The sequence below is a fragment of the Cyanistes caeruleus genome, chromosome 2 (assembly GCF_971803275.1).
Source record: "Cyanistes caeruleus chromosome 2, bCyaCae1.hap1.1, whole genome shotgun sequence".
Taxonomy (NCBI): domain Eukaryota; kingdom Metazoa; phylum Chordata; class Aves; order Passeriformes; family Paridae; genus Cyanistes; species Cyanistes caeruleus.
Genome location: NC_141702.1, coordinates 9,243,771 through 9,315,859, shown reverse-complemented (window position 1 = coordinate 9,315,859; position 72,089 = coordinate 9,243,771). Strand labels below are relative to the sequence as shown.

Here is a 72,089-nt window from a genome sequence, read left to right as displayed (position 1 = left end):
GAAAGATCAAAGTAAAGACAGCACAAACTTGTTAACCTAACAGATAACAAGGGCATTAAAAAATAAGAAACTAAATATAAAATTCATTGTAAAAAACTACAGAGTTCATGTGTGATGCTCCCCACTCAACATAAATTACAACTGAGATGAAGTCAGCATTTGCTTATGCTTGATATCTGCAGTATAAAAATGAGTACAGCTTCACTCAATGTCACAAGAAAATGTAAGAATTTCAAGTGCAGTCTTAGTATGATATATTTCATATGATTATACAAGCTGGTAAAAATAGTTTTCCTAAATTAAAAATCATGTAGGAATGAGTGCAAAGACATTTTTTTTTTACTGAGTAGCTGCCTGCCTTACAAATGCTTTCATTATAGGATGGTGGTGGAAATGATTAGACAAAAGGTGTTTACTTCACAGGCTTATCAGACCACTGTTAAGGGTTGTTGCTGCAACCCCTGGTTAGGGTCACCAGTTCTCCAAAGATAGGATTGAAAAAATCTGAAAAAACAGCTTATGCAAAAGACTGCACCCTCTGCCCCCCCCTCTCTCTCTAAGGCATGAAATATCTTTTCTGTGGTCCTTACAGGCAGGAAGATTGATTTCAAGACTCCTTTTTCATAAGAGACATTGAAAATTAACATGCAAATTCAACTACTGTATAAGTGAATTTTCTCATTTGCATCAAGTTAATCAGCAGATGTACTCCTTTGAAGCAGAGAGAAGATGAACAGACCCTCAGCCTCAGTTAACTCTATACAGGACTGATGTCCCCAGACCACGTATGATTTGGGGTATTTTTTGTATAAAGTAGGATGCTCAACAACATGTGTATCATGAGCATCATTCATGTCAAACACAGACATAAATGCCAGCTAATTTGTAGAGATAGCTATACAATGGAAAACATATTAATTGAAATCCTCATATTCTCTCGTATTTTTAAACTGCAATTTTAAAACTTTCTGACATTTTCATATGCACTCTGTTAACTCCAGTTGGTTTTTTTCACTTTCTCTTGAAAAAAGGTATAGTAAGGACTGTGGAAAAGGAATCCAGTTCTCACTTACTTAAACATTAGAAAATAGCTCAAAATCACGATAAAGTCCTGTGCCATTAGATATATAGCACCACTCTGCCACTTTTTCTTTATTAATTATTTCCTTTTGAATAGCAATCAGTGCATCCAGATGTTTGAACGTGAGAGATCTTAGCTGTGGCATCTGGATCCTTCACAGATTCCAAAAGTAAGTCTGTTATTGGCATTTAAACTGAATCACACTCCATGTAAGTATTTATAGTGCCTTTGGCTTGCTGTGTTATTGTGCATTTATTAATAAGCCAGTGTGCTTACATTTTGACTTGGGAATACTCTGTGCACTTTGGAAGAAATCCTATCCCCATTGAAGTCAATGGGAGTTTTGCCATCAACTACAAGAGAGCCAGGATTTCATCCTTTGAGTTTTTGTTCACAGAGAGCAATAGAGCTCGCCTTAGGAAGGGCCTTCAAGAACCTTTCAGGCCTGTAAGATTTCATTACTTATACATTAAAAATATATACTAAGGGAAGAGATTAAGCTAAAAAATCCCAGTTGCTCTGTGTTAGTATTATCAGCACAGTCATAGATCTCTGACTTGGACAAGGGTTGGCATAGAACATGCTCAGATTGAGACTCAAACCAAATAGGTGACAGCAGGTAAAGGCTACTGAAATACAGTTTTTGGCCAAAAGTTACAGTCAGGGTCTATTGAGATTACAGCTCTCCTAGAATCCTCTGGCTAAAAGCAGCTATGTGCCATGTTGCCATGGACCCTCCCAGTGGTGGCTTTGCATTTCTGCTCCCTTTACAAAACAATGCAGAAGCCACAAATATTTAAAGATGCATCGCCAAAAAAAAGCAAAAACACAAAATGAAACCAAACCAAACAAAAAAAAAAACGCACCCAAAACCCAAAAGCAAAACACTGAACTCATGGTTTTTAAATTGAGATTCACCATGTGTTTTATGAGTTTTTAAATACTTTCTAAACACAGAAAACTTTTCCTAGAAAACCCTCTACAGATTTAAGAAGAATTTTTCATGAACCCATACTAATAGAAAGCAAACTGGTTTTAGACTGGAGTTCCTTTTCTTGATTTTTAAACTATTGTTTTCCATGAAAAGGGAATGAAAAGTGCTGGGAAAACTTCTGTGTGTTTTTCAGTGTCCTGGTTATTTTGCCAAAGAAATCTAGGGCAAATTTATTTTAGTTAAACATTTATTTGGTGAACACTGTTTCTACAAAGCTTATTTTGCTATCCTCACCATTAACCATTTGTTTCTATGAATGCCAGTGAGTACCACACTATTCTATCTGCAAAAAGGTGTAAAGGAAGTATTGTCTGTTAAACATAAATTGCAGAACTAGTTTTCATAGTTCAAAATCTTGGGGTTTGCAGCTTAATATAGTTTAGGTCATGAACCAGTCCCACTGCTCTATAGTGAATCATAAAACATATAAATCCCTATTACCTTAAAGAAAAGAAATAATATGCAATATACATGTCTGTAAGTTTTTATTTTTTATATAAGTTTTTTTTTCACATGACTGAACGCTTATCCATGAGGAATAGAATGAAGGCTTAGTTGAAAAGCCAAGTTACCAGAGTAATTCTCCATGTGCTTACTCCCAGCTTGCAGAAAATGCAGCTCAGTGTCAGGTTAAGTTCACATCTCCATAGGGTTAAGCATATGTATGTCAACATCAAGATCAGCTTAGCCAACATGAAATAACTTCTGAAGCCAGAATACAGTGAGTCTTTATCTGAGTTAAAAGCAGAACACTAATATTTAGTATTTTTATTTTAAAAAATACAGTATTTTGGTCAGGGATTTCTTAAGTGGGCCACAATTTGATTACAATCTTTATGCTCTATCTGCACTTTGTATCTATTATTCCTAAAAGCTGCATAAGCGGTAAAAAATGGTCAACACATTCCTACCAGGAAAAAAACCCATTATACAAGGGCACAGCAAACACTAAGGAGAAAAGAATTTCTTATTAATCTTACAAAATGGTACTCTTTTGGAACTGAACCTTGGCTTCACCACACGTTGACAAGGAGGCACAGGCTTATGTGGTGCCTAACACAAAAGTAGAAAAAACCCTGTGAGATGAACTGGTTCTATTCAGCCTCCTGTTCTTGAACACTGATCTGGCAAACCTTTTGAGAATCAATTATAGACATTAGAAAGATGTACTTTTTTCCTGGGCATTTTTCATTCTACTCCTCCACCTGCAAGTGCTGCATAGCCAAAGGAGTGACCATGCGGACCAGAACTGCCTGTGCTGAGGACTCAGTAGCCATAGCAGGCACGTTTTGCAGACTTCAGAACAGTTTTGATCTGGTCCCACAGACAATGCAAGGACTGGAGATCTTAAGATGCACTACTGCTTTAATCTCATTTCAAAGGAATCCAGTTTGTGCACTCCAAGACAGCTCTGATGTGAATCAAAGTAGAGTAACGGGGAGGTTTTCTTTAGGAACACATCCTGCTCCAGATTAAGAAGTGAATGTAGTTGATCTTCAGATCATCTGAGATGATTTATTCCTTTTTAGAGTGCCTACCTGCATCACAACCCACTTCTCATTCTCCTGTCTCTTCCTCATAATTTAGATAGCCAGAATAATAGCCAAAAGAAGTATAAGAAATGTCTTGTCCTTTTACCCCTGAAACACTGCCAGCTGTCACTGGGGAAGTTTAGCTATTCATGATTTGGCTATTTTGTTTCTTCTTCTTTTATTTTTTCTTTTTCCCCCCCCCCCTCCTATTTGTTTTGGTTGCTTCTTTTTAATTTCTTTGCTTCTATTTTGTGTAGAAAGTTTGCTTCTATTTTGTTTAGGAAAGTAAAAGGGCTACAGTGTCTTTTCCATTAAAGAACAAGTAAGATTAAGAATCACTTCTCAGGAAGTGGTATTTTAAGCTAAGGTTAATTCAAAGAATCAGTATGCTATCACTATTATTACCACCTCCTTAGAAATTGAAAAGATGGTGTTAGCCTTCTTTTGTCAGCGCTACTTTTGTAAGAAACAAATCTTAGCCTGGTATTCTTTGCTTGCTCAACTGCTTATCCAGGTAAGAATTTTGACACAGCATGCAAGACTGGGCTATGTTACACAGACCTACTATTGCAGTAAAAATAAAAATAAAATTTTCTTTAGATTAGTTTTCTAAATTATTGAGTTAAGAGGAGCGGTGACTGGTTTGCATTACATTTTTGCCTATCAGCTAAGGGGCTGAGCAGTCACCTGGAAGCTGAGAAAATACATGTTCAGATAGAACATGTATGGACTGAGGAGAGTCTGGAAATCCTAACTTCCATTTCCTGGACAGTTGGTTTAACTCTCTAGACTGTTATACACAAGTCTGATGCTTCCTCCAGCTGTACTCTTGGATGAAACTGTCTGTGACTGCTGTATTTGTGCTGAAATAAATGCTGTCCATGTGTGTTAGAGGTGCCGGGAGACCACTGGTTGAACTGACCTCCCAGAGAAGCTGAGGTTGAAATGCCTTGTTTGTAAATCATAAACAGCCTGAAGGGAGAAGCCAGGACAGTGATGCTTCAGGGAACATAAAGCATTTTGGCACCAAATTAAGTTTTCACTAAAATAATATGCACTCATGAAACAGTAGGTGCCCAGATAAGATTTACATAAACAACCCTAATGAGCTCAGCTCCTTAAAAATCCTAACTGCATTCAGTATTATGTACCCAAAGGTGTTTTTTTATCTTGACCTTTGAAAGCAAATGGATGAAATTCAGGCTTTGGGCTAATCCAATGCACTTCCATGAACAGTATTCTACACTATCTCCCTATAAAACATGAAAATTAAAAATAATCAGATAAGTTTGAACACTGGAAATTAACAATGTGAATACTTCTGAAATTTACACCTGGATTTTTTTATTTTTTTTTTAAAGAATAGTGATTTGCTAATAGCTTGAACTGTTTTTCTAATCTAAAACAATGAAACCCAAAGAAAAGAGAATGATGGCTACAGTCAGCTTACAAAAGCATTTAAGAATCTTGTGACACATAAAGGCACCTGATGGAAGCACCAGTTTGCTTTCTATTTATGTCACTACTTCAAGCAATCCAACTCATGTCACTTATCCTATGCTGCCTGGATGCCTTAAGGAATTCTTTTCCCAGGGCAGCTCTCTTTAAAATTCCAACTCTTAAAATTATAAAATTAGGTTTACTTGATTGAAAAATGGAAAGGTGACATTTATTGAAATATCACATGAATTTTCTTTGCTCTTCCCAGAAAAAAAAAAATATAAAAAAAATTAGAAGTTCAGGTGAAAGCAAATACAATACAATTTGAATTACTTATTTAGTTTTAGTTTTCCAAAAGGTATATCAGTCCAGCATTAGAGTTGGCACATATTAAGTGTTTTTTCTAGGCAAAAGGTACTTTTTTTTGTTTATTTACACGTGACTTTTGTGTCTGAGTAAAATTCAAACATTGCTATAAAGCTGCTATTAATTAACAGTACTGAAAAACAAAATCGTTTTTCCTGTATTAATTTTTTTACTCAAAAAATTAGACCATACATTTTCTGTAGAGCAGGGTTTCCTTCTGCATTGAAGTGTAATTTTACATGACTAACTTCAAGTAATTTCTTTGTTTTTCCGTTACTATCTCCATGAGCTCAGTGCCACGCAGCAGACACATTTATTGTGCCGTGCAAAGGTTGCAGTCAACAGAGATTTGCTATGTGCAAAGTTCAGGTATCTGGCATCTTAGCAATTAAAACTAAGTGGTATTTCTTGCTGCTTCTTTGTAATCCAAATGATTTCAGGTAGAACAGCTTCTTTATAACTTCTCTGATAAGGGCTGGGGTAAACAGGAGGTACAGGCAGTCACTGGTTTCAGGCTCGAGCTCGTTCACTCATGGACAGCAGTTTTAACCTACATGTGCAATCCTGATAAACGGCAGTAGAGTCAGCACTGTTGATAAGGCTCCTGCTCTCTGTACAAATACTTCACAGGCCTTGCAGTTGAGAAAAACCACTAGGCTATTTGTCAAAGGTATTTTCAGCTAAAAACTTACTACACTGCCCTTGCATCTACAGTGTCTGCTCCGCCTGGGCACCTCCACATCCATATAACAGAGAGGAGGTATCAGGAGTTAGTGCTGGGAATATTTTCAATAAAACTGAAACTGAACCATTATATCTAGGGCAATTCCATTGTCTATCATGACCTAGACATCACAAGTACTCATTTCACCTCATTCTCCACTGGATAATAAAAGTAAGAAGGGGGGAAAAAAAAATCACAGAGGGAATGATGAACTCTAGCCAGAAAAGTGAGATAAGCAAGTTAGCAGGTATATCCTCATCAACAGATGTTTAAATGCACTCCTGACTAAGTACAGAAAAGAACTCACTTGCTTTCCACTCCCAGATAATGGTCTTAGTGTTACCAGGAACCAGTATAAATTTATTAAACCCTTGTTATTATTATGCCCATTTTTCAGTTGTCAGAACTGCCACTGTGAAGGTGGCTAATTAAGTGCAAGACCATCACACTGCATAGATAACTGCTACTGAAATCTTTCTACTTCCAAAAAATAGGTTCCCTTTCCTTTCTTATGAGAGTTGGTGACACGGTGGTGGCTCTGCCCAGTACTGTTTCATGGCTTGGATACGTGATGATGTATAAGACCATGAAAGACCTGACTGGATTTCAGTTTTGTTTTTTCCCCAGTGCCAGTTTCCTAGCATTACACATGGGCAGGTTCAGTGCATGTTCATTCTTTCATCTCAGGTGGGAAGGAAATAAACAGAAAAAAGAGAGTAACAACACCCTGGCTCCACCCTTCCAAAAAGACAGGCAACTGGAAAGGGCCAAAAGCAAATGATCTCCTCTTCCAGAATCCATTCCTATGGCAGGCAGTTATTTATCATGACTACATGGATCTGGCAGCTAAAAACATTTAATCCCTGAAGGATTTAGGATTTTAATAGGTACACTCTAAATACACTACACTGGATATTTTGGTTAAAAAGCACAGACATGAATGATAAAGCTGTTAGCAATATTGGAGTTACTGCTATTTAAGGTTAGAAGATATTTCCAAGTCATACCCTGTGTTCTGAAATGTTTTAAAATGGTTTCAGAATATAGAGATGTTTCTGTGACGTTACTGGGATTGAAAAGCATCCAATTGAGACAGCCAAAGAATGTTTTCAAAAGCTGCATCTTTTGAATTTTGACTACCCAAAATACATTTTTTTTTATATTTGGTATCCCCTTAGATGAAATGTTATGTAAACTTGCACCATAAACTTTACTTTTCCTTTATATTTTTGAGGGATTCTGTGCTACTTATGTAGCTGAATTTTAGTTTACACATTTTTCTTACACAAAAAGTAAATTAGTTTAATAATTATGGATATATTATGTATCTTTTGTCTTGATTTACTTGTCTTGTAGCAGTAGCAATCTTATAATCCAAATTTTGTACAGGAAAGTTTCAAAATTTTGGGGGGTAAGCATTGAAAGGTTGATCCCCTTTACTTGTTTGATCATAGAACTGTACAGGAAATTAGGCTGGCAGAGAAATCAGGTTTCTATCTGGTCCAACCATTTCTCGCAACACAGCTGAATTTAAAGTCTGATCAGGCTCCTTAGGGCCACATCCAGATGACTTCTGAATAATCTCTAAGGCTGTAGATTTCACAATCTCTCTGGGAAACTTGGGCCACCATTTGGTCATGCTGAACTTTCTTTTCTGCATGTAACTGGAATTTCCCTTGTTGCACTTTATCTCCCTCAGTCTTTCACTGTTCACCCCTGGGACATGTGCATTTTCTCCATTTTCTCAAAGATGTTTCCATAAGGTAGTTGGAGGCTGAAACAAGACCAAGTTCTCTTTTCCTAAGGCTGGACAAAACCAGCTGTCCCACATCACACATCACAGGCTCCACAGTCCCAGCCCTGTGATCAGCTTTCCTCCAGACTCTCTTCAGTTTGTCAGTTCCTCTCTTCTACTTCAGAGCCTCAGGACACTCTATCTCAGACGTAGTTTTAAGAATACTCCATGAAAAGGAATAACTTCCCTAGACCTGATGTTGTGATTAAATTCATTTTTTTTTCACTAGTCTGACTCCTGGAATTAATCTAGGCCAAGAAATCTAGTATTTGTTGAATAAATTGCATGAACAAAGAGTGATCACGTATATTAAGGTCAGGGTCATGATATCAATGTGTAAATTTTTTAGGGCAACTTATATGTTTTTAGCTCCATAATACCAAATTGTGACAAACCAGAAGTATTGTATTGCAATTAATAGAAATTCCTTAGTAGCTACAGACCAGTGCTCTGTGTAAGCAAAGAGAAAAAATATCATCAAATTAATGTAAGGCAAAAGATAATACCGATATGTCAGAACCAGAAATAAAGAAAGATGTAAGTTAGTGGTTAGAAAGGCCCAGGAAGGCAATGAATGCAATTAACAGCACTACGTAGTAAAAATGTACAACCATTATTGATATAACAATCTTCAAGATAAATTCAGGATTTTAAATTTCTAGATATGCACAATTTCTAGTTAGCAAAGAGTTACAGAATGTTTACCACACTCAAGGGACAGTCTCCCAAGTTTCAAGGTGCTGTTGTGCAGATTGCACTATCTTCATTTGTTCTGCTTTACCATTGGATCAGTTATACTCTTTATCTTCCGTGATTTACTTCCTGAAATTACCATGACTGTGACTTATTTTATTGATTCCAAGGAAAGGTTATGTGAGAAGTCACATGTATTAGCATCATTTCTCTTTAGCCTATTTTCTGCAGTCCTGTTGGTGAAGTTTTTCTGCAAAAGTTTGGGTTTTTTTCCCTTGAAAATTACCAATACATCTTTGCCATTCAGTTGTTTGCAAGGACCCTTTTCTCAAGCCACTGTTTTATTAGTTTTTAGAATACTTTTGAGATGTGGTCTCAGTTCATCTGGGTAAACATCTGGACTAAGTAGCATAGCTCAGAACCATCTCCTATGAGGGAAGGATAAAATTATCAAATATGTACTTCACAAGCAGTTATGAATTTCTTATACAGTAAGACCTTGCTAGAGCAGGCACACATAAGGGATGTCCATTATCAAGTCTTCCTCAGTTCTGAAGTAGCTGGAGAAAAAACTGGATCTGCCCACCTCAAAATTGCTTTTAGTTTGATAGGAAATGACAGGTGCTGTTTTACAAGGTGCTAAGTATCACTTGCTTTTAGTTGTATAGGATTTTTTTTTATTTAGGGTGAACTAAAGGTTTTGAGACACAATTTCAACTCAGTTCAAGAAGGTGGAAGTCTTGTGAGATGAACTTCTCTTAAGAGAACCACTGGTATCACAGTGCTGCCTTACCCCTTATTTAGCAAGTCAGATTTCCAATTCAACTCCAAGTATAATTCCAGTTCTTTGCTATGTATTAGAACTGTAAATGAAAATGAATTTATCAGAACTAGGCTGTCTCCAGCTCTGTGATTTCAATGGCATCTATGTGAATGTTATTTTTAAGGCAAATAATGTGATAAATGTTAAGTTTGATGTGGCACTAATAAAGAGACTAAACATTAGTCTGTTTAATAAAAACTGGAAAAAAGGTATCATAAAGAGAAGTGGGGATTTAAGGTGCAAAAGAGGCAGGATTTATTTGCTTAAGGGAGAAATATAGAAAGTCTCAAAATATGGAAACCTCAAAATCCATTCAGTTGTGAAGTTTCATGTAACTTCAAAACCTGTGTCAATGTATTACGTACATTACGGTCATTTTGGACCAAAAATTTCTGTGTCTCACTCTAAGCATCAAAGCCAAGGAGAAAGACAGATCAGGACAGAGTTCTGAAAGAGTGTCAGAAGTTCAGAGCTATTAATTACTATTCATTGAAAATTTAAAGCTGGAAGAAAAAAACTAATAACTTTCATTTTATTTAGGAGAAAATATCTTCAGTCTGTTGAAGTTCCTAGAAAGTTCTAGATCTCAAAGAAAAATTATGTATATACTTGTGTTTAATTTTCAGCTTTAATAAATGAATATATTTAATAAATTAATTGCTCCTAAATTGCTCCAATTTATGTTTTGTTTTCTTTTTTTGGGGGGTGGGGGGGAGAGGGGTGGTGAAGTCCCCAAAATGCTAAGAATGTTAAGAAAAACATAAACCTTTGAAACAATATTTTTCACTGAAACAATCAGGTTCCAACCTTTTCCTTCTTTTTTTTTTTTTTCCCACCCCACATTTTTTGAATACTAAAAGAACCTGGTACATAGATTGACTTTCAGTCTTGCTGTTTTTGAGAATTCACAGCATCTTTTCTCTGTGTCTGTTGACACTGCAACTGAATGTGCGACTGCAGGGGAGAATGGTCAAAGGAAGCAGGAAATACACTATTTGAAGATGATGTCAGAGTAGGAGAGAAACTGAAGCATGTGCTTCAGGTCCCCTATGCAGTTGCACAATTCATGGTGAAGTCTGCAATCACCTCTTCCCTGTTTACCCATGGTAGCCAGTTCAAAGCTACTGTGCTCATAAACTAGCTTATATTCAATGCATATTTATATTCTGATTTCTATTTTTCTGGATATGTGCTCCCAGGGGCATGTAGTTATTTAATAATGCTATGTTTTGTCAATTTCTTATTTTTCTGCCTTTTAGGACATGACTATTCTTGCTACAAAAGATTCCTGATGAGACCTTTTGGAGGTATTGCACATTGTGCAATTCTTGAAGTGGAGGAGAGTGGAGATGGACAGACATGGAGAATGATAAGAATTAGGCAAAGCAAACACTTCAGGGCTCAGATCAACAGATAATGCTCATTTTCAGACCACACTGACCTGTTCAGCTGAAAGATCACCCTGACACAGAGCACATGAAAGAAAATGATTCACTTCCATGAACTGCTAGGACCATTTGAATAAATGTGATCCTCAAGCTCCTCCTACCTTTTTCAGTTCCATTATCCCACGGAACAAGGAAAATTGCAAGGAGGATGAATAATTTCCATTTTCAATAACTCTCCTTTTACATTAGGGAAGTGACAATGTAGTTTGTCCAATCAAATATCTAGAAAAACCACTCTGTGCCATTTCCAGATGAAATGAAGGCAGATTCTTAAAGTTTCATAATAGCATTATTTGAGAAATAAGATATTCAAAATTATTTTACTGATCAAGATATACATATGAGTAAGATTTTCATTAAATATAAAATATTTATAATATGTGGTCTTAAAGTATCCATAACAGCATTATAATTCAGAACATTCATTCTCAAAAAAAGAAAATGACACAGCAGGCCTCAACAATAATTTGATGTAGTGAGACCTGAAAATCTCCACTTGTAATAAATGCAGACCTGCTTTTCCTACACAGATTACGTATCATTACTTTGTTGCAAGTTTACTAATGCATTGACTAACAGAACAATATAATGTAGCTTCTATTAACTGGAATCTCTTAATAAAGCTGAAAATATATTGCAAACAAACATAGGATGGGACAACTTCTCACAAATGTCACCTAAAATCCAGACAGAAAAGGTATACTAAAATTATAAATATTATTATATTTTCTCTCTGATGGAGGTAGGTTTTGTAATGGTGCTATAAAAGTGTGATTTTCCTTTAATTTATAAGTAATTGAAATTAATTTGACTTTATTTGCTGTGTTTTAAACAAAATTGAATTTCATTGTTCCATACATACACATAGCAAGTAAGGTAAAGATATTTTATTTCACACCAAAAAAAAATTTGTATCTGAACATTTCAAGAAAAACAGCAGAAGGAAAAAAAAACCTTCAAACCAAATAAATTTCATATGAAGCCTGTCAAGTAAGAACTGAGTAACAGGTAAGATATCTGGTGATGTCTGGTGAAAGCAACGGACCAGATTTGATAGATCAGGAGATTCCTTTCCATGCCATGCCCTTATTTTCAGAAGCATTCATTATCAGTTGTGTACTTTCTTCATATAGAAAGAATGAAAAACCCTCAAGAGAGTATAAATGTGGTTTGTAGATGAGGTTTCTTTTATTGAGCTCATATTTACCTCTATATGCCATGGATAGAGCAGTAGCAATCTTAGCAGATCATCATCATTTACTACTTAAGCCCATACTGGCTATCTTAAACACTGGTCTCAGCACAAGAAGGATTTCAGACTGCTACGTTCAGCAGCATGTGGGAATTAGAGAGTAGCTTCATTTTGTGCACACAGGGGTTGTACATGACCTGGGGATAATTGCACCTGGGAGTTGCACTCATTTTGAAGATGAGCAGCTGCCTCAGTACTTGGAATCTGCTCTTAACCTATAAGTGAAATATTTTGTTAACAACGCCCAGTAATTCTTTATGACTTCTTAGTTTAGAAGATTCCCAGTTGCTGTATAAAGAAATCTATACAGGAAAAAAAAAAAAAGGTATTGTTGTAAGAATTAATATGGAAATCCATAGGGTGAAATTTGGAACCACATTTGTTCAGCTTTTTTTAGGTAACCCTCACTGCACATCTATGTAGAGCATAAGGGGACTTGGTTTTGCACTGAGGCAGTTGAGCTGGTACCAGAAACTTACTGTGTACAAGGTCTGAATGTGTTTTACATGGCTTAGACTGCAAGGAAAAGTGAAGTATTTGAAGCAGAAATCTCCACCTGCCTAGAAATACCACTTTACATGACAGAGAAGGGAAAACTTAAGAGTAGACTGAATGCCGGGAAAAGAGCTTAGCACAAAACCTGGATCGGGAGGTGCAACTTACATAATCTTCTGGATGTGGCCAAGCCCTGGGTCAAGCAGGAGTGAGTTTCCAAAGAAAAAATCATGCTACTGAATACATTCTCTTTTGACTCTGGTACTATCATCTTCGGAGTGTTGATTCTACAAACAAATTCACAGCTGCAAATTTCAATGAAATGCTGACAGGCACATGGATGCCCTTGTGTAAGTCTGCCTGTGCAAGCAGACACCCAAAGTAAAAACATTTTTGCTCTGGGGACTTGAGAATCAAAATCAATCTGCAGCAAAAACAATGAAGAGACAGACAGACACTGAAAATCGGTCTGTTTTTTACTATCCATGCAGTATTAGTAACACATGTAATACTTTTCTTGTTTAAATATGGAGTGAAATCCTTGCCCCAGTAAATTTGGTGGGAGTTTTGCCATGGACTTCAATGAGGACAAAATTTTCTCCCAGGGCTGGTGTGATTTTCAGCCAGTCTTTTTCCCTTTAATGCATGTGATGACAAAATCCTGTACTTCCATTCCAAGGATGGATCAGCACCCTGCAGTAATTAAAACTGCTGTAGTATATCATACTTATCCAGTATATTGTCTGAAGGACCATAGTGGAGAAACATTTTTTACTTTATGCACTATAAATAACTAACATTTACCAGAAAAAAAAAGAAAACAACAAATCCAAACAGATTTAAGATATTTTAACTTAAAATCTACTTCTAAACAAATCTCTAAATGGATGAAAATATGTATGCAGGTATCTCAGTACACAGCACAGTTCCTCTGCCTATCTGAAGGTAGGATTTGATCGTTCATTGAAAAGAGAGCTAGTGCTGAAGTCCACACACATACACATTTGAACATCTCACATGCTAATATGAAAGAGCAGGTTGTGCTGGAATCATGAAAAGCAAGTCCATGTTGTCATGAGCATTGCTGACATTTGCTGGGAAAGGGGAACCTCATTCTATTCCATTCTTATCAGTCAATGCCAGTGCCAGCAAGAGATGCCAAAAGGCTGGAGAGGGATCACAGGTCGGCAGAAGAACAGCTGAAGAGCAGCACAAAGGAATTCCTGCCACTCCATCCAGTAAATCTGTCTCACCAGGGTCTCATTTTAAAGGCCTCTATGAAAATGCACATAAAAATGCAAGGACAGGAGGAGTAAATAAACAGGAGGAGTTAAGAGATGTACACACAACTGCATGACCTCACTGGCATCATGGAGACATGGTGGGATGGGTCCTGGGACTGGAGAGTTGGATTGGAAGGACACAGGCTCTTCAGGAAGGAGACAGGCAGGGGACGTGAGGAGGGACTGTCATCCTCTCTGTCAGTGACCAGCTGGAGTGCACAGAGCTCAGCCATGAGCCTCAGATGAGGAGCCATCCAATGACTCAGGGGTCAGGATTAAAGGGAAGGCAGGGACAGGTGACATTATAGTGGGGGTTTGCTACAGCCACCTGAGCAGGAAGAGTGAGTGGATGGGCTACTCTACAGACAGGAGCAGCTTCACATTCACAAACCTTGCTCCTCACAGAGGACTTTGACCACCCCAATATCTGTTGGAAGGATAACCTGCAGGGCTTAAGCAATCCAGGGGGTTCCTGAAATTCACTGATGACAACTTCCTTCTGCATGTGACAGAGAAGCCAAGGAGAGGTGCTGTTCTGGACTTCATTCTCACCAACAAGGAGCAACTGGTGGGGAATGTGAAGCTCAAGGGCAGCTGGGCTGCAGTGACCAAGAAATGGTGGAATTAGAGTCTCTCAGGACAGTGAAGAGGGTGCTCAGCAAACTCAGTACCCTGGATTTCAGGAAAGCAGACTTTTGCCTCTTCAGGGAAATGATCCACTCTCATGAGACCCCACCTGGAGTCCTGCATTCAGTTCTGAGAACCTCATCTTAAGAAGGATGTGGAACTGTTGGAGTGAGTACAGAGGAGGCCACAAAGATGATCACAGGGGTGGAGCACTCTGCTATGGAGACAGGCTGGAGAGTTGAGGTTATTGAGTTTGGAGAAGAGAAAGCATTGGAGAAACGTTATTGTGGCCTTCCCTATTGTATACTTTAACAGGGCCTATGAGAATGAGGAGGACAAACTTTTCAGCAGGTTTTTTTGTGACAGAACAAGGGTTAACAGCTTTGAACTGAAAGACAGAAGGTTTAGATTAGATATAAGGAAGAAACTCATTACTGTGAGGGTGATGAGGCACTGGAACAGGTTGCCCAGATAAGCTGTGGATGCCCTACCCCTGTAAACAATCAAGGTCATAATGGACAGGGCTCTGAGCAACCTGATCTAGCTGAAGCTGTCCTTGTTCATTGCAGGGGGGTTGGACTAGCTGACCTCTAAAGGTCCCTTCCAATCCAACCCATCCTATGATTCTGTGATCTTTAAGGTCCTTTCCAACACAAACCATTTCATGATTTTATTGTCTGCACTATGATTTCAGATTTCATACAAATGGCCAATGATACATATCAGAAAAGTTTTAGAGAACTCATTCTGTTTGTAAACAGAGACAAGATGTAAAATATTTAACAAGCTGGATATAATGATTAACATTGCAGTCTAACATTGTAAGGCTCTTGAGAAAAAGCTAATACTGGACTAGCTTAAACCATGGTTCTAAATCTAAAAGATTCTGACCCCTGATATAGTAGGAAATGGACATGTTCAACATTCCTAAACAGAAAGGTCTTTTACAGATTATAGACGTGCATGGTGAGATGGAAAAAACTTAAGATACCAGAGCCTTTTTCTTTTCTGACTTGCGCTTTTACGTTTAAATGAAAACTGTGCATAGAGATTCCAGGTAAGACTACATTCCTTAAACATTATGTGCCAGTGCATACATACATAGACAGAGTTCTGAGCAAAAATATATTATTTTCTTTAGAGAGAGCATACATTTGATTTTTACTTCAATGTCTAAAATTCATAAATAAATTTAATAAGATTTTAGGGGAGTGTGAATTAAGACCATTCACGTGCTGTAAGATCTGCATAATCCAAAACGAGTACCTGCAGAATGTTCATTGAAGTCTGCAAGAGGCTGGGGCTTTTTCTTTACATATAGCTTGTAGGTTTGGGTGCAGAAGTTAATTAACTGATATGAACCATAGAAAGGTATAATGTTAAAAACCTGTAAGATTTTTCAGTTTGTGTCTTCGGAGACAACTAGATGGTTTAGCAGGTTTTGTTTCCATCTCTCAGCTCCTAGTAAACCACCAAACTTTTTGATCTATAGATATTCACAAATATAGTACTTGCTATACAAAATGGACTTTAAAAATTGAAATTACTATAGTTCTAATCAGAAGATGGTTATGACTTTTCCTGCATGATCATTCTATAGCTTTATTAGCCCTACTCCTGCACTGCCATGCTGGAGAAATGGGAATTTACCCATGGAGTGCCTGAGTCTAAGCTTTCCTCTGAGGTGCTTTTACATTAGTTTTAGTTTAGAAAAGGAAGTGAATCTCCCTACCATTCCTACTTACCCTGCTTTGGTCAGCACTGCCACTCTGCAGCACACATATTCTTTGGAATGAAGCTATCTCAAATGCTAGCAGACATCCAGGCCATGCAACTACACTAGAGCTAGTCTTAAATAATCCTCCCTCCCTTCAAACCCGTTGACTTGGATATTGGGTCACCAGCATCACTCATTTAACTCTGCAGATCTGCTCTGACTGTGCCACAGGAACTCCAAACATGTAGTGGAGTCTCTTATCCTGCACAGCCAACAGGTACCAGGGTAAAATTGTAGAGCAGGATTCTCTTAAGCACAACCCTGCACTATGGGCCTAAATGATGTTTTAGATGGCAGAATGATGTGGACTTAGCCCACAGACCCATCCATACAAACTGCACAGAAGAGAAACAATCTCACTACTAATATGGGTCTGTATCTGCACAGCAGTACTGATGCGGTATGATCTGTATGGTAAAATATATTTTGTCTATCTTGACAAAATCTCTCAATATCTGTCTATATTTTGATCTATTTTGGAAGGCCCCTACTAACAGAAATTCTACCTTTTACTTTGTCCTACTATTTAACAACTCTCATTTTGTTCCTTCATCTGTAAAATGGACACATCTGATGGAAAGGGAAAACCTCTCTGCTCTGACACCTGTTGTCAGTGAAATGTTCAATGTCTGTATTTAGAAGGAACAATAAGTACTCCAAGGTGTCCCAGCCCAGGACAGGAAGGTGAAACTTGATGATCTCTAAGTTCCCTTTCAACCCAAACCATTCTATGATTCAACAGTCTTCTACTGGAAGTATTTTGTAAAAGTTGTTTCTACCCTCTGCTTTCTGATATGTAAGCTGCTGAATTACTGACCAGTTTCATATAGGTGATGATATTAACACAGTTTAAAAGATGTGGAGGTGGTAAAATTGACCTGTGATTTAGTAAACTATCTGAAATAAAATTTTGACTGTGTTGTATTGAGAAAATAGGTGCAGTAAATATATTGAAAATATTTCAGGAGTTACTTTAAGCTACCTGGAAACACTGAAAGTGGCTTCAGACTGTGTGATAAATGTGATTACCCTTCTGGTGAAACTCTCCAGCATATGTATCCTCATATTTCGTTGTGGGTCACCCTGAATTGATCATTCCTGTGCTCTTGCCTTCTGTCCAAGGAACAGAAGTGTATTTCCAAGCATCCCACTGAACTTGTGGCTCTTCCTGCCACCTCGTGGCAATTACTCGGCTTAACAGAAACACAAACCAAGATCACATCAAGGACACACTTTCAAAGACAAAGTAGGAAAACGGAAGGTAGCATAAACTTTTGTTTTGAGATAAGTGTTTTGAGTTTCCTTGTTTTTTCAAGTTTGTTGACTACTACAAAGAAACAGCAAAACTTTCAGACTGACTTCAGGGAAAAAAATGTGTTATACAGATCTTGTTGTATGAGTGTTTCAGAAGAGACACTCATTTTCCTGATTCCTCAAAATCACTGATTTTCCCAGGAAAACATATTTTATATCCCTAATTTCGCACTATCAATGACATTGTTTAAACAATTAACCTGGGGTGATCTGGATGAAATGACCCATTTTTTGTGAGATTTATCTTGGGCAGAGGTGCCTTCACTCTTCATTTTCAGAATACTGAAATTTCATGAATTTCTGCTGTCACCACTCACTCAGAACTCTGTGTTACCTACATCTGCCCTTTCAAAGCTATTTATTTAAAAGAGAAACATAAATGCTATGACAAGGAATGCTACAGTGCCTTTTAGAAAAGCAAATTATTATAAACAATAAAATATGTTTCTAGCAATCAGAAAACACTGATGTATTTGTATTTGAATCAAGCTGAGAGGGATGGAACTGAGGCATGGAGTGTTTCCTCTTCTCATATATTTTAGCATGTCATGAACTAACCCAATCCCATAGGAGACAATTTAAAATGCTTTGCTATGACAGACTGTCCTTCCTAAAAATGAGAAAGTGTAAGTTATTTATTTTAGAAACAATCTCGATACTAATATTCAAAAACAATCTTAGCAAAACTAAGGACAGATCCCAGAATAGCTGTTGGGATTTTAAAGTAGGATACTGGTGTTGCTTAATTCTTCTGTCCCCACATGGAATGAAAGCAGTTATGATCACTACATAATTCTTTGCGAAGGTCAGGTGCTGCAAATGCGATTCATTCCAGCCAGCACAAAGCACACCGAACCAGCTCCATGAATACTCAGCTATTTAATCACCCCAGAAGGAATCATTAAGGAGAAGATTAAGACCTAAACCCTTTTCTATTTCTACACTGGAGAGATACTCTTGTCCTCTTGTAGTTTGTGCCTCCTGCCTTCCTTGGAGACAGGTGGTTACCTGATTTTGGGGTTTTTTTCCCCACATGGATTTCAGTAAGGCTCTCTTTTAAAGCAAAGCTCTAGCAGAAGAGAAGATGCTGATAATTCCTCTCCTCCTTTTATATGGTATCCTACAGACTGCAACATTTACCTGCCACTTTTCTACTGCTCAAATCAAAGCAAACACATATTTACCACCTACCAAGAACAATCTAAGAGGTCTGCAGACTACTTTTGGTGTTTAGACTGGGTGATCAATGTCCACATTATCCAAAACCTATCCTTTGGGTGCTATTTTTCAGTATGCCCTTCAGTTTTTGCAATAAATAATAACTTTGCCTTATGTTCCCTGACCTTAAAACCAGTTTTCCTAGATGTTGGAAGTTAGCTAGAATGGTGAACAGATACTGTCTGAGCTCAACAAGCTGCACACTCACACAGCACTACATTCTACGTCCTGGCAGGCAGCTGGCAGCAGAGCTTCATTTATGATATTCTGAAGAAAACTTTTACTTTCTTTATGCTACACTTCATCCTCCCACAAGCACAGAAGACTTTTTCAATTTTAGGTTTTCATTAGCTATTTAAAAGCAAATACAGTCACAGCAGGATTTTCCTGATAAGAAAACATTTCTGAGTGGACACATTTTGGAATACATCTTGTTCAGTAGTCTGATATAGACAATGAACAACCTCAGGTTCACTTTGGGGTTTTGTCCTAGTCGAGATTTGTTAAGAGAGTAAAGCCACACATGACAAAATTATTTTTCAATTGTATTTTGTTTTTGTCAATGAAGTATAAAAAATACTTCCTAGAGTTTCTCAACCTTCCATACTGGATATAACAGCAAAAATATTTAATGAGTTTCTCACAATAATGACAAGGAAAGAAAACATTGGGAATAACAACAACACAAAATTTTTAAAGTTCAAGAAAGTGGAAAAGATGAAAACTCAGAGTTAGCCATATTACTTTCATAGTGCATATCATTGGGAAAACCCCCAGAGATCTAGTCCTAATCAATGTGGATTGTGTAATTTCAGCAGCATTTTAAAACATTTGCAATTCAAATGTAAACACTGAGTAGGTTTTGCAAGTTTGCTGAAGTATTTGATAAGGATGTTCTGGGATATTGCAACACTGATTTCTGGTTTGGGCTATTACATGCTTCCTAATTGCTTCCAATGGCCTATAGTGACTCCTCATGGCTCAAATGTTATTGAAGAACCTCACTTCTGAGATCTGGCAGTGTTTTATGCATATGTGACACTTTTCAATGTGGATATTAAGCCTGGGGGAAAAAGAATAAAAATCATAGAACTCCTGAGCAAAATGTATTAAACACCACCCCTGCTTCAGTGTCAGAAAACACATATTCTTTCATTGGCTGTAATTATGTAAATTTCAAATAAATTTTGGACTCATAACCAGCAAAAAAAGTTCTTCTTTCCTTTCAGAAAAATGCAAGAAAGCTCCAGCATCCTATCCTATTGTTACTGACAAATTGTTTGGTTGTAACTTCTGTTTTTCTTCCCCCCTCCCCAACATCCCCATCCTACATCGCAGCACATCCTCAGGCAGGCAGGACATACTGGGCTCCACCATGACTTACTGGCCAAGGTTAAGGCACTCTGCAGGGAGATGGTACACATTTTTAAAACTACTTCAAGCTGCAAGAATACATTTCTGAATGCTCTAACCAGAAAGTCTTTGTTTTGCAGCTGCCATCACCACTGTAATTTAAGTAGGAAAAAATGTAGATGTCTCTGCCTTTAAAAAAGCAGTGATAGAACTCTGCCTTTAGGACTGACTTCAGCCTCAATTACCTGGAAAAACATAATCATACCCCATAGCCTGTTGTAGTGTTTTGTACTCAGAAGTTTTAGATTGTTCCTTATCTAGTATCTGAAGTTTCTGAATTGTCCAGTCTTAGGCAACATTTTCTCTTCACAATATAGAGAATGCTAACACAGTATATAGAACCTTGGGTTCTAGATTTCAATCTGAAATTCCAATCTTGCAAGAATGTAACTTCTTTAAAAGATCTGGTTTTATCTTCCCTCTCTAAATGTGCTAATGAAGCCCATTCTTACATAACTGCCTAATTAGACAATTGTAAAATCTGATCATCTGGCACAAAGCAAAAACATAGATAAACTATGTTTATCTATCCAGAAACATCTTATCCATAAACATGAAATTGAAGTTCCATTAATGATAGACCTCCATAATCTTTGTTCTGAGTAGCTCTTACAAATATTTGACCCAGATAAACACGATGATTTACCTGCAAAATCAAATTTAAAGGTCATGTAAATTTCAGGGTTAGTCCAAGTAGCTACAATACCACTTTAAACATATATTATACAGACTTGAATATAATAGCTCTCTTTGGGAATCACTGCATCTCCAAGTATTGCAAATTCAGCTTTTCTCTCCCTTAACTTTACAAAGTGTAACTATGGTGTAGTAATGCTGACGTTTTTGGAAAACAGGGAAAAAATTGGAGATAAACCCTTAGAAATGCTTATACAAAGCTGAACTCTTTCAAGAGTGCTATCAGTTACAGACATACCATCACGTTGATATTTGTAAGAGAATACTTCATACCAAGTTTTCTTGTGACCACCTCAGCTCATACTCTTTGTAAAATAACCTCAAATAAAATAAAGAGGCAACACTGCCTCCAAGCCCCTGGAAAAAAAGAAAATTAAAATCTGATATACACGTAAATACAAGCGGGACAGCACTTTGCACTCTGTTAAGATGCACTTTTCTCAGCCTAGAGCATTTCTTTTTGCTAACAGGAAAGAGTAAGAGATCTCAAACCCTCTTCAGGCAGCTCCAGGAACTCTTATGACCCACAGGCACTCTTCTCAAAACTAACGTGACATCTTAAATATACGACACCTGCAACGTGCAAACGCAAATAGCAACCAGGGCGCAAGCAAGTAAATAAAGCACAGCTGCAGAAGTAAAGGGAGTCAGGCCGCAGTGCCCCGCGGGCCGGCGGGACCGGGACTCGAACCGGCGGCACCTGTCTCACCGCGGGCTCTCCAGAGCCGCGCGCCAGAGGCGCGCCGGTCGCGGGCGGTGCCGCTGCGCACGCGCGTTCACGGGGAGCACGTTCCAGCCGCGCTTCGCGCCGCCATTTTGGGCGTGCGGCGCTGCCGAGTCCCGCTCGGCGCTGCCGCCCGCGGGCGCTGAGGCGGCTGCTGAAGGGCTCCGGCCTCCGCTCCCCGATCCCCCTTGGCGGCCGCAGCCTCTGCCCGAGCTCGTCTGCCCGTGCCCGGCTCCCTTCAGGTGAGTGCCGTGTCAGACAACACCGGTCAGAGCACCTGCTTTGGAGCACAGGCAGCTGAGCCTGTATCTTGTATCCTGCATTTGGTTATATATAAAAGTCCTTTTGTTATGGCACGAGTTGTCTATAAGCTAGTGGTGCATAATAGAAATATGCATATTGATGGCTGAAGAGTTGCAAGCAAATGTGTGATCGCTCCTGCTTAGAAAGTAGGTGGAAGGTGTCTGTGTGGTGTTCCACTGACTGGTTTGGTTTTCGGAGCTTCAGTGAAGAAAGAATAGCCAGACTGTGTTGTTAGGGGCATAGATTCAGTTTTGTAAATATTTTTTTTCTTTTGTAATCTTAAGGTTGTAGTTTAGCTAAGTATGAGGAACTTTTCCAGGGTGTGTTTATTAGGCAGGAGGAAGATTTAGAGAATCACAGAATGGTTTGTGTTGGATGGAACTTTAAAGTTCATACAGGTTCAACCTTTTCCCATGACCTTCTACTGGACCAGGTTGCTCAGAGTCCCATTCAGCCTGGCCTTGAACACTTCCAGGGGTGGGGCTTCCACAGCTTCTCTGCACAACCTGTTTCAGTGCTTCACAATAAAATATTTCTTTGTAATGTCTAATCTAAACGCACTCCTTTTTAGTTTAAAGACATTCCCGCTTTCCCTATTGCTCCATGCCCTTGTAAAAGGTCCTTTTCTAGCCCTTTTAGGTATGGTAAGGTGCTGTTAGGTCTCTATGGAGCTGTCCCATTTTCAAGCTGAACAACCCAAGTCCCTTAGCCTGTCTCCATAGGAGAGATGCTACAGCCCTTTCATCATTTTTGTGGCCTCTGCTGGATTTGTTCCAGCAGGTCCATGTCCTTCCTGTGCTGGGTACCCCAGAGCTGGATGCAGCACTGCAGGTGGGGTCTCAGTAAGGCAGGGCAGAGGGACAGAATTCCCTCCCTGGACTTGCTGCCCATGCTGCTTTTGATGCAGGTTGTGTTTGGCTTCCTGGGCTGTGAGTGTACAATGCTGGTTCTTGTTGAGCTTCTTGTCAATAAACACCTCAAAGACTGTATCCTCAGGGCTTCTTTCAGTAAGAGTAGTACAAGAATTTAGTTTACGTGTATTTTTCTAATGATTTTTCTACCCTCTTTCTTTATAGATACAGACTTGTTATTTACTGGGCCGTGTTTCCTTTAGACTTGTTACAAATGAGTAAGCCTTATGAGGCAGAAAGGTGAGTAAACAACAAAAGGCCATTTTGTAAACTGTAAATGTGGCTGTGTCAGTGTGCTGCTGTTACTCAGGCTGTGTGTGATAACAGATAAGCATTAATGCACAAATTGTTTTATGTTATGTGTTAGTGCAAATAGGGCATAGTTCCAGTAAAGGGGGAAAAAAAAGGGAGCAGAGTTTCAGTCAGGCCCCTCCAAAAGTTTAAATCTCTGTAGTGATCAGATGTTCCAGGCAGACAGAACCAATTCCTTTAGGTTGTTTTCTTTTATTAAAAGCACCCAAATTTTCACTTTCTTTTATAGGGGAAGGTGGAACAAAAGGGCCTTGTTGAAACAGGAATTTGTCAGATCTAGGTTTGATGCTTCTTTTATTTGGAGGGGTTATTTTTTTGGTGGCCAGTGGTTTTGGTTTTTTGGGTTTGTTTCTTTTTTGTTGATTTTAGAAGTTATGCATGCTTCATCCTTCTTCCCTACTGCTTTCCAGTAAGGATGCTCATTTATCTATTAGATTGTGGGGTTGTTTTTTTTAATTTTTTAAAATTTATTTAATTTTGTTTGTTTGTTTTTTTATTTTTAAAATTTTTTGTGAACTAGAATGATGCGGTTCAATATCTTTTCTGAAGACAGGTTGTGTGTTCACTAGCCATTTCATGTATGCTTGTGATGAAAACTATCATGGTAGTTTCACTGAAGATTAAGTGGGATAAGAGGGATTTTGTCCTAAAACCTTGTAGTTGAAACTGAAAGTTTCAGCTTTACATAAAAATTCATAAATCAAGGTTGTCTTTGTCCATACTATCCTTTAGTATTTATTGAGTATTGAGTCTTTGCATTTGATGTTGTCTACCTCAAATTACTCTGTTAGAACAGCAGTTCATTTAATGGAATTGATTAAATTATGGTCATACACAGCCTTTTTAAACAGTGTGAAGTCACAGTTTTACTGAGTCACTGACATGTGAATTGAACAGGAAGTTGAGCTTTTATCAAGATTGGATTATAGATCAGAAAAGTACCTGAATGTTCTGAAGATACTTAAACTGTCAGAATTGGAGTGTTGAGACTATGTAAAACACAGCTGGCACGGTTGTTACTTGATGAGCAGTGGAGAAATGTTGCACATAAATGATAATCTCAGTATGTCCTTGAAATTACCAGAACCTTAAATATGAGTTGGTACAATTGGGACAGACAGCCAGAGTAAACAGTAGAGTGTGGAGCTATTAATTGTTGGTGATTTGAAGTGATTTAGACAGAAAAAGGGTGCGTAGGGGATGAGTTGTTGGTCCTTTACATATTGTAAGGAAAGTGGAACAGACTGGAATACCTTGGTGTTAGTGTGGGAGCAACATTTTGGTTAAAAATTCATTTCAAGTGATAAAACCAGTCTGTAGCCATGTGAGTGACTCCAGAGATACTTTTTTTTTGTGTTACCTGAGCATGTCTTTACTGAGGGAATTGTGTGGAATGTATCCCAGTTGCCTAAAACGTGACATTTTTTAATGTTCAGTATATGTTTTAGCCAGAATTTTAATAATACACTGTTAAACCATTTTGAAAACAAATATCATGTAAGGAATTAATTGCAAAGAAAAAAATACAGAAAATTATGAAGATGATCATACTCCTTTTCTTTGCAGACGGGATGGAATCTCTGACTCCTTCACCAGACTCAGTAGATAAGAAATTGAAGATAACTCATGTAGAATGCCATCCTGAGTGCTTGGTTATAGTGTTCCAGGCTCAATACAACACAGGGTGCGAGCTTGACTATTACATACTACAGAATGAAATACAACGTGTGTTCAAAGTAAAAGATGATGTCTGTGTTGGTGGATCTTGCTTGGTGGAAGACACAGAAGGAGAATGGCATAGAGGAAGAGTTCTGAGAAAGAAAGGGAACATCTATGAGGCTTTTCTTATAGACACTGGACATGTGTTGGCTGTTGAGGAAACACATCTTGCTGCTGCTTGTGATGAATTGTTTCAGCTGCCTCCGAAGGTGATTTTGGGTGTTTTTGCAAGCATACTTCCTCTTGGAGAAAGATGGGGTCCAAAAGCTGTTAACTATTTTTCATCTCTGGTAGGATTACAGATTACAGGTCATGTGAAGGCTGTTACACCATATCAGCTGTTTATTCTAGAAGTGCCTAAGATTATTACTGAGGTTCTTGAACTTCAGCTAGGTAAATTTATTGATGGAGATTCATTTTGTCTTGTTGTAGAAACTTTAAGAGCATTGCCCCAAGGAATGCTTTGTAAGAGAATGCCACAACTGTTGAAGCAGAAGTATCCATTCAGGGAGTTACTGACCTTAAATAATTCTGAGAAACCAACAGATTTTTGGCATGTTCCAGATCAACTCTTTCCATGTCTACCTGTTGGCAGTAAAGAAAATGTAAAAATAACCAGTGCGGTAAGCCCAAATAAATTTTATTGTCAGATACAGAAATGGCAGAAAGAGCTGGAATGTTTGACAGGAGCTATGGATTTGTACTATGAAGCTCTTGTTGGAGAAAATACCACATCTTGTGATAGTTTAGGGCTGCTCTGTGCTGCCAAGAGACAAAATGGACAGTGGCATAGAGGAGTGATAAAACAACTTCTCTCTGACTACGTGGAGGTCTGGTTTATGGATTTTGGCATTATTGAAGCTGTGCCACCTAGTTGTATTCGGAAACTGAAAGCTGAGTTCATGATATTACCAATGATTTCATTTCCATGTGCGCTGTCTTGTTTTGGTAGCCAGGATGAAGCAGTAATAAAATTTCAGCTCAAGGAACTTACACAAGCCTTAATAGGACAGACCTCTGTGTGTGTCCATGTTGATTTATACAATGACACTGAACGCTTGTATTATATAACTCTGCAGAAACAAAATCCTGCAATTAATGCTGAGCGTCCAGAAAACCAGAATGAGACAGCTGCACCATGTGTCTCCCTTTTGGAAACAAAAAACAAAAGTATTGCACTAAACCACAAACTAAGTCCAGAGAGAAACAATTCATCTAAGAATTGCTCTGGAAGCAAAGATACAAAACCCTGCCTACGTGAATGGGACATTTCTTTCTCCAGCCACTGCAAGAGAGAAGAGATGCAAGTAAACTCTTTTTATGGAGCTTTTGTAGTATATGTTGTAAATCCATCTGACTTTTGGATTCAAACGTGTAGATTCCAGAATGAGTTTCAGGCCTTGATGAAAAACATTGCCTGCACATACAGTAAATGTAGAGATGAAGAGTTGGTCCTTAAAAAGCCAGAACCGGGGTTGCTGTGCTGTGCCCGGTATAGCAGGGATGGGTGCTATTACCGGGGTGTTGTCACGAAAGTGTTTCGTGTTAACATTATGGTTTACTTTTTGGATTTTGGAAATTCAGATACAGTACCTTGTCACTATGTGAAAACATTGCTTCCCGAGTTTTCTGATTTACCAGCTTTAGCTATGTGTTGTTCCCTTGCTTGCACGTTTCCTGTTGATGGCGTGTGGGTTAAAAAAGAAACTGATTTCTTTAAAAACGTAGTGTTGAACAAACCACTGCTGCTTCATGTTGTTGGAAAGCAAAATAACAAATACGTTGTTAATGTGCAGTGTCATTCTGGTTTCCTGCAAGGAAATGTTGCTGCCTGTATGGTTCAAGCTGGTTGCGCTGAATATCGGCTAAAGCCACCAGATTCTGTTCGAAGGGCAGCAAAAAAGCGGCACAGCGGGAATCACCTTAAATGTAAAAAAGAAAAAATCAATGCAGAGAAGACCAGTAATATTTGCAAAAATAAGGTATCTGGAAATGGAGATGTACTTCAGAAGGAGAAATCATTAAAGGTCCTGTCAGTGCCTAGAGAACCTTCTGTGCCATCCTGCTCAGGAGAAGCTGCTGTCTCTAAAATTCATAAATCAGTATGTGAGGAAAAGTTAGTTTATAAAGATCTTGTGTTTAAACCAGGAGCAGTTTATGAAGTGGTGTGTTCTTGTATTTATTCCCCAGCAGATTTTTCATGTCAGCTGCAAAGCAAATTGCCAGAGCTACATAACTTAATGGGACAAATTCAGACTTACTATAAAGATCATACCAGTCCCTACAAAACTGGACAGGTTGCCTGTGTTGTTAAGCATCCCAAAGATGGGAAGTGGTACAGAGCAACTGTTGTGCAGCAGGTATCTACAAATGAAGTTGATGTGGTTTTTGTAGACTATGGTTATCGGGAAAGAGTTTCACTTAAAGATGTTCAGGGTGTTCTTCCAGATTTCTTAACTCTAGAGAGTCAAGCCTTTCGATGTGGACTTAAAAATGTAATCTTAGAGACTGACTCACTTAATTGGTCTGAAGAAGCGCATAGAAAGTTTGAAGACTTCATTTCTTCTAGAGGACCACTTATTTGCACCATTTATGCTCTTGTTCTTGTGAGCCGCAACTGTTTATGCAATGTAGTTGATTTACAGACTCCACTCACTAGTGCAGAGGAATTCCTCAGAGAGCATGGTCTCACCCAATCTGAATGTGTTGGTCTGAGAAACCTTTCATCTTTGGGTTCTCTGTATAGTTTTTGCTATTCGTCTTTTAATATAAAAATTGGAAGTGAGGAGGAGGTTTATATAACTCACATAAATAGTCCTTCAAAATTCTATTGTCAGCTTAATCGAAATATCGAAACTCTTGAGGCATTGATGAAGAAGGTTGGTGACGTAAGTAAAATGTCAAGTAATGCAAATTATCATAGCAATACACGACTATGTATAGCCAGGTATGTGGAAGATGGTCTCTTTTATAGAGCTTTGGCTTTTCCTGTGGAATCAACATCCTTTCTGTGGGTTGACTATGTGGATTTTGGAATTAGGAGTATGGTGGAGAGAGACCAGTTGATGCCTATTCCAGATTCTGCCACTGACCTACTATTCACACCCATGCAAGCTATTAAATTCTATCTGTCAGATCTTAGGGGGACAGAATTTCCAACAAGAATTACTACATGGTTTGTGAAAACTTTCCTTGGTAAACTGCTGAAGGCTGTAATTTTATCCAGAGAATCCGATGGAAAGATTGTTGTGGAGTTGTATGATGGACAGCTCAAAGTAAGTCAGAAAATTAAAGAAAAAGTATTGGAAGAGTTGGCACAGCAAAACCGTACAGAACAATTTAGAGGTAATGAAGGAGGGATATGCCACATGAAAGATGACAAAGAAATTAATAAAGTAAATGTTAAAGATCCTGAAATACTTAAATTGAAAACTGAAGTGAAATGCCAAGTCTATGATGAATATTACCAGGCAGATACTGATGAGAATTTTGGAGATGAAAAACAAACTGCATGTAGAACATCAGAGTTGTGTAGTGGATTCTCAAAACAGCAAACTTCACAGGACAGCAAAGAGCAAGGTTTTAGAAATATTTTCAGTGCTCTTCTGGAGAACGGAGAAGAATGTTGGATTGGGCAACCTGCTTCTCACTCACTCTCTTATTCTGCTTTACGTTCAAAGGAAATAATAGTTAATGCTCTCTCTGAATCTCACAATGAAAGAACAAATTGTACAGGTCAACAGGAAAGGAGTAATAAAAATATACCTACATTAATCAGTCTTCCTCAACGTGATATCCATGTGAATACTGAAGTAGTAGGTTATATTTCTCATATAAATAGTCCATCAAGTTTCTATGTTCACTTTGCAGAGGATGAAAACTTAATAATAAAACTAGCAGACGATTTAAATGAAAGCTTGGAGAATAGAGGTTGGGAAAATTGCTTAAATGAGCTCGTGGTAGGGGATCTCATTGTTGCAGAGCATGACGCTGATTGTTTTTACTATAGAGCAGTTATTAAAACTCTGAAACCAGGAAATTCCTATGAGGTAGAATTTATTGACTATGGTAATGCTGCAGTTGTAAGTTCATCACAAATCTGCAGGATCCCAGAGAAGTTCTTAACTCTGCCAAGGTTTAGTGTTCATTGTTTCCTTAGCAGTGTGAAAAGTGTTCCTGGTGGAAGCTGGACTAATGAAAGTGCTGCTTATTTTGCAAGAACTGTAAGTGACAAGCCAGTAGCTTGCAAGTTCTTACAGCAACATGGAGAAAAATGGGAAATAGATGTAATTTGTGATGGAGAGTCTTTGTCTAACAGCCTTTCACATAAAATAGACAGCATAAAGTGGAAAAACACATCATGGATATTTGCTTTGGAAAATAAGCCTAAACAAAATGGTGATTCTCGAAAGTCTAAGAATAGTTTAGGTGGCCAAAATAAAACCAAGGCTGCTGGGATGAAAAATCCTGTAAAACCCTTAAGTCTCCTTCATCAGGTTTTAAATTCTGGACAAGTAGAAGCAGCAGAAGTAGTTAATGTTTCAAAGAGTGGAGAATTTTATGTACAGTTACTTAAAAATCTGCAAATGCTACACAAATTAAATGTAATTCTTGACAAAGAGGCACAAAGAAGTGATTTGCTTAGAGTGGATGACATTGAACAGGGGCTGGAATGCATTACACAATCTGAAAAGAACTTAAAATGGTATCGATCAGAAGTGATAAAGAAATTTGCCAGGGAAAAGTTAATGCTAGTTTTTTTCATGGATTATGGCATGTGTGAGATGGTATCCTTAAATAATGCAAGGATGCTCAGTGAGGACATTAAAAGTATTCCTAAACAAGCTGTTTTTTGTAGGTGGATTTGTTTTAAAAACCTGAAGAAAATTCACTTAGGCCATGTAGTAAATGCACTCCTGAATTGTGAAATAAGGATCTTGTTTTTGAGATATTTGAAATCATCTGGTATCTGGGAGGTGGATGTTTTAGTAGGAGAAGTTACACTTCAGGAGTATTTGAACCAGCTCTTAGGTCATTGTTGGGCAATTGTTGGACCAGAAAAATGTAGTAATACAAACTGTAAGGAGTTAGATACATCATTCAAGATAAATTCAGTGATGTGGATGCTGCTGCGTAGTGGCAGAATGTATCCTGGGTATGCAACTGCAGTTACTGATCCTTCAAACTTCAGCATCCAGTTTGAAGTCTTCTTTGACTGCATGCGAAACTTGTCCTTGCTGCTCTCTGACCTTCCTGACAACTTGCCAGCTCTGCCAGAGGAACGTGTGACACCTGGTGCTAGCTGCTTGATTGAGTTTGGGCAGGAAGCAGAGTGGTACAGGGCAGAAATTAGAGAAGTAACAAGTCAGTCTGTTGTTCTTACATTTATTGATTATGGCTTTCTGAGGACTGTCCCTTATTCTGATATCCATAAACTTAAAGTTGTTCCAGAAAGTCTCTTATACTTGCCACGCTTGGCACACTCTTGCTCTTTGCATGATACAGCTCCTGGTAAGGGGGAACACTGGAGTGAGGAAGCTATACTTCTGTTTCAGAACCTTCTTCATAAACCAGGTCTGGTATTTAATTTTATCCACTATGGCTCTGAAATGAAGTTAGAGGTAGATGTTCTGTGTGAGAATAGCAATCTATCTGATGCCTTAATTGCTGCAGGCCATGCAGTCTGCTCTCACAGTAGGTGCTGTCCCATTCCAGTTGACAGACTCTAATCAGAAAAAAAGAATTGCAAATGAAGTGGCCGAATTCTAGTTACTATGCTTCCCTTTGTGAACCAGAATATAATTATGATGAAAATTCTGATTTTGCTGACAGAAGTTGGGCAAAGAAGAGAAACAAAAAAGCTTTTTGAAGCACAGCATTAGCTATAAAAAAAGCTTCAAAAAAGGGAGTGTGGTAAAGTGGCTGCTGGAATACCATTAACAAAGGATATGAGTTTACAACACTGAAAGGAAAGAAAACCTACAAAAGATGGACAGTACTGTGAGGATGTTGGGATTTTTTCAACATTACGAAGACAAGAAAAGTAACGTCATAATGCAGAGTAAATCTGCTACCAGAAGCACTGCTGAGACTTGTGATTCTCATTTTCTTCAGTCTGGAGAGTGTGTGAAGAAGCTACTGTCAAAGAATTAGTTTATCACTAATAATCACTAGGCTGCAGTTAGAAAAGCATTACTTCAAAGCAAAATAAAGAACCTTTTTGTAGGAATGTTCTTGAAGTTTTTGTATGTATATATATAATTATTTGCAGTAACATCTGGTTTACAGTGGTGATATCTCCATGTTTTGGATGTTCTGAAAACAAAAATGCCAGACATACTCTTTTCTTTGTTTCTGATTCCAGAGTTTCCATGTGAGAAAAGTTTTAGCATTTACTATGATTAAGCCAAAAACCTGGATCCCCATTTGTTGGAGAGACATGTATTAAGTTGTTTTCAATTAGCTCTTGATGTACAGATGCCATTGCCCCTTCTGAAGGTTCTCTTGGTATCTGAGTTGCATCATTTTGGGATTTTTCACTGCTAAGTGCGTGTGTTCCCCTGATATCTCTCCTTGATCTTCCTCCCCATCTGCCAGAATGAGGAGAGGGAGTTTTTCCCAGGTGTTTAGTCAATACTCTGTAAAGTCAAAATATTCTTTGTATCTTAAAAGAAAACATTCAGAATCTTTTTTTTTTTTTTTTTTTTCTCTTTTGTGGGAGGAGGAAATTTCAGAACTGAAAAGTGATGGCAATACTGTGTATCTTAAAAGGGTTGTTTTTTTTTTTTTCAGCATCTAGTCTGAAATGGTAAGAATTTGTCAGCTGTTTCTCTGATTTACTTGTTTATTTATTTTATTTTTTGCCCTCACCTCCTTCCTCAGTTGTTCGGACAAAGTATGAAGTGTCCTGAAGCAATGAGGGGTTTTCTTTGAATTCTCTGTGTTTGTTTGAATTTCAGTGAGAAAATGAATACAGCCCTAATGATAGACAACATATCTTAAGACACCTCTAGAGGTAAACAAGATACAACAGCACACATCCCCTTTGCCCTCCTGCCACCCCCGCCCTCCATATGAGATGTATTTATTCCATGTGAAAACCTAAAAGCTTTATCAGGAAACCAGTTTTTTTTTATTTTTTTTTTTATTTTATCAGTAAGAGGGACATGTCTGGGAAAATGAAATAAATATGAGGTGAGACAATGTCAGTTGATCTTTACAGGGGTCACTCTGCTGATGAATTCTTGAAGCTTATAATATTTTCATTGTACAAGTGAAAAATACCCATTACTAAAAAATCAGAAAATGTGTAAGATAAAATTTCTTAAGTAAATACTAGTGTCAGTAGTGTTATGTTAATATAGTGATTAGAAAAAAGGGGTGGGGGTTGTAACCATTTGTGATTGTTTTCTTTATATTGCACTGTTGTTTTGTATTTCAGAATTTCAAGATTTTCCTGCTTAAAATTGTAAGCTTACCTGGCACATTCTTTGTCGATAGTTAGACATACTGCTGGCTGTTAGTATAAACCACAAAGGTTGTATTGTGCAACATTACTCATGTTGTGATGACTTTACACTTGCTGTGCTGGTTCATTGTAGTGCCACGTAGAGGCACTGACATTTACGTGTTAATTAACACTGATTCTAACTTCTGGCTGTCTTTCAGTTGGAAAAGTAGGATCTTGGACATCTGTTCTTTTTAAAAATCATTTGGGATACCCTGAATGCAGTTGTGTTGTGTATAGTAATACGCTACTTGCATGTTTTAAGTTAGTTTTTTTGCTAATGTATATTGTACTTTAACTTGTGTATAGTTGTAGAATATTGCTCTTCTAATGTTATAAAGTGGAGCCTAGAAATGATGTATGAATAAGAAAAAATAAACAGCTGTGTGTACTATTTTTATGTTCTACAAATTGCAAATGTTAGATTTATTTGCAAGAACATGTGCTTTGTTTTCAGCTCGTAATGAGACTAGCTCATAATTCCTTTACTGAAGGTTTGATATTCAAAATGCTTCATGTAAAAATCAGATAATTTAAAGTATTTCAGGATTATACTGCCATCTGTAAATACAAAGAATGTCTTGTTGCCTCTGTTGATACAGATTCTCAGAAGTGCATTAAAAGGATGTGTTATGGTTGTTAGATTAAGTTGCTGGGAGGTCTGGCTGTGTTTTTTATGCCCAGTCTTTCTCTGGTGTGTACCTCTGCTGTTACAGCATTTTTCTTGTAAGAAGGAGAATCTATACTCAGAACCTAGTTTGAATGAGTTGTCAATTATTTAGGATGTAGAAATTTAGGTGTATTTTCCTGTTTATTTTAGAGTGAGCATAATGCTGAACAAATGCAGTACTTTGTGTAATAGTTTTTAAATTGTTTTGCTAAGATTTAATTTGTAAGTAATGCTGGTGATTTTTTTTTGGTAGTTTTGTATTTATTTATACTGTATCATTGATCACTGTGATTATTTTTAATCGATGAAAGTGATAGAGAACCAGTTTCATTTTTCTGGAATTCGGACTGTTTATGTGTATACTGCCTTTTTGTCATGAATAAAATAAAATGAATACTAAGAATAATAAATCAAATGCTTATCTCCTCTGTGTAACTTCCCTGCCTAAGACATTCTGAAGTTTTCTGTGACCTTTGCTGTTGCTGAGTGCATTGGAAAATATCTGAAGCTACATCAGTATGTGCTGCATGTTCCAAGAGGAAGTACCTCTTGCTGATTTTGCTGAACATTTTTGGCTGATTTAGGAATAACTTTGCACTACCTCCAGAGGAGGTACATCTTAGTACCTTAGAAATACCCAAAACCTTGCTTTGACTATTCAGAAGGGATCAGGGTACTTCCCTGGCAGATTGTGTTGTCTCGCACTTAGAGACAACTCCTGTGCTGACACTGCAAAGTCTGTGTGCTACATGGAAGTACAAGAAGAGGGCAGAAGAGACTTCTTTCTCAGCCAGGGAGTTGTCTCCTGATCCCTTCTGAATTGTCCTGGGGAACAGGGATTCCCAAAAAAAACCCAGCTCTGATAATGTAAAAAAGCTTTACTGGCTGATTTTAGAGTGGGAATAGCAGAGACTAGGAAAGCCACCCCAATTACAGCTGGGAATAATTTTAGCATCCAGTGTGTGCAGGGCAGCAGGAAACATTTGACATGGGAGAAGTTTTTGATACCATCTTTACTGCTCTCCTGATTGCCCCAGGAGGTGTGTGTAAGGTGGCAGTGTCCTTAAAGGCACGCAGGGATGTGCTCCTGCCTGTGTGTGGGAGGTGGATCGTTCTGATGGATCCTGGGAGCTGCTCTGGCACCTGCTGGCCCTGCGCACTCAGGGCTTGCTCCTGCTGCTCCTGCAGGGACCACCCTGCCCTTAAATGTCCCCTGAGTGAAGATTAATCTGGAGAGAAACATTTTAGCGGGGCCTGTTGGAATAGGACAGATTTTAAACTAAATGAAGGTGTACTTAGAGTAGATACAAGGAAAAAGGTTTTTTGCAGCTTGGGTGGTAAAACACTGGCGCAGTTCGCTCAGAGAGGTGGTAGGTGCCCCATCCCTGGGGACACTGGAGCATGTCCCAGAGCAATCTAATCTAGTTGGAGTTGTTCCTGCAGGGGCATGGGACTAGGCAAACCTTACAGGTCTCATGATGATTAGGTAGAATAGGAGAAAAAGTTTGGAGATGCTATTTTAGGGGACTCCTGATACAAGAAACTGGTGGCAAATTTCTGTTATCTGCAGAGAAATAGATGCTGTATTTGTAGGCTGGTTATTCAAAAGCACCTAAAAATGCACATTTAAGTTAATGCTTGCTAAATTTCTATTTCTCAATTGTTTACACACAGCTTAAAATCTCATCTTTTTTTAATTTCTCTTCAAGAATCAATTTTTCAATCGTAATAAACATTGTGAAACAAAATCATGGAAATATTTAGTCAGCTCTGAATGGACTTCAGGGATAGCTATCTTGATTCCTGCAGTTTTAATAAGAAAGTTTCTAGGGCTACTGTGTCTAGATCTGCATAATGAAGGAATTAAAATGGTGATTGCAGCATAATTTTTAGTGAGCAGTAAACATTAGAAATCCTACTGGGTGACCCTGAAATATAATTAGGCCTAGTTCTGTGAAATTATTTTCCTGTGAATATAAAGAAATGGAATAAAAGTCGGGTTTAAATGGGTTTAATATTCTTTTTATTTTTGTACTTTAAAGGAATACCAAGGTGTTAAGAGGGAAAACACTATTTGACAGACTTTGATTCTGATTAATTCTTTAGTGTTTAATCACCTGGATTTCATAGGAGTTTGAACTTAACGCATAATATATGATCAAGCCCTTTAATTATGTTCATTTTCTTTTAAGCCATGGAGGCATTGATCTCTAATCTGACATTCCATATAACATGGAATTTCACTTATTTTTGCATTAAGCCAGTATTCCCCCTTCTGCCTCCAAGGGTTCAAGCCTTCATCTCTCATTTCCCACCTTCAAGCTAAAAGCTTGGTACCCTCTTGAAGCTGTTTTACTGTACTAAAAAGTATTAAAGAGCTGTGATATGTCTCTCTAACCACAGGAGTCAAGCCTAGTAACTAGACAATTTCTTGAGCAGGGGAAAACCTTTGCTCCAGTTTCTCCTCAAAGGAATTCTTAAGCATTTTGATATGAAAAAAGTCATTGATGAAACAACTCTGGGAGCAGATATTAGTAGTTTCATAATCCTGGCATGTTCACTGCATTTTGCATCCTTTATTTCCCCGAATTAATATTGGATCCTTTTCAGCAAACCAGGACACCTTCAGCAAGAGAGAGCAAATGGCTGATAGCTCTTGGATTAAACCACACTCCTGAAAGAAATTAAAAACAAAAGTAAGAAAAGGGAAAGACCAACTTTGGTCTGAAACAGAGAATTAACTTTGCATTTTCTTCATTGACTATACCAGCCTACTTCATGGTAGAGTGTATCCTCATTTTTTCTTTTTAAAGGATAAAGCATAGTAGGGTATGGGGCAAATTAAGCTTTAGTTTCATGAGGATCTACAGGTGTCCTGGTTTAGGGCAGATTTGGGAGAAAGCCTCCAGTGGGGTCCCCCCGGGAAGCAAACCCACGTGGCCCCTTTCTCCCACCCCCCAATCTGTTTGGGAAGAGATTTCTCTGAGAGAAATGGGAAAAACCTGTTTATTTCACAGGCACAGCACTACCCAGCACAAGAATGAACCATGTCAGATTACGAAACCTCTCGCCGTTCAGAAGAGATGACAGAATTCAGAGGGTCTCTTTCCTGGGGGTGTTGGCTCTGTTATCAGTCCCTCTGGCGCTGGAAAATGCCGCTGCCCAGGCTGGGCTCCCGGTGCTCCCCCGAGTCCCCAGTCCAGAGCAGGTTCCATTCGTTTCAGAAAAAGGGAAAGAAAACAGAGCAGAGCAGGAAGACCTCTCTGCTCTGGCTAGCTGGAAAGCCAAGGCGATCTGTCCCTTGTCTGTCTGTGCTGTAGTCAAAACCCCGTCCCGGGATGCGGGGGGAGCAAGTACAGTCTCTGATAACAGACTCGGTGCTTCTCCACTCACTCTTACTCTCAGATGAAATTTTAAGGATACAAAACCTATTTCTGGGCTAGGTGGACGAATGGGGATACAATTTAACATCACACTCACCCCAGCACAACAGGGCTGTGAATGAGCGGATGAAGAACCTCCCTGCAGCGTAAGTTGGCTAAAGAAGGGTGGTGTCTCAGGTGCCTTCAGGCAGGGTTTCTGCTTGGATGATTTCAGCATTTCTCCCTTTGGACTCATGAGTCATTAAGAGCGTATCCCAAAACATCTGCCCTGTGCCATGGGCTGTGGAATCTGCTCTGATAGCCAGATGAAAAAGTGAAGTGAAACTTACTAGGCATTATTTTGTGCCTAATGAGATGTAATGCCTTAAAAAGTTTATGGCACTAAATCCAGCAAAGGGTTTGTACAGTATCTAACATTTGGGTTTTGTGTCCCAGGCACAGGAACCTTTTGGGAATATGAAGGCCTCCTGTGGTCTGTATGGGGGAAAATCTGATCTCTCAATGTGGTATTTGAAACAGTCTACATGTTGGTTGTAGAAAAACATGAGGACAAGAATGTATTTTAAGTTTTGCACCCTTCCAGAGCAAAGTGCTTTGTGTGGAGTGTAAGTAGGGACATCTGTCTGTGCAGTTTTTCCCTGACCTTCACATCTGAAAATAGCTCATGCAACACAGCGAGCAGGGGTTCATAAAACATCCACCAGTTAAGATAATGCTCATTTTTCATACAGTGTGTACTGTTTACATCACTTCCTCAGCTGTTGCGAGTTCCAGGAACAAGTTCCTACTAAACCCAGAGCCACAACATGGGGAAAGCACCTACAAACTTACATTTCGAGAAAGAACAATTTCCCTTCTTTCTGAAGCTGTGCAGCAGTGCAGCAAGGCATTTGGGATTCCTTGTGCAAAGGAGGAAAGGTAGCCTAGCTGCTGAGGTACAGAATTAGAGAGATTAAGGTATGGGCTCTAAATGCTTGTTTCTGTGACCTGTTCATTACTTTGTCCACAGTAGAGCAGTTTCAAGAGGAGTGAATGAAAAGGTTACTTATGCCTTTATGGCTTGCTGATGGAAGGTATGTTTTTGGATACTGTCAAGCTGAAAACATTCGTTGTTTTCTAGGTGAATGATTTAACTGTTAAACTGCTGACTAGTGTTTGCTACCCTCTTCTCTGTCAACTCTTAAAAAAATAGGTTAGGAGCAATAGCCCATTTTTTATGCAGAGCAATCTCTCAGAGAAGCCTTTTCATAACCAGGGAGCCCTGAGGGGCAGAAAGAACATATGCTTTTTGGGTGCCTGTCCCCTAAAGGATGTCAGTTGAAAAAAGCCCATGCTTGGATTCCAGCTGTGTGTATGTGGGAGCACTCAGCTGGTGAGACTGATGTAGTTCAAGGCATGCTTGGGAGTATAGTTCCTGGTGCCTGGGGAACTGGAAAATCAGATAGGGAGGCAGCTTGTAATTGCAGGTGCCTGTAGGTACAGCAGCTGTTAAACAAGTTGTTTTAAATAACAAGTTTGAACCTGGACAATACAATTCTGCTTAATGCTTGCTGTAAGATTTCATTACATTTAGCCCATGCAACCTAATTCACACAGTTAGTTTTCTTCAGAAATATTTCAGTGTATTTTTAAAATAGAACTTACTGATGGTGGGATTTTTTTCCACCAAAAATTTATACTTTCTCATATCTGAGAATGGATTAGGAAGGTTGAGCTAGGGACCACTTTTGTGGAATGTGCACACACACAGGGCCAAGGGAGAGACACCTGCAATGTATAAAAAGCAAAAATCCTTCTAACATCATAACAATCCCATACAACAGTCCAAGCTGGAAGCTGGCTGGCTGCAAAACAGCTTTGCAGCAAAAAGGGAGGTGTATTCGAAATCGGGTATTTGTTCTTCTGATGGTTGAATGTGTGTGAGCAGTGTGCCTGTGTGGTAGGGGCATCTAGCCATAGGCTGGGCTGGGTTTAATCAGTCTTCAGCTGCCTAAACTGAAGGTACAGAGAAAACAACCAGACTCTTCTCAGGGGTGTGCAGTAGAAGAACAATGGAAATAACTTGGAGCAAGGAAAATTTCAGACAGATGCAAGGAGAACAGATGCAAGGAAAATTTCAGACAGATGCAAGTTATTGCCAATGAGATCAGATAAGCACTGACACAGTTTGCTTGGAGAGGCTGTGGCTTTTCTATTTTTTGGAGATACAAACCCTTGACTGAACATGGCCTTGGATAGCCTGTCCTGGCTTTGAAGTTGCCCCTGCTTTGAGCACAGGTTGCTGTCACAGATTACCTTGGAGCAGGAGTCACACCAAATGGCCTTGAGAGGTCCAGTCCAGGCTTGGTTACGCTTTAATAACTATTTTCTTGGATTAGGTGCAGCTGTCTTGTACACAGACCTGAGCTAGTTTTGGGTGATTTGGTTTGGGAACAGATGGTTTCTCTGCAGTAACTAAGCTTGGTTCCATTTTGGCAACTGGATTAGTGCTCAGTACCAGATTTGATATGGTACTCTGGCCAGCTGCTTCACATCCATAACAGTGATGCAGCACACAGGTAGTACAGACATACCCAGTTACCTTCCATGCCATTCTCCAAGTACAAACATCCTTTACCAGAACTACCAATAACAAGGAAACATCATTATTTGGTTGAACAATGTCAGACAATATACTAGAGTACCAAAAATCACTTTTCCTAGCTTCTTTCAAATTTCCACATCTTCTGGTATAATGGCTTTTCCCCAGCACATGCCTTCTACAGATCTATATGATTAAGAGAGTAAGAAAGGCTGAGCTAGAGGGATTTATTAATAAACAAGTAGCTTACTTTCACAATGACTGTTCCATCCAGACAATAAGAATTCACACTGAGTTTTTTTCCCTTCTCTGTTATTCTTACACCCTAACATCTAAACTAAGGTTTTCAATTTAAGGGAATGGACACTCACCTAATGTATGTCCTTGATACTAATAATCCTAATTTTTGAGTGGGTCATGTTTGTAGGATACCTTACATCATAATTATACTTTCTATATCTTTATCTATAAACAATGAAACCTTTTTAGTCACTTTTCACTTTGTAACCTTTCAAGAGAATTAAATTAGTTTGAAAAAGAAAACCTTGTTGAAGTTGGTAAGCTTATTAATGATGGTAAGGGTTAGATTTTTACAAAGAAAAATTACTGTTTACTGTATTTCAAAAAGGTTTTACTGTATGAAGAATAATATGATATATATAACTAGAATTAATGGGAGGAAATTAAAAATAATTTAAACTTCCTGAAAATGAGTTCTATTAGACTGTAGAATAAGTTCCCAGGGGAAGCTGTAGAAGGCTCATTATATGGCTTATTTAAAACTAGATTAGATGAAATGCCTGAAGGGAGCAAGCTCGGGTTGTTTCCTGTAAGGCTGAAGGAGATTACCTCAGTCGTATTTCTTCCTTCTGAAATATTTTATTCTGTGATGTCTTGGTAAGTCCTGTACATTTGTATGTGGGAATGTTCTGTAGGTACTCCTCTTTCTAAAATACTTCTGTGTGATTTTAAAAATTAACTTTTTTTCCTGTTTTAGGAGTTTATAGTCTTTGTACTGATATGTATCATGCTGACTGTGAGTAAAAACAATTTTTTAAATACATAAGCAGAAATAACTTGACAAAGGTAGAAGTGTGTGGATACAGATACTTCCTTAATTTTTCTTTTAGAGTTAGAAATTTACTGTTAAGGGCGATCTTTATAACCTTGACTCTGCATATCCATGAGTGGTCTGAAAGTTATTGTGATGCTTTCTCCTGTGCACAGGGGATGCAGCCCCTGGTGAGCCCATTGTGTGTTTTGTGTGCTGGGGGTGACCTCAGGCCATCTCCAGGGCTGAGCCACAGTAGCCACAGTTCCCCTGGGCCCGTGAGGGAGGTTACTGTGAAGCTGCTCTGTGAATGCCCAGATATGTAATATTATATATATTGTTTTATCATCCTCTGTGTCAGTGACTGTATTCCATACTGAGTGGAATAGCCCCAAAGTGAAAGGACGTGGAAGAATGGCTGTGCAGGCATTACTGAGTGGCTGCCTGGTTTTCTCACCTGCTATTCTGACAAGAGCAGGCCTGTGCAGTTTCAAAGACATTCTCTGTCCATTTTTCATGTGTATACATGAAAATTGTTCAAATTTTTTTTATTTTTTAATTCCTAACTTGGTCTCCATTATAAACTCATGATCTGAATTTTCCTTACTTGGATTTTTTACTTACAAATAGAGATAGTTTCTTTTACAGTGGCTTTAGAAAAGATTTTGTACTAAACAAAAGAATTCGCTGGTCTTTATTGTACTCTATTTGATTTTTTTTGCTAGTACTCAATCAGAATGGAAACTCTCAAAATAACTAAAAAGCCAGTGGTTTATAAATTTACAATTCTAGTGTGAATCTGAGGTATTTGCTCCAACAAGTTATGATTTGATAGCTGATGCCAAAGGGAGTGTAGACATTCATTTAATTTTGGATCATTAGGTCCAAAGCTGTCCTGGTGGTTATGGAACACTATTATTTTTGTCCCTGTCAAAACCAATGAACAGTTGTACTAGTGATTGGTTTAGCTGACCAAAGATGCTCAAAACAGAAGATTAATGATGAAGAGCTGGACCATGCACAGAATGTTTCAAGGGGAAATTAAGTTTAAGTTTGAAATATGTTTACGCAGAATTTGCATTAATGTTACAATGTAATTGCAATACTTTCATAAAGAAAAATACCTGTAGTTTATAATACATCTAAACAATTCATAGATTATTTGTTATTTTTTACTTGGAATGATTTTCTTTGGCCAGTAGTTATGTATGTCCAGTTCCTGTATACAAAAATATCTTCATCACCAGAGACTATATTGTCATCCACTACAATCATCATGCATGGCATGTGCACAAACGGGTTTTCTTAAAATTGTGATTAAATTTCATCACTTCCAGTATACTGCTAGATTAACTATCTGATTATACTGGGTTTGCATGGCAAGGTTTTGGCAGTGGTTGGACTACAAGGATGGCTTCAGTAAGAGGCTTCCAGAAATTCCCCCATGTCCAGCACAGTCAGTGTCAGGCAGCTCCAAAAAGGACTCACTGCTGGCCAAGGCTGGGCCAGTCGGGGATTGTGGCAGCACCTCTGGTAGAGTTAAGGGGAAAAGGGTTATTGCACAGGAGGCTGGAGAGAGGAGTGAGAATATGTGAGAGCAACAGCCCTGCAGACCCCAAGGTCAGTGCAGAAGGAGGGGCAGGAGGAGCTCCAGGCCCCAGAGCAGAGATTCCCCTGCAGCCCCTGGTGAGGCAGCTGTGCCCCTGCAGCCCATGGAGGTCCAAGGAGGAGCTCCAGATCCTCCTGCAGCCTGTGGAGGATCCCACAACAGAGCAGGGGGATGCCTGAAGGAGGCTGTGACCCTGTGCTGGACCCTAATCCTGGCAGGACCTGTGACTCTGTGGGGGACCCATGCTGGCACAGCCTGTCCCTAGAGGATTGCATCCTATGGGAGGGACAGATCCATGCTGGAACAGTTTGCACAGAATTGTAGTCCTTGGAAGGACTCGTGTTGGAGTCCCTCGAGGACCCTCTCCTTTGGGAAGGACCCCTCAGGGGGAGAGGAAGACTGTGAGGAGTCCTTCCTGAGGAGAAGGAGCAGCAGAGACAACGTGGGATGAACCAACCACAGCCTCATTCCCCAACCTCCTGCGAAAAAAGTTGAGGGTGGAATAGAGGGAAGGTATTTAAAAGCTTGGTTTAATTTCTCATTATCCTCTTCTGCTTTGATTTGTAATAAATTCAGTAAATTTCCCCAAATCAAGTCTGTTTGGCCCATGATGGTCACTGCCGAGGGACCTCTCCCTGCCCTTGTCCCAGCCCGTGAATCTGTCATTATAATTTCTCTCCCCCACCCAGCTCAGGAGGCAGTGACAGAGGTGCTCTCATGGCACCCCACCAGGATCAACCCACCTCACTGAGCTTTATTTGAACACCTCTCCTCTTCTAATTTTCTTTTTCTTTCAGCTCAGAGGTTGTCCCATTCCTTATTTTGAAATCTGCTATGAAATTCTTGGTTTCTGAGAGAAGATACTTGTAGAGTTTTTCAGTTTAAATTGCTCACTACCCTGTTAAACCCTTCTTAACATTTTTATCTGCCTGCTTGGGCTACTTTGGGATTGTATGTATTAAAACTGTGTGATCATAACAAGACACTGGCAAAAACAGGGTGTTAATCTGTGCAAAATTACCGACCTGGGAGGTAGAGATGAATAGCGTTGTATATTCACTACATTAGGGATATTGTTTCTACAACCCTGTTTTGCCCACTATTTAATAGTAACAACCTAATTTGAAGAAATGGCTTGAATGAGTAGGAAAGAGATTAAAATACTATGTTGAGCAGGCTGCAAAACGTTTCAATAAGATACATCTGGCCACCAGGTGGAGACTTTGCTTTAACTTTTCCTAAACCAAAGCTGCAAAAGAAGATATCAGCCTAAGAAGCCATTTGCACAAAAATAAAATAATCCCATTTATTTTCCAGGTCTTGTAGATAATTCTTGCAATGAAAAGTTTCCCAAGCTGATCTGAGGAGGCTAAGCCTTAATTCTTTGAAAAAAAAAAAAATAAGAGAAGCACAGAGTATAAGACTTAGCAATATATTGCTGAATTGTTTCATGAAATAATGGAATTTGCTAAAGTTAAATACGTTCTATCGCTTGATTCTTCCTTTTAAATGGCAGGGAATTGACCAATCTCGAATCATTGTCATTAAAAATGACCTAGTTATAAAAACTCTTTGGCCTTTAGAATTTGCAGCAGGTTTAAATAACATTTATCTTTGTGTAGCATAGTTAATAGCAAAGACATAATTGCATGCTTTTCTGTAAGTGGAAGTTCCTAAATGCAAATACTAATAGACAGTGTCATCTATAACAATCTGCAAATTTATGGAGGAAATTGGTTTTCCAGGCTAGCTATTTATTACTATGGAGGAGAGTAATATTAAATTGGAGCTCCACCATATTTCTTTACATTTTTATAGGATGAAGAGGTTTCAGAAAGAGGTGAGGACCCATTGCTCTGTAGCTAATCTGTCTGCAGAGTTTCAGTAATGGGGCAGGAACATAAAACATTTTTTCTTTTCTGATCAGCAATAATAACATTTTCCAGCTACAGACTAGTTGCAAAAGGGGGGGATATGTGAGTAAATCTGGGGGCTGCATTGCAAGTGAATAAAGGAAGTAAGAGGCTGTTACCATGAATCAGATGATTTTGTGCAAGAGTGTGTCCAAAAAAAAAAAAAAAGATGAGATGAGTTGATCTTGGATAGGTAAAAAAATCCATAGAGATATGGTTTAAAAGGGTGCACATGACAGTATTGTGTGACAGCAATGAAAGCTGCAGTCAGGTGAGGAATGAGGCTGGTGGCAGGTAGAGGGGTCTCAGGGATTCCAGCAGTACTCTGCGCTTCAGTGTGCTTAGTTTATTCCCTGGTTTTCATCCTGAAGACCTTTGGGCAAAAGAAGGGATGCCAACCCTGTTTCTGTTTTTGGCATATTCCATCAGCAGATACATCTGAAAAATGCTCATCTGAAAGAAAGAACAAATGGAATTAAAGCCTAAGCCAGGGCTGGTGGCATCTGTTTTGGGCCTGGGGATAAACACAATATTTGTAGCAGTGAGAGGGAGTTGTGGAATGGAAAGAGATGCTCGTGAAGAAAAATGGCTACTGTTTAAAAAAAAAAAGAGAATGAAATATAAATAAATAAATACTAGAAAAACAGTTTTAAAGATCCCAAAGGACTTTTAGCATCAAGCATGGGAGTTGGAGAGTTGAATGTTCTACAGATTTTGATTTGCTCTAGATTTGGTATGAAACCTGAAGGTACTTATAAAGCTGTGAGGGTACCCAGTGAGTTCTGCTGGGGTTATGGCTGCATCTAAACGTGCTTTCAGGCCACATTCATCACCTGTGTGCTGTGGGAAAGATTCAGGGTGTCTTAGGCAAGCTGGTCTGGATGGGCTTTCAGTTTTAAGTCCAGAATTATTATTTTTTTCCCCTATTATCCACATATATCTTCTGTTTTTTTCTTGATACAGAGAACAACTTTTGGAAAGGTGTTTCATCTCGATTTGAAATCATCATATTAATTCATTCATCACGGCTAATTGACCATTTGTCATTAGAAATATGGATCTTTCGTTTTATTATCAATTTGCCTTTTTTATCTTCCAGAAATTGGTGGTGTTTGGTGCTCCTCAGTTTGGCTTTCTAGGGAGTTCACTATGGATCATTAGAAAAATGATTCACAAAGACTAAAAAGAAGAGCCCCATAGTTAACAATAAAACTCTGCTTTAGTGCTGTTGGTACATGAGGGATGTGTGGCACTCTGGGGGCAGGTTCTCCTGGAGTGGACCATTTGTTCCATATGGACACATTGTTCTGTGTGGTTAGAAGGAGGAGAATCCAGCACCCAAAATAAGGTCTGGAAACTGCCTAATGTCCCTCATTTGTGAAAGGCAGTTCATTGGATGCCCGTGTCAGTGTGTAAGTGGGGTAAAAGCTCGTGCTCACATCTGCAAGGTTCATCCTCAGACCTTCTATGATGGTGCAATCCACAGTTCTTCAAGGTGAGATTTTCATTATATTACTGAGATTTGATTTATAAAAGAGGACTGTTACATAATCTGCAGGTTTAAATGTCTCCCTTAATATTTTCCTTTCTTTTTGAATTTGTACTATTTTCTTTTATGTATTTCAGAGCAAAAGACTTTCAGCAGGTTCTTTAAAGGGCAGTGAGGTTGGTAGAGCTTATTTAGTGATTGGCCATTATGCATCAGCCAAAGAATAGCATTAATTGCAGCAAAATATTAAGCCCCTTATTGAGATTTTTTTTTTTTTTTTTTAATACAGCTTTGAGATTTGTTGAAATAAATCAGACTAGCATAGATTGTCATGGACATTATTTGCATTTGATCAATTCATGTGCTGGCCTAAGCTGCTGAACTATTCAGGCTGAAGGTTTTCACTATTGTCCTTGTTCCTGTAGATATCATAGAAGAGAAGATTAAGAGCATTATAACTTTAACATAAAACTCAGAAGCAATATAATAGGAAAAGATAGTCTACATATAACAAAAGGAAAATTTGCACGGGCTTACTTTTATCCAAACATTTGACCTCCAGCTTAGATGGCTTAGAAAGGAGGAAGAAAAACTTGTACCCATTTGTCCTGGTGCAGTAATCTGAAAGTTAACACATTGGGAAATATTTCTCCCTAACTCTGAACTGGATGTGCAATTTTTTATTTTTTTTTAAATTAAAATCTGCATTTCTCATTCCAACCCCATGATGGGCAGCCTAATGCCCTGTTGGAAAATAATAATGTTCTGCATTTATTCAGCATTCCTCAATGAAATATCTAGAAATCTGCTTTTCTGATGTAGCAGTTGTTTCATTGTTCAGATCCTCCACTCTCACTTTCTGTAAGCAGCACTAAGTTTGAACTGTCTTCAGAGCACTTGACAGCTCTGTCTCTGGTTGTATCTTGGATCCTGTGTTCTGTCAAGTTCCCTTGACCTGGCTTTTTAAACCTCCCTGAGGTTCAAACACTCCTTTTGCTGGTAACATCCTCACAGTAGTTTATGATTTTATGATTTATGATTTTATCACGCAGTCCTACAGGAGAAGAACATTTAGAATTTCAGGTTTTGACATATATACTAGAGCTGAGTTTATAGCAATATAAAGTAAACTAAAGGAATTCTTAAATCTGAATCCATCTAAAAGTCTCAAAGCATAGACATATGCCATTTCAAGTTGTTAGAATTTAGCTTTATCTGGTTGTGAGGAATTACCCAGTGCTGAATATAGAACTGATGGTTGTGGCTATGCAGATCTTCCCACTGGAAGGTTAGAGGCACATAAGGAGAAATGGGGATTGAAGGCATAACTTTTTGTACATTTATTGTCTTCAGTATTGTTAATTCAAAGAAAAGTTTTATTTCCAAAAAGATGGCTCACAATTTTATGTAAATTCTTATACTCAAATAATGGTACTGCTTGATTCAATAAGGATTGTGTTAAGTAAAGAAAGTTCTGCAGGAGTCTAGCAAAAAGTGGTGGCAACTTTCCAGTCATCCTCCCTACCCACAAAATTGCATCTGCAGGGATTTGAATGTGCTCACCTCATTTCAATTTCTGTTTATTTGAATCCATTATGTATTTTATATTCCTTATTCTGAAAAAACAATCAAACAGAATTGGAATGACATATTTAAGGCTGGTTATAGTAGCATTTAAGGTGGTATAAAAAGGGTGAGTTGGTCTGGCTACTAAATCATTCTAATAAAGAACAGCATTGCTTATTTTTATTTTATAGTCTCTTGAACAATAACAACAGTAACTTCTCCACTATTTTCATTTTTAGTGAAAGAAAATGTTCTGGAGAATAAGATGGGAAAAACATCAGAAGTATTGAAATAATTATGCTAATATTCAAAACAATTATTTGCATGTCACTGCTATATAAAAAAGTGCTTCCTTTTTTTTTTATTTTTTTCTTATTTTTTTAGATATAAAACATCTATCAAATAAACAGGAAAGGAAAACTGTTTTTCTGAGTGGTTTCATTTCCAGTGTTTCTTCAGCTTCCCCTCAAGGGTCAGACTCAATAAACAGCTGTGCACTATGTGTGAATAAAATCAATGTTGCAGAACCGCATAGCACACCAACAGAAGAGGGTTTTAATTCTTTTCTTTTTGAGTGTAACTGGGACACTTATGAGTTTAACTTTTCCCATTCCAGTATTTACTCTTGGTGCTTGCACCAAGGAAGAATTCAAAACAAGAAACAGCTGGAGCCTTTTCTTTACACTTCACCTGCTATTCACATCAATAACCCTTCAAAACACAAATGTGCTGGCAAGTCACACACAATTTTCACTGCACCCACTTTCATGTGGAGAACAAAATCATCTCACTTCATCATCTCACTCAGGATAATAAGTATTAGAAATCTGCACGACATCGTTTTCTGGGAAAACTTACTTCCTGTGTTATGGGACAGAACCTGACTCACACATAAAGGATATTCTGATTTATATTTAAAAAAGGTACATGTATATTCTTCATTTGTCTGCATGTTTTTTTTTCTTGGATCACGAAGAACAAGATACACCAGTCAATAGGCAGGAGACACAAACAACAGCATTTGTATATGCAGAATATTTGTATATGCATATTGTTTATGAACCTCTTCTTCCTCAATGGTTGTAAAGCACCTGGAGAGAGGTGCTTGACTGCACCACCCTTTGCTGACATGGTCTGCAGTGAACAGTCATGGAGGAGAACTTGGGTCTGTGGCAAGTTTTGCTAGCAGATGTAATAAAAATATTGGTTGTATAACAGTCTATAGGATCCAACATTGCTTCCCAAGTAGTTGCCTGAGGAGCCTTGCTGATGGGGGCAAGGACACAGGTGGATGGGCAATGGAGTGTTACAAATCCTCACAGATTTACTCTGGGAGACTTTAGAGTTTCAGAGGAGATTCCATATTTCATTCTATGCCAGGCTAGCCTGCAAACATGGACTGAATGAATCTTCCTGGGTTATCAAATTAATCTTCCAGCTCTTCTAAGCCATCCAGAGAAATGGGAACAGTTTTGCACTGATCTTGCTGATGTACTCACAATGGCACAAGAAAAGTCTTCGCTTCTTCCTGTTCCTATAGCATCTAATGTAACTGAAAGCAAGACTGTTTTTTAAGTCCTTGGAAGCTTTTCAGGGTTTTCTGCAAGTAAAACAATAGTATTTTCTTTACACACAAGTCCAAGCAGTCTGTGTGGAATAAGGTTTTCTTGACTGCCTGTCTCAGAGATGAAAACTGGGGTAATGCTCGTTCCATTTTTTCATGGTTAAAATTTGTAAGTAGAACATATTTATCTTTTCATACATGTAACAATGTGTGGTATAATATTACTTGTCATACACATTTGATGTTAGTCATTCTGACATAAGTTTGAAAATTAAGCTGCAAGACAGTGTTCTGACTTCCAGCAGAGATCTTGGTTTGGGTGTGGTGGAGGGTGAAAAGGGAGCAGAACCACAGCATAGCCATTCAGGTGCTGATGAAGACTGGCCACTGCAGTAAAGTCATGTGATTCATGTAGGAGAATACTTGAGGCTTGTCCATGTCAGAAAACTCTCATGAGTTGTAATCTCAGGAATGCCAATAGTTCTCTTAGGGTGACATATTTTGAGAAATACAGAAGAACTTAATTGACAACTGAGCAAACCACAGGTTGATTCCTTTGGTTCACATTAAAAAATAGATAGAGACACAGATAAATTAATAGGCAAATAGGAGCTTTAGTAATACACATAATGGTCCAGTGAGTGCAAATAAGTGTCATCTTTCTTACAGTATTGTTTCTATATTCATTTCTATAGTTTGCTATATGGAAATGGGAAATGGGCTAAGCCAGCTATGATGACTTTCACCTCCCTGAAACAGGCTCATTCAAAATTTACCTGTATGTTATCCTATGTGTAAGCCTCAGCCAGTGGAGACAAATAAACACATCTAGGGAAATACTTCATCTCCTGGAGTAGGTGTCCTGGGAGGTGCTTTAACTGTCTTGCTTTTGTGTGTGGACTACAGGGATAGAGAGACAGAAAACCTCCTTAGAGGCCTAAAATTAGGGTGGTTGTATCCTGTCTGTAGCATACAGCCCTGAGTTGGGCAGGACAATTATTCGGTTGCTGTCCTGCTCCATGGAGCTCCACACTCTACGAGGGCTCCCTCAGAAGCAGCTCTGCATTAAGAGCCTAAGATAACTAACTCTTATTTTCTGAACCATAACACTAAATCTTGGCATGTCATTTGTAGGTGTTAGCTTGCTTTAGGATGTTTGAGTCTGACCTCCAGCCTCTAAAGTGAAAAAGACAATATCCCATTTTACTAATTTATCTATTTAATCCAAGCTGGAAATTAGTTTCCTTGAGATTTGAAGGAATCGAGAACCTTAGTGTGAATTGCCAGTGGATCACGATAAAGTAGCAGGACTCTCACTGCCAGATCTGACAGAATATGCTCAGGGACAATTTCTTCTGCACATCTGACGGTTTGACAGACATGATTTTTTTTTCCTGATCCTTAGAAGAAACAAAAATATTTTTTAGACTTCCTAAAGATGCTGATTCCCAAAGCTCTGTATTGTGAGTTTTTTATTAAAGCATTCCAGTGTCACAGCATCCAGACTCATGCTGTCCTAGTTGATAGTCAAGGGGGATGTTTGCAGGACTGACTGCACACTGACCTCAGGTTTCCAGCAGCATCAAAAATGCCTCAGGGAAACTCAAGAGATTTATCATAATGCTGTTTGTTTATAGGAACTTTCAGGTACAACAGAGACTGACAAGTACTGTACCACACACCTTAAACAGTAATAGCAATAACAATGTAGACAGACAGGCAGTCCAATATTTACATCATATACAAAATTTTTCTCTGCTCGATGATGTTAAGAATTCCCAAGAGCTGTTTTCCTTGATATCCTGACGTTGCTGGGCCTGCAGTTCAGCACACTGTACTGGGTATAAATTTACAGGGCTTTTTCTCTCCCTCTCTTATTCAGTAAGACCAGTCAAACTTTGCATAAAGTTAAATATTTTAAGGAGGATTTGGCTTCATAGATCCATGTAATTTTTTAGAGGCACCACCCTGATCTTGTGATACAGAGGTAGAATAAGATCATGAAAATTTGCTGGCTGCAGTTTGGCTTTTCTAGTTAGGTTGTGAAAGGGAAGGGTAAAGCCCTCACTGGTGAACTGAAGAGCTCATTAGTTGTAAGGAAGGTTCCAATTAGAGACTCTCAGTTTTCCTTTGATGTAAAGACCTCGCTTAGGTACCTACATTGCCTGTTGCTGTGAAATCTGAATAACTCACAGAAATATATTTTTCTCTTAAACTTGCCATGTGAAAGAGAGAGACATGTTTGTATCCTTGCTGCTCAGATAGTGCTCTGAGACTAATGTCCCAGTCCATAGACCTTTGTGCAAAAGTTGAATTTTAGGAGATTGAAATGAACCACTGAATTCCAAGTACAGAGTAATTAACATTTTTAATACCCCAGGCCTTGCAACAGGGTGACCAGGGAAGTGTCAGAATCAACATCCCTGGAAGTGTTCAGAAGGCCTGTGGATGTGGCACCTGAAGACATGGTTTAGTAGTGAACACACCGATGCTGTGGTAATGGTTGGACTCAATGATCATGAAAGGCTTTTCCAACCTTAAAAATTCTATGACCCTAAATATGCAGGTTTTTAATTTAAATGGTTGTTCAGGTCTTAGGATGGGATGAATTGCTCCCTGCATATTCTCCACTGGTCACAAATGGAGCATCAGCTTCCAGATTAGAACAGGCACCTGCCTTGCGTGGTTCTGGAGATGAATGAGATTCATTTAGATCTAAACAAATAAGCCCACAGAAGGCACATGCTCAGGCACCAGTGCCACCTCACTGTTTGCTGTTGGTTGTTGAGGTAGCTCTGGGCTCAGCACACATCCTTGGCACAGCCACTGATGCTCCCTGGGCTGTGAGCACCTAAAAGTCTGGCAAGTAATTCAGTGTACCTCACGTACTGTAAGGCTGGCAAGATAGGAAATTATTGGAATATATTCTTAATTGGAATTTCTTTCCAGTAATTTCCACAAATGTTTGGGTAACTTGTTTCAAAATATTATGCAATCATTAGGTATTTTTTTTTCCCTTTTTACTTTTAACACTCTGGACAACTCAGATTTTAGCTCAGATGTCATCTTCACAAATATTTCCCTCAGGTTTAGTTACTTTTTTTTGGAAAAAAATGATTTATTTACTGCTGTTACAGTTGTTTCTGCAGTTTTTTTTGTTTTTTTTTTTGTTGAAACAGTTACTGTGTCTTTACCTGCAGGTGATACCATCTTTTTTAATTCTGTGAGTTGAATAATATTATACCTATGCAAGTTACTACTGTTCATGGAAAATAAAATAGAACCATACGTGAACTGAACACTTCAGAGTTTATGTTCTCCCAAGCAAGGAAAATAATTTAATATACAGGATGGATGAGAGCAATATAGAGGAGATTAAAATAAATTAAAAAAACCTCAAAAAATCCAAAACAAGCAAACAAAAAATAAAAAACCCAAACGACAAATCAAACACAAAACCTGTAATTCAAAAGTCAAGATTTTCAGGATTTTTTATATATATAAATATATATATGCACACATGAGTATGAAAAACTAATGCATAGTCCTCTGATCAACCACCCTTGAAATAAACCATGAGCAAAAGGGACACAGAAATGACACTTATGGCAGCTTATAATACTCTCCAAAGTCACTCCCCCACTACTGGTCTTACAAATTGGTGGTTGATTGAAGTCTAGACTGCAAACCACATTGGATTGTACTGCTCTCAAACCACACAAGAATGGAAAGTATTATAGCAGCTGTTACCATGGACGTTGACAGAAATCTGAAAAGTGCAAAGGATAAACATAACAAAAAAATAAAACCTTTCTAGATGGCTGTACAGCTCCCTAAAAATATACACTGCCACTGAAGGCTGGCTGGATTGAAAAGATATGTTGTCTAAAATAAAAAAGCAGTAGAAGCTGCTGTATGGGGGAAAAAAAAAAAAAAAAAAGTAGAAAAAATATTGCAAGATGTTGGTAAGCGAATTTTTTTCTCCAGTCTCTGTAGAATTTAACTGTGCAGCATAAAGCAGCACATGGGAGAGATAACTGATATTAGTGCATAGATAATAATGTAAACACCATTCTGAGGAGCATGGGTGGATAGTTAAATGATAAACTCTATTTGGCTGTATTTTGATAAAACAATACTATTAAAGTAAGAAATGCAGCTAATCCCAGTGTTGACAAGTCTGCCTGCTTCTTTTCTATCCAAGTCCCACCACGCATGTCCATGGCAGTGTCACCTCAAGATTAGACTAACGTGACTGATTTATAGGAGTCTGGTTTTGGTATGTGGTCCCCAGCAAGTAAAAGAAATGAAGCTGGAACTCATGCATGAGAGCTTGTCAGTGTCTGCAAATTGTAGTTCCCCTGAATAACTGCCTGCTGTTTAAGATGAATGGCAATTCCATATATCATGACACATAGTGAACGCCATTAGCAGATTTATTTCTGGGTGTCAAAGTGCACCTGATTACCTTCTACTTTTAGAAACTTTTGTCAGTTTGGCTGAAAGTTCCCTCACCCATTTGTCTGCAGGAAAAAGATAAAAGGTGATAATCATCACAACTCCTCCTTTCTTAAGACCTAAAGGACATAGGACTGCATTTCATGTAATCTAAAATGAGAAGCCAGTCAGTGTTTTGCAGTGTTTCAGCCTCAAATTATTTGTGACAGATTTCTATGTTGTCCTCATACCAACATTATTTTTCAGATATAAATAGTTATTCCTTTCTTTTTGTTGTATCATCCTGGATATATTTCTAATCATCTTCTACTCTCATTTCATTTGACCAAACAAACCAAGCAGCCCTCCTTCACTTACCTCTCATAAGGTCTGTTCTCCTTTCCGTGATCAGCCTTCCCTGAATTTCTCAGTTTGATCAACAGCCAGAGATGTGGGTGTGACATTCTGGTGTTGGTCATGCACTGGGAAACAAAGAAAGGAGAAAAACAACAGCCTGACAACTTAAGAATTGTAATTTTTGAGCATTTAACGTTATCTAAACATTTTTAGTAGGGTAGAGGCACATGTAGAGCACAGGGTGATATTTCTGAAACAACTATCTTAATTTCCACTGACTGTCAGTATAATTCCACACTCTATTGCTAATTTTAATCTAAATTGCTTCCTTTCAGGCCTAAACCCGTGCAATCTAAATAATATATTAAACATGAAGGATCCAAATGAAGGCTGGCAGTCAGTCAAGGTGAGATTACAGGCTGTTTAAAATGAGCATGTGCTATTTTAGAGGCAGGTGTCTCAAAGGTAATTGTCATCATCTTCTCCTTTGGATTATTCCAGAAATCATCAGGAAGATTGTGTACTTCCATTAGCTGCGACAGCTGCTTCTGCTGACGCCAGGATGTCATAAAAAGTGTGGCTTAGAGTGATGCATTTCTCATGGAGAGCACATGGGTACACGTAAGAAATGCTGCTCTGAACCAGGTATTTGTCTGAGTGACTCCTTCCTCCTGCAGGATAGAACAATCACAAATTATTAGACTTGAAAGAAAAGATGCCATCTGAGATTGTGTCCCAGCTTTTATAAAGTGCCTTGGATGCAATCTCCAGATGCAATTTCTTACTGTACAGTCCCTCACAGGAAAATGGTACAACAGACATCTCTTTTCAGATGATAGGCTCTGCTTTCCTAACCACATTTCCTAGCCAATCAACAGAGTAATAATTTAAAAAAAGATATTTAAAACATGCCCATGATTTTATGGACCTATGGGCATTTTCTCCATTCTGCATTGTCTATATATCATTCCACAGATAAATTGGAAGTTACATCCTGGCTTGGTAAAGTACTCACATAAAGAACAATTATTTGCACTATTTATTGTGGTTGCTTAGGTGTTCCCTAGCAGTTTTGATTAATTAAGCCTCCAGAAAGCCTCTCTCCCCAACTTTAGCAATTTTTGTTTATTAAAGCCATTACAATCCTTTCTCGGGATCTTCCTGCTGAGCTATAATTTCATTATCTCAGTGACTGGCTCCAGTGGGGTGTTTCTGTTTGAATGCAAGAAGATTAGAATGTTAACCCTTTGTTTTGTGCATTGTACATGGTCTCTGATACAATTATAAATCAGTCATTGTAACTGCTCTACATGCAGTAGCTCTAAGCAAAGCAGGAACAGCAGAACAGAGCTGTACTAAGCAAAGATTAGATTGCTAAATGTGACAAAATCCAGATAATCTCCATTCTAGACTGCTGAAAGAATCTAGTGCAGGAAATACCAAGTTCAGCAGCAAGGTTTATAAATGGACTTTAAGGATTGTATTATTAGAGAGTATCAAAAACAGTAACAATTTTTAAAAAATAATTACCTCCTCCCCCACAACCTCTACTCTCTTGCTTTTCATGAGGCACAACTCAGGGCTCCTTTGATGAAATTTTGCAACTGCTTGGGTGAGCATCAGGGACATTTATTTATTTCTTATTGTTCTGGGGTGACATTTCAGTTTTGTCGTGGAGGAAAGAAGGATTTTGGGTGGACAGAGTAGGCAATAACAGCCTTGAAGGAACTTTAAAAGTTCTAATGAAGTGGAGACAAATGAGGTCTGAGGATCTTTTCACCTGTCCCTACCTTGCCAGCCAAATCTCTGGTGTCTTCCAGACAGAGCTTTCGCCCCATAGAAAGGGTTCTGGCCCAGGCTCAGCACAGGGCCCATGCTCAGGACATAGATCCCATCTTGCTGGATGTGGGAAGTAAGGATTCTAGTTCCCAGGGTTGTCAGCTCCCCAGTGCTGCTGCTTCTTATCCCACAGAGACCATTCATAAATAAATTATATCTGTTCATTTCCTTCCTCCTAAATTATATCTGTGCATTTCCTTCCTTCCCTCCTTCCCTCCTTCCCTCCCTCCTTCCCTCCCATAACCCTTTACCTTCCTCCAGCATAAGATTTATTTCTATAGGAGTCCATAACAGGAAAAGACAGTCTCCTACACCACCTCTGAAATCACCTTATTGTTCTTTTAATCGTGCCAGGAGGAAGATCTGCACCAGTGTGCAACTGGAACCCTCACAGGATTCAGCCTGTTCCCAGTCTTCCCATTCTCCTCCTCTTTCCTCTACCTCCACCCATTAACTGGGATTGAGAGCAGGAGCTGGTCAGAGAGTGAAGGAAAGGGCTGGAAGTCGCACGTTTTTCTTCTCCCTTCTTTCACCTCCTACTCCCAGTCAGGGAAGTTGTCAGGGAAGCAGAAACGAGAGAAAGTAGAGACAAAGAAAACAGGCACCAAAGCTGCCTTTGGCAGCTGTCTCCCAGAATTATGCTTGAATAATCCTGCTTCTAGTCACAGAGATACTTTGAAGGAAAGTATCTTTATATAACGTCACCTGTTATCAAAGGTAATTTTTTTGTCTGATCTATTGTCCTAGTTTAGTTTAGTTTGGTTTAGTTTAGGGGTTTTTTTTTGAGTAAGGTGATACAGTGGCTTTATCCCTTCAAATGTTAGAGAAAACACTTTCTACAATCCTGTGCAGAAATTTGGTTCTGCAGGTGCAAATGATGGCAATTAATAGAAAATATGGGGTGATTGAGGAGCTGTTAGAGGGGGACAATGTGCAGAAAGGGATACTGGGACAAAGAAAGTACTAACTACTAACTAATACTAACTACTGTTAGTATCCCCAAGAGATCAGTCTGTGACAGATCCTGTTTAATATGTTTGTTAATTAAATATAGAGAGAACTAAATAAGGGAATTCTGAAATTCAGAATTGATCATAAAGCTGGGATGTAAGGCTGAAACAGAGGGCTTTGGGGGGAATCATCCATTAAAAGAAGGTAAGGATGGGTCAGATGACTCAGGCTGCTGAAATGAAAAGCACAAGATGAAACTTGAGAGTTTCAAATTACAATGCTTGGCACTCAAAAACCAATAGAATTTTTTTTTATATAAATAGAGGATTTCTAAATTGGAAAACAAAAAAGATCATTTGGTAGATGGAGGGTGACTATGAGCTGCCAAGGAATTTACTTGGCTTCAGGTGTTTTCTGTTGTAAAAAGCTTTATTTAAATCTTAGTTGACAGAATAAAAGATTTTGCCTTTTTAACCTTACCAGCTGAGTGTCAAAAGGGATTTCAGGGCTAATTTTTCTGCAGATATTTTTTGAGAAAAAGTATCAAACAGAAAAAATGCTGGGAAATTAAAAAAAAATAATTTGATCTTCTGAAGTGTAGGGTAAAAAAAAAAAAAAAAAAAAAAGGGTGAATTACTGAAATGATGTTCCAAATAGCCAGCTGGAGAAGGAATCAAAATTGCTTTAAGAAAATTCTTGGTAAACTACTGAGAGGGGTTGCAGATTAAAATAGGGGAGTTTAAGGTTGTTATGGATGAGCAAGTCCTTGGATGTTTGATGTCTCTGTGTGTCTTGATCACTCTCATTGATTAATGACCTCTTTCTGGGATGTGGGTTGCTTGCAGGAAGAGGGTGGATTTTTCCCTGTTGATCCTTAGAGAACTCGTGGGGATTGTGTGGGGAGAGTTGCCTTCCCCTGACTGTTGTGCAAAAGAAGAAATATCCACCTCCAGTTTTTCTGGAGCCATTGCACGTTCAAGACTCTGCAACAGCTTGGGCTGGCAGGTTCTAATTTTGACCCACTCTTCCCCACTGCAGGGTGTGATTGGCTTTCTCAGTTACACAAAATGAGTTAATCTGAGGGCAGGTAGACAGATAAATTTGAACCTGAATCATAGTAAATCTGTATTTAATAAATGCTAAATAACAACTGTAGGGCATTGATAGCAACTCTCCATTTCATCAGCTGCATTCCATAGCTCAGGTGATCCCTTCCAGTCCCAGGTTCCTGTTAAAAATTGGTTGAAACTGGAAATCTTTAATCAGGAAAAACTTAGAACTGTACTGAAATTTAAGTTCCCTTTAATATTTCTTCTGCTGTGACGATTCCCTGCTCTCTTAAACATTTATTTTCCCTAAATAGTAATCCATTCCCATAAAAAAAAATGAATCAGTGTGCCAATAATGTACAAAGTCTCAGGAAATTTACAGAGCAGGACACATCTCAAATAATTGTAAAGAAACCTAATAATAAAGAAAGGCACTGAGAGATAGGAATTGATAATTTTACATTCTTTTTATTAAATAGCAATAAATAACTTCTTTTTCCCCACAAAGTATTAAACATATTTTGTTAATATCCTTGTTTTACTTTAAAAAGAATGAATGAGAAATAAAAACCCAGAAATACCAGTAAGAACAGAATGAAATATTACTGTTCAAAATAAAAGAAAAAAATTTAGGTTTGGTTAAAAAGCAATACTTTTAAAAAACATAAAAGTGTAAATGTACTCAAATGTGTTTCTCAAGAAATATTTTTCACTGAGCTGTTTTTTTTTTTTTTTTTGTTTTTGTTGTTTTGTTGTAGGTTTTCTCCCCTTAAACCTGTAATTATCTTTATTTAGTTTTAGAAAACTCCTAAAATTAAGTTTGTTTCAGACCCAGGCTGGACAGGGAAATGGATAATGAGAGCTTTCAATGCACCAGTGATTAAAGTGATCTAGAGGATGCATTTCCAAGCATAGCCCAAGGAGTTTACACTATTTCAAAAGAAAAAAGTATGTAATGATTGCCTTGTTTTGTGTATTCTTATATATTTTTAAAGCTAGTCTTTGCTGGCATCTGTTTATTGAACCATAGAAGACCATTGCCTTCATCTAACATAGCAACTGTTACAATCATGACTGAGTGACTTTAAAAGACATTTTTTAAGCTTAGACTTCAGTTCACCATGGTCTGGGGTGATTTAAATTGTTTCCTTTTAGACAGGATTTGGGGAGTTTAGCATCATGTGTATTGCAAAGTTTTCTAAAAAAATTGTCTTTCCAAGCCCTGGTCTGGTAATGTGATTCTAAATATGACCTTCTCTAATTTTGTGTGAAGAAAACCAATTCCTGCTGATTCCCATGATTGCTATTCCTTGTTCAGGTACATCTTGTGTGAATGTTTATTCATATATACATTTATATATATATACCATACTATTATACATACATATTATGTATATATATGTGTATATATATATATATATATATATATATCAGTATATGATATATCTTGATACACTTTTTTATTTGTGATAGCCTGTAATTTTTGTGATGCCTGAAAGCAGAAACATGGAGACACTTTTTCACTCTGAAGAAATATTTTTGAACCCTGAGATTTATGGTTAGTCTGTCCAAGCTTGAACAAACTATTGCAGTTTGGCTGTATATGCTGTTGTATGGGACAAGGATTTTTGCCTGAGCTGACCAGTGCTCTTCCAGGCTGCTCCTAGGTATGGTCTAGGAGTGGACTTGTGCCATGGACATTGCTTGTTGGCCATTTAAATTAGAGAGCAAGGGAGCATTTTTAGTGTGGGCATGGAGGGGATTGTCATGGGTTGGTTCATTAATATCACAGAGCCATAGTATCCTGTGATCTTCACTTAGATCAATCACAGAGTGCCTACCCTAGAAACATGGAGGTGTAAAATGAGGTGTAAAATGACAGCTGAGAGTGCTGTGCAAAACATGACCAGGTCAGGTGTAATGACAAGTTCATATTCACCAAGAATATCAAAGTAGAAAGCGTTTCTGTCAAAATAAACAAAATAGTTGTGGTACCACAGGAAGTGTGATTGCAGGTAAGAGTGCCAGCTACATAAAATTTAGGTTATGTGGGAGTAGGGGTGATAGACTGAATCTTGGAAAGACATTCAGAATTTAAAGAATTATTTTTTTCCAAAGGCTGTAGAATTACTGGTGAAAAAGTAAAGCAAAGGAAAACATCCTTACAATGAGTTTGAATAGACCATGAAATAGTTTTTCAGGGAAAGCAGAGAAAGCCATGCCAACCACAGATTGTACCACGGTACTGTTTTTGGCTGAGATTGAGTTAATTTTCCTCACTGTAGCTTGTATGATGCTGTGTTTTTGATTTCTGATGAAAACAGGGCTGATAACACAGTTTTAGTTATTAGCGAGCAGCATCAAGGCATTTTCCGCTTCTGACTCTGCTCCCCCAGTGAGGAAGCTGAGGGTGCACTAGAAAATGGGAAGGGACACAGTCAGGAAAACTGACCCCAAATGGCCAGACACCATATGACATCATGTTCAGCAGTAAAAGCAGAGTGGGGGGAATTTTGTCAGGGCTGCTGTTGTGTGGGAACTGGCTGGCACTGGTTTGTTGGAGGAGGGAGATTGGGATTTTAGCACAGCATTTTTTTCTTTTCCCTTGGTTTTGTTCTTCTTTACTTCTTTTTGTCTTTATTTTTAACTTTTCCCATTGAACTGTGTTTATCTCAACCCACAAGTTTTCTCACTTTTACCCTCGTGATTCTCTCCCACGTCCTGCTGAGGGGGAACGAGCGTGTGGCTGTGTGGCGCTCAGTGCTGGCCAGGGTTAGCCTGCAACCACAACTAAACTGAAAAATAAGTGAAAACTGCTCTGCCTGGAAAATTCTGCCCTGAGAAGCTCGTCTAGGACTGCCAAAGACAGTTAGCATGGTACCTTAATAAGAAACAGAGAGGTGAATAAGCTGAACCTCAAAAAGTTACAAAACCTGCAAGATTGCTACTCCCAGGCGTGTTGTCTGGATCACAAGGAAAAAAGTTATTAATATCATTAGGCTGTATATTGAGAATAATTTGATATTGAGGGATGAGCTACTTCAGATTGCATAGAAAGACATGAGAGTACATTTATCATTAAGTCATAGAACATTTAAAGAAAAATTATAACATTATCAAAAGGTAATTACATTCATTTTACAGATACTCTCACCTGTTGTAAATCAGCAGATTTCTTTTACAGTGAGAATTTTGGTGATTTATAAACAGAGGAGAACTTAGCTGTCCTTGTAACACTGTTTGGACCAGAAACATTCACTCTCATGTTTTACAGAATTTTAAGATGCTAGGGGTTGAGAAATCTTTGGCAGCCTGAGAAGTGCCATCTAATCACTCCTGTTAGCTTAATGGAAAAGCTGTTTGACCACACCAAATACTTCACAGAAACAGCAAAATAGAAAGTGATTTAAAATTCCAATGAACAGGAACAATGAACTCAGTCTTGAAAGGTGCAAAAAATGCATTCCTTTCCTTGGAAGAGAATAGGGCAGATCTTGCATGAAAGAAAGAAGCAATTTCTCTAGGGTTTATGCCTAAACGAAGCTGAAAATCTCCTAGGAAGTGTTGAGTGCTCCAGATTGCCACTGAATTCTTATGATTTTGTCCTTTGTTCTCTTAAGGTCTTAAAACAAATATACAGCATTGTGTTTCAATGTCTGGTGGTTGGTTAGTTTTGGGTTTTTTTTGTTGTCATAACAAAGTATAGGATTTTTTTCATATCAAAATACCTGCTTTTAAAAACCATACAAACTTATGCTTTATCTGACAAAATGAAACTAATAATTTTGTTTGCTGTTCGTATCCTCCAAGCAGTAATGTGAACTGAGGTATCAAATATTTAGTACTATGCAACACTAATATGGATATGGTGATTTCTCATTAATACTAACAACTTCAAAACTAATTCTCATTAGCTTGAAATAATTATTTAGCTGCTTAGCAAGTGATTAAATTCAAACAGAAGTATATAATAGTTTACAAAAAAAAAAAAAAGAATTGGTTGACATTACAAAATCTTAATGGCTTTATTCCTTAAAACTTATTATTGGATTGTGTATATATTTAAGAAATATTCTTAAAACTGTGTGCTGCCTTATTATTTAGTGCACAAATTGCATCCAATTTGGAAAAGCATTTTGGATCTATCAGCTACAAATTAAGCAACAATCACAAAAATAATAAATCCCCAAATAAACCTTGGAATAAGGTAGTTCAGATTTTAATGGAAAAATAAAATTATTTGCCCATAATTGTTTGACTAAGCCTATTCCTATTTTCCCTCCATATTTATAATGTTGGCATTTAAAGGTTGGAAGTAGAGTAGCATAAATAAATCATTTCACACATGCAGAGCCCAGAAACTCAAGAGTAGGAAAGGCTAAGCCTCCTAAAGCAGACATGAATTTTGTGTGGGACAGTGTCTGGGATCTGAGCTCCATCTCACTGTTTGAAAACTTGGGCCTTTTTTATTGGTGTAGAAGGCTTTTGTGCATCTTCACTTAACTGTCAGGTTTTAAAACTATGAGATCAGCAGTAATGAAAAGGATTGAGAAGCAAGTGTGAAAATGGAGTGGTGAGAAATGTTCTCTCTGCATTGTAACTTCTGTCTTGGATGGTACACAGGGAGCTTAAGTGAGGAGCTCAGGAGCAGATGCATGGATGCTATTAAAGCTCATGTGCCAAAGCATTAAAACTAGAACTGTTCCTCTCCATAAAGGACAGAAAAAAGAGAGGGCCCTCTAGCCATAAATTTGCCAGTAAAATGCATGTGCACTGTATCATTTGGCTCAATAAAAAATGCAGCATGTGGCAAAATTTTAGACAGATAAATGTAATTAACACTGAAAGGCAGATGGCAAGGAAAAGGGACAAAGAAAGAAAAAAACCCATAAGGATGGGATGCAGTGACGCACTCTAACATTATAAGTGCATTAGGAATTCCATCCTCATAGAGGACAATATTTAAATGCTTTCTTAAACAGAAGAATATGACGCAGATTTTTTTCCCGAATTAGAGCCTAAATTTTCAAGTGAGGATCGGTATATATTGATTTATGCATTCACTGTAGTACATTGTTGTTATCCAAAATATAAATTTCAAGCATCCTGGTGTTAAGAAATGTGTTTAAGAGTGACAGTTATACCATTTCTTAGAGGTATGATAAGAAGTGTCAGTGCCCTGCATAACAAATCATGTTTATGTTACAGTAGAAAGTAAACATTTGCATTTCAAACCCACACAAAACATGGGTAATATGTTGAGGTTGCTCTAAGTCAGCCCTGCAAAAAGTTCTGGAGCCTGAGTTCTGAGCAAGACTGTGAATATCTACCATGTACTTCATTTCAACCTGAGCAACCTCTGGCTGAAAGTGTCACACAGTGGGGGGTTTCCAGCACTTGGATTTAATGGAGAGATAATGGCAAGGAGAGCATTAGGGGAAAAAAAAAGGGAAGAGTGAGGTGGAATTAAACTGGGATTTTAAAAAATGGAAAATCAAAGTATGAGGTTTCAGGCCTGTCAAAATGTTTAATTCTTCTTGTTCAAGCTGCAGATGGTTTGAGTCATCTTGTGCCAGAATTAACTTGGTGACACAGTAAAATAACCTTTCAGAAATACGTTTCCCATATTTTATTCATTGTTGCACTTTAGCTGAACCTATTCTTTGCATGAATAAGGTATTTGAGATCAGATGCCCTCTTCATACTTGCTTCGTGGGAATTAGAATGTGACTTGTTAAGAGCTAAGCCTAATTATGGAATGAAGGCATGAAACGTTGCTTTTGCTTACATTGTGTTGTGCATCTTCATCTGTCTATGCAAAATACTTATGAAGTGTGCTAAAAACGAAACCCTTGTGTCTACATCCTGCAAACAATCTGGAATGCCACCTTCTGTTATATAATAAATGCAGACTTGTCTGTAGAAAAGAAAAATAAGCCACATGTAAAACTTGTACGGTCAAAGCGCCTTTTTGATTGATGACAAAAGGGTCGTTTCTACCATTTGGATGGTTCTTCAGATCCCAAAGCAGAAGACAAGAATAAAGTAAAAGTTAAGGTGTGACCATTGGAACGCTCCCAGAGGTTTAACAGGCGAAGGTACCAGCTTAAAAGCTGGGAGTGAAGATCAAAAATTGTCTGTTTCAGAGATGGCATGCTCTGTCCCTACTCCCAGGCAGGCAGTTTACAGTTCTGCCAGGGGCAGTGTAGAGCAGAGAGCATTAGAGCAGAACTCTGTGCAAGGTCTGAAAGCTGCCCTCGATATCTCAGAGACAGATTTTGAGCATGTTTTTTACATTGCCTGAATCAATTTTGCATAGTGTAATGCTTCTCTTTGCAGTGGAATCTAGTTTTCTCATGAGCATGCACTCGAAGAACAGCATCTGCTTTGAACCCTGAGTGTTACTGGTCCAAATGACAGCTAATGGAATAATATGTGCATATATATTTTTACAATGCATATATCTCATTATAAAATTAATTAAAAGACGTGCATATTGATTCAATGCAAACTGTGTACATATTTAAGTGGTCTCTGTAAAAGAAATATTCAGAATTTTAAATTAATTTTGGAATTTTTTTTCTATCACAAAATGATTTTTTGTGATTCAGATGAAGGGTTTTATTCAAGCAGATGACATCTTTCAAATCAGAAGCAGCATTTTAAGTTCAAGTGCTACATTTTGGTCTGAGGCAGGTGATTACTTTTATAAATCAGCTGTAAAAGGTAATCCTGAAAGCTCTCCATAAATAATAACCAAGACTGAAAATTTCTGTATAGTGTGTGTGTATAATGGGACAAAAATAGAGATGAGGGAAATGGAGTTGAGTTTAAATGACTTTCTTCATGTAGCTAAATGGGCATTTCTGCCACGGAAATCAAACGAGGGGTATACATATGGAAAGAGGGCAGGATCTCATACCAGCTTTGCAAATGCTTCAAAAAATTATGCTGAGCAGCCCAGTCTGTTACAGCTTTTGAACAAAATCTGGAGGAGTGTTCATAACAAGTATAGAGCAATTTACATTTTTTTCAGTTGTCAGACACTGTGTGCCACAAACTAACAGGGATGACTGGGTAGTATGGAAATCTGCTGCTGAAAAATTGTCCAGATAGATTTCAGTTCAGCATGTTCTCCCATTATTGTCTGGGAACATTTGTACGAGTAAAACTTTCTTTGGAGCTGGTGAAATGTAAACCTTCACAAAAGGTTTATTTAATTTATGCTGTATTTTTGCCAATGTGGGAAATAGTTTAGCACAATTAGGTCACATAGTCAGGAAGCAGTAATGCTATTTATTGCATGATATGGATAACTATTCATGAATGTGCAGTAGTGAAATTTTAGTTTTTAAGCTGATACAGCCAACCATTGCAATTATATACAGATCAAACAACCTTTGGAAGAAATTTCTCTAAATTTTCAGGTTATCTACTTCTGAAATTATGAAGAATGCTTGCTATTTTTCCTGTACCAAAATGTTACCAAATTGTAAATAAAATCATTCAAATAGAGTTATTATTAGGGCTTGGTGTCATTCAACTGTTTGATGGAGCTCGTATGAATATGGTCATATTTAATCTTTCTGACCACTTCATTCAGGAGCATAAAGGCAGAACTTATTGAATTAATAATTTGCTGAGCAAATATTTCAGTTATTGCTTCTTCACCATGAATGTAATGCTTCTCTTTAAAATTTAAAGAGAAATATGGAAGTGTTGTGTTACCTGTCATGTATATATGGATGCAGTTCAGAGTAAATAGAAGTGGAATCCTGATATAGCTGGATAAGTATAGCCTTACAAAGGACCCTCAGCTAAAGCATGGGGAAACTCCTACCACTATTATATAAAATGTTATTTTCACACCAAACACAGTGTTTTCTCTTTCAGTTAAGGTATCAGCATTTTCAGTTTTCCCTTGTCTCTGTCTGGACTTATATTGGCAGAAAGATCCAAGAATGATACAGAACACACATTTTCATGTTGCAGAGACTAATGGGAAATTAAATGCTTTTTTTTTTTTTTTTAAGCCACAAGTTGCTTCTCATTAGGACTGATGAGAAAATGGAAATTATTTCCCATGAAAAAAATTTTAAAAAACACAGTCCCTAATCAAAACAAAATAGGCAAGTCCACAAAGTCTTTGTGGTTAAAAACTAATGGTAAATTCCATTTTAGAAAACTTCAGTGGAATTTTTCAGCTTTCCAACTGTGGCCATGGAAACATTTTATCAATTGGGAGAAAGGGAAATCAGCAGGAACCTTCCAGAGTGGAATCTGGGGAGTCATAATTTTGGTTTTTCTTGATGGAAAACTATTAGATTTTTTTTCAAACTACAAATTTCAAAAGTGCTTTATTTATTGTTATGGCAGTCACAGCTGTCCACTCTCAGAATTTCTCAGTTACACTATGGGATGGATATGGATGCAGGTGTATTTTCCAAATCACAATTACATTTTCTTGCTGTATTATATTTGTTATTGTGCAAGTCTCCAACAACATGCAGTTTTCCTTGTGTTCTCTCCCCTTTTAACCCTTTAACCATCTGTTTTTCATTGCTTTTGGTCACCACATTTGTGTGGCTCACCCATTGTAGATATTTGTTGTGTATTTCTTTGTTCTTGTAGCTTTCCTTACCTTAAAAAGGTAACAGCTTCAACACAGCAGCTCAAAAATATGGTAAAAGATCATGAAGAATTTTCAGTGTGGTGAATCATGAGGAGTTTCACAGCATTTAAAATAGTGGCCAATCTTAAAACTCTTTGTTGTCACAATATTAGTCATTAACTCCCTCACAAAATGTAAAAATATTTCTATCAAATTCCAGAATTATCAACAGAGGTTAGTTATATTTGTGTCCCCCAAGAGGTGGTGTTGTTTAGTTACCAGTTCATAAAACCTCAAACTATTGCAATTATAAAAGGTTTAAGGTAAATCCCCATTAACAGATTTAAACATGAGTTAAGAAAGACAAAGTAACATACCTTAGTAAAATTGGTTTTAAATTATTTTCTTCTCTGGAAGATAATTTTTTTGGTTCATATTGATCAGAGGACTTATTCTGTCCACATAACAATGTCATTTTCTTGTTTTAATGTTAGAAATGAAGTTCTAATGGTCTGAATTTATGGTTTCACTGTCAAATCAATGCATTGTATCTATCAGATGTCAAAATGATGACTAAAAGTATGGCATATTCTCTAATGCAATTATTTTGGCCAGCATCTTACTCTTGCTCTTTTAATACAGCCACTGGTCATAGATGTAGTAATTGAGTGCCTAAAAAAATGGGATATTTTTCTGAAATACTAATTTAGGAACTTATCATTTTTCATGCTGGTATGTACCTGAAAAAATACTATATTTGAGCAGCTGGTACAATTCTTCAAGTCCAGTTCCGTTGGCTGTTTTTGACTTTAAGGTTTGTGTTGAAAGAACACTTTTCCCATTGTTTAAAAGTGTATATAACTGCATTTTAAAAAGTTTTGAACAGAACGGCAGCAAAATGTTCAAAGCTTGAAACTCAGATCTTCACACATAGATTCTTTTATAGAAGGAATCAGTGGTATTCTTATTTTGAGGCAAAAATAAAAATAGAGTCATACATGATTGAAAAGGCATTTTTTTGCTTGCCTAGTTTAACACAAAGCTCACAGAAAATGTAAATTTACTGACTAACATTCAACTCATTGAAAGAAGAACTTCAAAGTCAAACTGGAACATTAAAAATCAACTTACTATGCATGGGCTCTTCCCCTTGCTTTTCTTTTTCTTAGCAGGGGAACAAAATACTTGGTAATCTGCTGCCATTAACTTTTAAATTCCCTGCCACTGAAATGTTAAAATATAATACAAAAGAAAATTTCTAAAACTGTTCCAACTTCCTATTATTCCAGTCAAGTATGGTAGATTTTTACTGCTTTTAGTGACAAAACATATCAAGTAGAGCTGTTTTGGGAATCAAATTAATTTTTAATTAATCTTTTATTGGAAAATGGCTTCTTAGGCTCAGAAGGGAGTCTCTCATTAAAAGGAGACACTGACTGCACAGAATAGCCAATAGGTCAGAAACTGAAGAACGTGCACTTCCAAGCCTTCAGTGCGCTTGGTTCAAGCTCCTGGTGTGGACAGGAGCATGTTCATCTAAGTTAAAGCCCCAGTCAATGGTCTTACTGTCTTGCTTGAGTACCTGTCTGCCAGTCTTTTCTCTCTTTCTCACATAATTTTATCTTGTCCATGTATGGAGTTGGAATATTTAAACATGTGGAAATATTCTGTGGCACAGGAAAACAGTTTCTGCGCCAGCACTTAAAAGAAGAATTGCACAATATACATGCTATCTGCATTAATATTGTTTTAACACCTTCATATCATATCAACAGCATCTTTTTTTTTTTTTTTTTTCTTTTTGTTTTACTCTCCATGGTCATGTAGAATAGTAAAGATTAAAGCACAGCAGTATTATAAATCTCATGGGTTTTCCATAGAAGTTAATCATCACTGGAAGAATTATGATTATGGCGTACAATTTCAGTGTCCACAAATGGAAAATTCTCTTTTGTTCACTCATGGTCCTTCACCTCAGGAGACTGGGCAACCCGAGATCTGTCAATATTATTAAAGACTGAGGCAAAAACCACTTTGAATGCCTCCATTTTTTCTTCATCCATATTATTCAGATTACCATCTTCACACAAATCAGTTCAATGTTTTCCTTTTGCTATTAACATACTTAAAAAAAGTACGTTAATAGCAAAAAAGTACGAAAAGAAAGTTGAAAATTTCTGCTGTTGTGGAACAGGGCTGATACTGTGAGGGAATACAGGATAATATTCTTAATAGGCATGGTGCATCCTGGACAAAAGGCCCTGAAATCATTTGTGGTGCTTGTGTATACCTTAAAGGATTATAAACTCCTGAACTTTTCCATGGCATTTGCTGGAAAAATGTAACACATTAAGGAAGAGTACTTGAATATATGAATGTAGACTTCATAATTTACCTTTCTGTGGAGTTCTACTGAATGTGAAGTGAATTCTATATGTACATAAATTTGCACCTGATGCACTTGGTATAGGTTAAACCAATGTAGTCAGAGTCAAATGCCTACAAAAACCTTAACACCATCCAAAAGCCATTCCTGAGTTTTGCCTCAAGTGTGCTGTGGCAAGTCACTATCCCTAGGCATTCCTACAAGGAATCTAGTGATTTTGTGCTGGTTGCCCAGAGACAGACACACATGCTGCTGAAGTGAGTGTGAGCACTTGGCCTTTCCTCAGACTGGAGCTGCTTATTGCTGTAAGGATGGACACCCTCTGGAAAATAATGAGAAAACAATTAATCTATTGCAGTAAGGACTTAGGGCAGGAGACAGCCAACTGTTGCATATCTTCAGAATCACCCAGCCCTAAGAAAATATGTCTTAATGATTTAATTACTTTTCTCATCTGAGTGGATATTGTAATTCTGATTACAGAAGCTGAGGATGAACATGCTTAAAACTAATAAATACAAAGTGCATTCATCTGAAATGAGCATCATCAGCACTCACAATGAAATTTCATTTATGGGCATTGTTTCATTAAATGTAACCTCTAGCTTATTACAGGCACATTATTTTTCATTTTTTATGCATGATGTCATTCCTTTATTTAAACAGACCATAGTAAATATTTTATGAAACAATTAAAGGAACAAATAATAAATTTTTGCATTAAAAATGGATCTGTGAATGTGTGAGGCAACTAAAATACAAACAAACAAACAAACAAAAGGGTGGAATTATGTTGCAATCTGTCATAAATTCTCTTGGAGTTTTAACTTTGATTTTCCCACTGTTCCTCTATTTCTCACTCAGTCTATTATTATGAGATTGTAAAATGGTAGAAATATGTGAGCTACCTTAGGGTAGAATATGATGATCTTGTTCTACCTCAGACTTTAGAGGATGCTAATTGTATGCTGGGCTTTTTGTTTTAAATACATGAAACAAAGCCCTGTTTCATGTATTTAATTAGAGATTTTTAACTTTTAAGGTATTTGCTGTGCATGCTGGCAAGTATTTTTAAGAACCATGTCCTGTGTACTGAGGCAATTGTGCAGATTAACTAAAAGAGTCATTAGACATATCTGCTTGCACAAAATTGTCATAATCCAGTCTGCTAGCAAATTTTTATGGCTGCTGCAAGAGGCAGGGTACAGATGGGGTGTTGAACTTTCAGCTTAGCACCTCCTGTGAATCCCACTGACTTCAGCAACAGCTGACAGAAATCTTCAATTTGAAATATCTGGCAACACAAAAGATAAAAAATTAATACAATGGCAAACCTCACATTATATATGCAGTGGAAACTCATACTAAATGTACTGAGAGCTCAATACAGTCCTAGTAAAATCAGGAGAAAGATTCCCCTTGACTTCTTGAGGAGCTGGATCAAGTAACTTATTACTAAAGATGTGATTCTACAGGAAGAAGAGCCAAATCTTCATCTCCCAAAGGTTGTAGTGATGGTGGGAAAAATTGACTGTGTTCAGCAGCTTCCAGGGTAGCTCTGTACTTGAGAGATTTGAATCTTAAATGAATGAAACTCAGGAGACAGTTTCTCCCTGCCCCAGGGAGAAAAAAAAAAAAAAAAAGAAAAAAAAGAACAATGCCAGGATCCCAAATACACAGCTCTGAGTTCTAGCATTAATGTGTCATTGCCAGATATTAATTTTCAATTTTCTACTTACAGAAGGAGTAGCTTTGTCAAGGTCATGCCACACATAAATCATTTCTCTGTTTAAGCAAGGTCTTGCTAAAGCAGCTGTAATCAGGACCTTCTGTAAATTAGGGTTTCTTTCTAAGGAATGCATTCTTATTTTGAATGACCCATTGCCATTTTTTTTCCTTTTCTTCTTTTGTTTTTAACATCTAAGTGATTTGCACACTTCTTGCATTTCAAGGACATAATTAAGAATGCTGATTACATTGACATCATTCTGAACTTCAGCACTGAAGAATGTGAACAGGAGTACACTCACAGCTTTTTAAATACCTCTGTCCCATCCTCTACAAATAAACGTAAGTGATAGAACTTGAGAAATAAAACACCTGTTTTATGGTCCTCCTAAAAAGGTGCTAGACTGAGAATGTAGGTCTTTATGCATCAAGAAGAGAATGTAGCTGGTAATATGTTATCCTAAAAAGAAATAACCTGTGTTTATGATAAGACTCAGGCTTGATGAGAGTAAAATTCTTCTATAATAACATTATTTTTTCAAGTACACATTAATAAATTTTATTTTAAATGCAAGTCATGGCTCTCATTAATGCTGCTATCATGAATTACTAAGACCTCCATCCACGAGTTTGGTTGCAGTGTTCTTAATTAATAGGTGACCTATCTTTAACCAGATATAATATTTTACATAGATTGTCTGGTGATAACCTGAGATAAATACCAATGCATAATTAATTTAAAAAAAATTAATTCTTAGTATATGATGCTGTATGGATTCAAAACCAGAAAGGTACTAATTAGAATTTTGTTTTAATTAGCCTTTCATATGCTAAGTGTATTCTGCAGTGCTCAGTGCAACAGAATTGGTGATCAGGGGGATGGTTTAAAACTCCTGATGAGGTTAGAAAAACAGCTCAATAGTAATGTGATTCCAGTGCTGCTCAAAAAGGATACCTGGAGATCCATTTTTCCATAGCCTTTTTCCTGTCTCAAAACTGTGATTCTAGAGCGGTTTCAAATCAGTAAAGAGGTTAAGGAGTGGAGTTGTTACTGTAGTGGTCTCAGCTGCCAAGGAATCTCGGAGAGTGAATTCTGCTTTATCCAGCCATGGCTTAACCTTCCACTTGCACGACATTGCTAGAGCTTCTATGTGTTCTTGTCTGTGAGCTTGCACTGTAGACAGTGAAGGTCTCTATAGGAAAATTTCACATCAACTGAATGCCCCAAGTTCATCTAAAACAACATTGATTGTGGTTCTGCATGTGGCAGCAATTAGAGGGCTTTTTCTCAGAAGTTGTGAACACCTATGGCTGGTGGCAGAGCACCAAGCATGAATCTGGGTAACACATCAGGGGACCTTCTGCATATCTCCCAAACTTTTTGTTTTTTCTCCATGTCTCTTGAGTCCTTCATTTTGTTTTATTTTGTTTTCAAACATTGTTAAGAACCTGAATCATTGAAAAATGTCACCTTTTGCTGCTGTGAGGTTCCTGGTCTCTCTGCCCTTGGGGTGTTTCCTTCCTTCTGTTATGTTCACAAAGACCCACGAGTGGATCATGCAATTTTCTGTACTGTTTGACAAAAGCAGCATCATGGTCTTGAAAGCCATCAATAAAAGCTAGATTTTGGCTTGTCCTTTCTTCCCCTTGCACCCTCTTGCTCCCTGACTGTGCTCTGTAGTCTGGATCTCCAGCAATTGTCCATGTCCCACAGACCAGCCCTGCTCACTCCTCCTGTAGGGAGCAGAGTACTGAACCCTGTGAGACTTGGATGCTGGCAATGAAAGATGTATCAGTATTAATCTTTCTAAGATCTTTTTTAGAAATTATCAATGTCTGGCATGTTAGGAGACTGTATAGTGGAACATCAGTTCATTCAAGATCATTTCAAAAATCTGAAGTATGGAAACAATGGCAAACTTTCAGATAATAAGAACTTTCTGGGAGATTTTCAGTATTTTTAGATTTTTTTTTCTATTTTCTTTTTAACTCCCATAGAGCTTCTTCAAGAACTAGAAGGCTTAGTAATTATTCCAGGAATGTGCTCCTAGTGCAGGGTTAGAAGTCCTCAGTAGAAAACAAGGAAGTCCTATGCTAGCAAATTGACAATAGTGAAGAGGTACATATTTAGAATTAAAGTAAAACACTTTGTCATTCCTATTGAAGATTTCCATTCAGTTCTAAAGTAAGCTTATGTTATGAATAGGAAAAGCAATTGTATTCCTGAAAGGTTTTGCTTTTGTATTTCCTTTCAGAAGGAAAATACATACTTTTTAATTTTCTGAGGGAACAATTGATAGTGACTGAGGAATGGAAATATTAAATTTTCCTTTGGGTGACAGCATAAACTGCACAAACAAAAATTTTTAATTTTGTTTAATGACTATGCTTTGGAATTCTTATTTGAGAAAAAGAAAATCATTATTTTCCTATTTACTCTCAAACAGATTCACCTGTT

At 37.9% G+C, this 72,089-nt stretch overlaps 1 protein-coding gene across 2 annotated transcripts; it reads left to right on the top strand.

Moving 5' to 3' along the window:
- Positions 1-21,559: 21,559 nt before the first annotated feature.
- TDRD15 (tudor domain containing 15) lies at positions 21,560-33,527 on the top strand. 2 transcript variants are annotated; one of them, XM_086875702.1, is made up of 4 exons: positions 21,772-21,937; positions 23,075-23,149; positions 24,788-25,149; positions 25,373-33,527. In XM_086875702.1, the coding sequence occupies exon 4, from the start codon at positions 25,399-25,401 to the stop codon at positions 30,667-30,669; it is 5,271 nt and encodes a 1,756-aa protein (XP_086731828.1). In that variant the 5' UTR covers positions 21,772-21,937; positions 23,075-23,149; positions 24,788-25,149; positions 25,373-25,398; the 3' UTR covers positions 30,670-33,527. The 2 variants fall into 2 exon arrangements, with proteins under 2 accessions (XP_023778431.2, XP_086731828.1); XM_023922663.2 differs by having other exon boundaries at positions 21,560-21,937; positions 24,788-33,527.
- The last annotated feature ends 38,562 nt before the right edge of the window (positions 33,528-72,089 follow it).